Source organism: Drosophila montana, unplaced genomic scaffold, assembly GCF_035044405.1.
Source record: "Drosophila montana isolate Dmon_TW-CO22-7 unplaced genomic scaffold, ASM3504440v1 contig_2669_1, whole genome shotgun sequence".
Lineage (NCBI taxonomy): Eukaryota > Metazoa > Arthropoda > Insecta > Diptera > Drosophilidae > Drosophila > Drosophila montana.
Window position 1 is genome coordinate 63,567 of NW_026997536.1, and position 67,068 is coordinate 130,634.

At 38.9% G+C, this 67,068-nt stretch overlaps 8 protein-coding genes across 22 annotated transcripts in view; 5 read left to right on the forward strand and 3 right to left on the reverse strand.

The window, feature by feature from the left end:
* Nucleotides 1-12,816, reverse strand: part of dpr17 (defective proboscis extension response 17) — a 19,418-nt gene extending 6,602 nt beyond the window's left edge. Inside the window, exon 1 of the mRNA XM_064684146.1 lies at nt 12,110-12,816. Coding sequence (XP_064540216.1) covers nt 12,110-12,482 — 373 coding nt within the window. The 5' untranslated portion in view covers nt 12,483-12,816. The remainder of the gene's footprint in view (nt 1-12,109) is intronic.
* Nucleotides 9,991-11,288, forward strand: LOC135429710 (cyclin-dependent kinase 1-like). The gene has a single exon (XM_064684147.1). It carries the CDS (start codon nt 10,097-10,099, stop codon nt 10,982-10,984), a length of 888 nt encoding a protein of 295 aa, XP_064540217.1. The 5' UTR covers nt 9,991-10,096; the 3' UTR covers nt 10,985-11,288.
* Nucleotides 12,817-39,544: 26,728 nt separating the features above from the next.
* LOC135429711 (ubiquitin-conjugating enzyme E2 H) lies at nt 39,545-40,594 on the forward strand. The gene is made up of 2 exons (XM_064684148.1): nt 39,545-39,656; nt 39,772-40,594. Exon 2 carries the CDS (start codon nt 39,868-39,870, stop codon nt 40,435-40,437), a length of 570 nt encoding a protein of 189 aa, XP_064540218.1. The 5' UTR covers nt 39,545-39,656; nt 39,772-39,867; the 3' UTR covers nt 40,438-40,594.
* Nucleotides 40,595-48,374: 7,780 nt separating this feature from the next.
* Nucleotides 48,375-50,680, reverse strand: LOC135429702 (band 7 protein AGAP004871-like). Of its 11 annotated transcripts, none has more exons than XM_064684127.1 (9): nt 50,507-50,680; nt 50,285-50,435; nt 49,864-50,226; nt 49,644-49,809; nt 49,194-49,578; nt 49,059-49,124; nt 48,914-48,991; nt 48,772-48,843; nt 48,375-48,705 (listed from the first exon to the last, which is right to left on the reverse strand). In XM_064684127.1, the coding sequence occupies exons 1-9, from the start codon at nt 50,655-50,657 to the stop codon at nt 48,656-48,658; spliced, it is 1,482 nt and encodes a 493-aa protein (XP_064540197.1). In that variant the 5' UTR covers nt 50,658-50,680; the 3' UTR covers nt 48,375-48,655. The 11 variants fall into 11 exon arrangements, with proteins under 11 accessions (XP_064540197.1, XP_064540196.1, XP_064540193.1 ...); XM_064684126.1 differs by having other exon boundaries at nt 48,914-48,994; XM_064684123.1 differs by having other exon boundaries at nt 49,059-49,139.
* An 85-nt stretch (nt 50,681-50,765) lies between these two features.
* LOC135429703 (band 7 protein AGAP004871-like) lies at nt 50,766-52,298 on the reverse strand. Of its 2 annotated transcripts, XM_064684133.1 has the most exons (6): nt 52,109-52,298; nt 51,898-52,048; nt 51,477-51,839; nt 51,258-51,423; nt 50,899-51,175; nt 50,766-50,846 (listed from the first exon to the last, which is right to left on the reverse strand). In XM_064684133.1, exons 1-5 carry the CDS (start codon nt 52,191-52,193, stop codon nt 50,945-50,947), a joined length of 996 nt encoding a protein of 331 aa, XP_064540203.1. In that variant the 5' UTR covers nt 52,194-52,298; the 3' UTR covers nt 50,766-50,846; nt 50,899-50,944. The 2 variants fall into 2 exon arrangements, with proteins under 2 accessions (XP_064540203.1, XP_064540202.1); XM_064684132.1 differs by having other exon boundaries at nt 50,798-51,175.
* Nucleotides 52,299-54,026: 1,728 nt separating this feature from the next.
* Nucleotides 54,027-55,535, forward strand: LOC135429704 (dynein regulatory complex protein 9-like). 2 transcript variants are annotated; one of them, XM_064684136.1, is made up of 4 exons: nt 54,027-54,186; nt 54,251-54,848; nt 54,907-55,056; nt 55,127-55,535. In XM_064684136.1, exons 1-4 carry the CDS (start codon nt 54,120-54,122, stop codon nt 55,443-55,445), a joined length of 1,134 nt encoding a protein of 377 aa, XP_064540206.1. In that variant the 5' UTR covers nt 54,027-54,119; the 3' UTR covers nt 55,446-55,535. The 2 variants fall into 2 exon arrangements, with proteins under 2 accessions (XP_064540206.1, XP_064540205.1); XM_064684135.1 differs by having other exon boundaries at nt 54,048-54,186; nt 54,241-54,848.
* Nucleotides 55,536-55,725: 190 nt separating this feature from the next.
* On the forward strand, nt 55,726-57,391 carry LOC135429705 (trichohyalin-like). Of its 3 annotated transcripts, none has more exons than XM_064684137.1 (4): nt 55,738-55,937; nt 56,007-56,598; nt 56,662-56,811; nt 56,862-57,391. In XM_064684137.1, exons 1-4 carry the CDS (start codon nt 55,838-55,840, stop codon nt 57,214-57,216), a joined length of 1,197 nt encoding a protein of 398 aa, XP_064540207.1. In that variant the 5' UTR covers nt 55,738-55,837; the 3' UTR covers nt 57,217-57,391. The 3 variants fall into 3 exon arrangements, with proteins under 3 accessions (XP_064540209.1, XP_064540207.1, XP_064540208.1); XM_064684138.1 differs by having other exon boundaries at nt 56,875-57,015; XM_064684139.1 differs by lacking the exon at nt 56,862-57,391 and having other exon boundaries at nt 55,726-55,937; nt 56,667-56,811.
* A 6,544-nt stretch (nt 57,392-63,935) lies between these two features.
* LOC135429699 (uncharacterized) lies at nt 63,936-64,484 on the forward strand. The gene has a single exon (XM_064684116.1). It carries the CDS (start codon nt 63,936-63,938, stop codon nt 64,482-64,484), a length of 549 nt encoding a protein of 182 aa, XP_064540186.1.
* Nucleotides 64,485-67,068: the final 2,584 nt, after the last annotated feature.

A 67,068-nucleotide genomic window follows, 5' to 3' on the forward strand; every position in this document is an offset into this window, starting at 1 on the left:
ATGGCCAATAGTGGCTATTAAAAGCATTAATATATTTATATTTATATGTATAAATAAACAAAAACGTTTGAAAGCAAATTGATTTTGGGATTTTAGTTTCAATTTGGCATTTGGTTTGCAAATAAACGAATTAGTCCAATTTAATAAATTTTGGCACATGCATACTTATGCAGTTCGGATTAAACTTGAAATAAAATAAAATAGTCAAAAATTGTAGAGCAATAAGAGGCAAACAAAACTAACTAAAAGTATATTAAAAGATTACAGGCTAATCACTTCGGACAGTAAATTTTCCCACACATTTTCATTTTTCTTTGCCAAACTGAGTAGAGTGGGTGCGAGTGTGTGTAACAATTTTGCCAGTGATTAGCTTGCCATACATCTCAACTTTTCGCTGGCAAAAGTTGCTGTCACGACCCTCAAAAGGACTTGTCGCCTCGGGGTCAATAGGCAGCAGAAAAAAAATGGAGAAAATGATGAGGGCGTGAACTCAGAACTCGAAGTCATTCATGTGGAAAGTTTTGCCAGCTCCCACACAAATTGAGCTGGCGTTGAATCCAAAACTGTTTGGAACAAGTTACATGCGATTTTTGTTTTTTTTTCCCAACTTTTTCGATGGTTTTGGTTTTGTTTGAGTTTTGTATTACAAAACGATTAATTTGAAAGCCTTGAATGAGCTCAACTTTCGATTCAATTTGTCATTTCTTTTATAATGTACTTGATTCAGTTTTCTTTTGAGTTAACATTCTTTTTATTTATTATCAAATATAATTTTTCCTATTTTGTTATGCCCCATAAAATATTTATTAACTGTGTTATTTAAAACTCTTTGTTGCTTCAAAATAATTTGATTAAATTAAAAATACCCAAATCTTGGCCAACACGCAGCATATTGCCCGGAAAAGGTCAAAGCACATTTATCCACACCACATTTAGACCCGCAGAAAGGTTGGCAGAGCGCACAACTCGCAACTGGGCCAAAAATCAGTCGTCTAGTCTTGGGTTTTTGGTTAGATTTCAACACGCCGATAGCCAAAGAATTTGCATTTTTAAATTATTTCATTTCACGTTCTTGTCAGGCCTTGATAAAGGTACAATTTCTACCTGCCGCTCCCGTTCCTCTTCCTTTTCCCTCCTATCATTTTTCAAGTTTTCAGTTTTCCAAAAGCGGACAAAAAATAGCACAAAAACCGCATAAATTTGGCCACGAATTGGTCGAATGTGAATGCGAATGCGTGAGATTGGGGCGTGGCGATAAGGTTGCGGCTCGGCAGCCAGTTAAAAAAGTAAAAAGGTAAAAGGGCACCTGTAACCACAAAAACACAACCAAAAAAAATAAAAAAAAACATGCCTCAAATGTGAAATGCTGTAAAAATGCAAATTGAAAACGAAACGAAATAGTAAATTTAAAAGCTACTCCAACGCTCCCAGCCATTACTCAGGCAGCTCTTTGCCAATTGTATGCCAATTTTTGTTTGTGGAAAGTATCTTAAGGATGCGTTGTGTGAGTTTTCAATTAAAACAACTTAGAGCCAATAAGCCGCTTCTAGGCTTATTCACTGCGCACTGGTCAAAGCCAGTTTTTGGCCCAGTTAAATCGGAAAGTATTACAATCTGGCCAAAACCGAACTACTCGTCTGTGTGAAAGGCTTTGTTTATTTTGGCTTCTAAGCCGATTAATTTACAGGCCACAGCAGGGAATATCGGAGTGTGTGTTGTGTGTGTGTTTATCTTATTTCGCAAGGACCTCGCATGAAGTGTGATCTCAACACTTACTGCACTTGGCGACAAAATGGCGACAGTCAGCAAACGGCAGGCTCCACGCCCTTCAGCCGCAATTGCTTGGCCAACAAAAACAAATACGCAGCGGTGTGCGAGTGCCGAGCAGCCAGGATGCCGGGACACTGTGTGGGCGCTGCCAGGACATGTTAGCGAAACGTGCAATAACACTTAAATTGTTTTTGTTGAGTTTGTGGCCATCCACTCGAATTGCCCGTCGGCATGGTAAGTGGCTCAGCTGCTACTTCAAACCCAACCCCCTTCCCTTCTAAGGACCTCTTCCAACTGCGCGTTTAGTTTTTTGTTTAAGTCGTAGCAGTTGCCACAGCATTTGCAGAGGTTCATTATTTAAGCCTGTTACCAAAATGAACAAGCGCTTACCCCTCCCAGCCCACTGCCAGCCACTCTTTGCCAGATCTGCACGCAATCCGAATAGTAATGCTCCCAAATGAGTCACAGAATCGCTCACACGCACACACACTCACACAGCCCGCATTGATTGCGTGTATATGTAAATTTGAATTTCTCTTCTGTCCCTCAACTGGCTCATCAGGGGGCAAGAGTTGCCCTCAAACAGTAGGCTAACTTTGAAGGAATCCAATTATAATATAGACATGCGCATAAAAGCTCAGACGAAACGCGTTTTTAATACAGGATCACTTGGCAAATCAGCATTTAATCTCTGCTAGAATTGCTGACCAAAAAAATTGAGTCGATCACTTCGAACAATCGAGCTAATTGAACTTGCTCCAAACTCAATTATTTTTTTTGTGTTCGAACTAATCGTTTCTCAATATCACAACTCGTGGAGCCTCGAACATGTTGCCTACTCGAGCAGCTCGAGCTTTGTTTGTTGCTCAGCCCGATAATCGGAAACTCGATTCTGACAGGTGAATTGATTGAGTTTTCAAGTTTCATGCAAATGAGTTGGCCACTGCAGGACTCCAATGGGAATCATATATCTGTACATTAAAACACTGTAACACCTTTTTTTAGCACACATTTTAAACAGTTTGCCCACTGTTCAACGCGTTAACATATGCAATGTAAAATTTATATGTGTTGCTCTTTTACAGCAGACATTGAGACCCCTCTCCTTCTCAGGCACAGGTGCAGACAGGTCCGTATGCTGTTTTGACCCAGTCCTATGACCTTTTACTCTGATACCCAATGGCCTTTACTGGCCAAACAGCGGCTGGGTGAAGTTTTTGCAGACAAAATTAATGTTAAGCTTATTTGAAATGAGAACAAATGATAATGGAAAGAAAAAGCCGTTTTTGGGTCGTCCATTAAATCTCTTAAGAAGTTAAACAATTTTTTAATTTAATAAATTTCCTACAATTAATGATATGCAGATATGCTGTAGAGGCAAAGAAAGGCAATGTTAAGGGAAGTGAGCAAGAAGCTAAAAAGCTACCGAAGGTATTTAAAGAATGAAACCCAAACAAAGCCCTAGATTTATATAATTATACTAGATGATAACTTCAGGCAGATACAAGTCTGCTTTAATTTCACATATTTACATTGCTGTTTTCTCTGTGAATAATAACAAAATAAATAAACAAATAGAAAATGGAAAATTACTGAGACATATGAACCGGCGACTTCTCACTTATTATTTCGACGCCCAGACAGTTTACACACAATCTTTCGACCCATTTTTCTTCCACTTGAGGGTCGAGTTTTCCTATGCGTTGATCACCCGTCAGTCAGTCGATCAATCTGGAAAAACTTCATTAATTATTTAGATTCTAACACAACTTTATGCATTTAAAAGCCCAAAATAATGCCCCAATGGCCATAATTCACACACAGCTCATAATTACTCAACACTAGCACGAGCACATGTGCAGGCTTCTCATGCTTTCATTGCGCTGCGCCCCTGTGGTAAAGGTCAATGGATTAATTATGATTTCATGCTTAACGGCATTTTGTTGGCCATTTGATGCGTGTTCACGTACATCATTAGCGGAGCATCAAACTTTGGCCAAAAGCCAGTCGCAACTTTTTATGGGCTGCCGCGGAACGACGCACTTGTAATTATAAAAAAATATGCATCTGTAATTCGGAGAAGCCGAGGGCGAAAAGTAATTACATATCCAATAAAAAGTCATGGCAGCAGGATGCGCAGCCGGCAGCGGTCATAATTAAAAATCCACCAACTAAACACTCTAAACTCTGACTAACACGCCACCAGCCGCCGCAATCTGATATCTATGTGCGAACATGCAAAGCCGCACTCGTGGCGACTTAAGGAACAGAGCCAAGTGGAGGCGCCACCAGCCATGACCAGGTCCAGGCAGACCGCGGCATTAAGCACCAGCGAAAACACACACAAACATAAAAGCAAAACTTTTCATTTGGGACTACTTTGGGTTATGGGCGCCTCGAGTGCGCATCAAACACGAGCCCGCAGATAGCTCCAGGCATTTGGATTAGCTTCCAGAACCGAACCCCAGCCCGTAACTGCTGAGTTAAGATAGTTGGCTAAATTGCGTCTATTTGGCTGTTGACAATTCTTAACTTGTTCTTGTTGTTACTGCGGTTGCGACTATTGTGTGGAGTCATGGCTAATGTGCCTCCTTGGGGTCCTGTTAATAAGCGATTGCAATTGGCCAAAAGTTTAGAAAACAAGACCTAAGAATTGGATTTATGGCTAGGAAACAGAGTTGGCCAGCTGACGTCTTTAAAATCTTATAAATTGGCCAAAGGAAAAAGTATCCCACTTTTAATAAACTTGAGGCTTATAATTAAAGGGCTTGTTTATCTGTGAGAACTCGCTCTAAGCTATTAAACCTCAACTTAACCCAACTTTCGACTAAAACATCTTCACCTAACCCAACTTTTGAGCAAACATTTCATCCTAACCCAACTTTTGAGCAAATATCTTAACCTAACCCAACTTTTTAGCAAACTTCTTAACCTTACCCAACTTTTGACCAGCAACTCAACCTTACCGCAACCTTGCTTAAATTGATCATCTACTTGATGGTTTACTTATTCGAATTACATAACTCTTACAAATACTACTTAAGCATGTCAAATCAATTTGCACTTATCGTCAAGCTGTTGTCAAGTGTTTAACCTCTTGCTATTTTATGATTTACAACCCACTTATACTAGCTGAATTTTAATGGTATTTGGCATTTGGCATTTGACGAGATGTGCATGAATTTCTCATAAATATTCGAAAATTGTGCTTAAGAAACATTTACAAAATCGATCAATAAGCAATTACGAGCGTCTTTTTTCCGGCAACCTATAAATAAATAAAATAAACATTATTGCCTGCAAGGGGGTGGCAAAGGGCAAGGGCCGCCATAACATTAAATGGTAAATTGTACTTATACGAATGCCAAGCAAATACAAAATGCTGTCTACGCATTAAAGATACATTTGCATGCGTATGGGTAAGTGGGCGTTTCAGTGGGTGGCTCTGTGGGTGGACGGCTGAGGGGTTGCAGGCAAGCAGAGGCGTCGTCTGCTGCCGCTGCTGCTGTTGAATGTTGTGTTTAGTGAAAATTGCTTCAACAATTTTCTTGTAGTCATTCAGAGTGAAACATATGTTGGGTGTCACAGTTAAAATATGTATATACGATACGCCAACACAAACAAATAGCGGCAACAGCCGCGCTCCTTGGGCGGGTTCGAAATTCAATAGCAGCCTAACAGCTCGCAGGGCATGGGGCATGAAGGATGCTCTTCCTCTTTTTCTCTTTCTGTCTCAGTGTCCGTATGTCTGTCTGTCTGCCTGTCTCTTTCGCGCTTTTTGTTTTTATGCTATACTCTTGCTTTTTGGTGTGGAGCGGCTGCCTCAATTTATTTTTATGGCATCATGTTTGGTCGCTACGTGTGGCAAAGGAGAAGTTTCTTCTCGCCTTTGGCTTCAGTTTTAGCAGCGCAAATTGAAACTGGAGCATTGCCCAGCGTTCCATTACATATACGCACCGTACTCGTGCGCGTACTTCACCACGTTCTTATGAATGTGTCTGAAAGCAGCGCCAGTCGCATTGCCTGTCGCTCCTACATCAAAGGCCCACATAATATTAATATTACAAAGCAGTGAGAAATATTTACGTCATAGCATAGAAGTCACAAACATATTACGTATTTGATACTACGTGTGGTTGGCCAATTAAAATGTATTTGTACAATGACTAACACAGAACAATGTGAGATACAAAAGTATCTGTGTGTTACAAATGTGACAAAGCAATACAAAAATGACTGTGAGACGTAAAAATTCCTGTGGTGAGAAAGAATCAGTGAGATACAAAATAAGTCTTAAAATTAAAAATATCTGTGATATAGCAGATGCATGGGTAACTTTGAGATACGCAAGAAACTCTAAGATCCAAAAATATCTGTGGGATACAAATAAATCAAAGGGAAAAGATAAATATATCAAAGGGATACAAAAGTATCTCTGAAACACACACAATTCTGTGACACAAAAGTATATGTGAGACACAAAAGAATCTATCTAAATTTAAAAATATTCGAATATACAAAATTGTAAGGTGTTTGGCATACAAAGGTATTTTTCTGATATGTACAAGAATGTTTGTAAATAAAAAATATGTCTCTTTATCACTTAATTTGTAACGTTCAGATACTTTTGTACATACGTTTAGTTTTGCATCATTGAGATACTTTAACATCTCGGAGATACTTTTGCATCTTATCTCTTTAGATGCCTTTGAATCTTATAAATAGTTTTCTGTCATAAAATAGCTTCTGATTTTGCATTTTGGGATACTTCAACTTTTCACAGAGAGATGCTTTTGTATTTTATATCTTACCTCCTACAGGTATCTATCCCATTCAAAATCTTATCCAAATCAATGCGAATTGTGTAGAGAAATCAGCTCACAGATGCGCATCACGTGGCAACCGACTGATTGTAATTGAAAATCGAAAAGAACTCAGCGAAAATATTCTGTAAACTGACAAACCAAATTATTAAATACGAGATATTTGCATTTTGGCTTTGATTATGCGAAAGGTTGAGCAATAAACTGCGCACATTTGAATCGAGTTGATTTTGTTTTGTTTAGCTTTGTTGCATAAAGTTCAGCAAATTCAGTGGCCTCTGAGGACGACTCCCAAGTGGTTGCGTATAAATCAAGCAAAATAATTATGCGAATCTGCAGGACATTACATTATCTGTGCTTGGCCCCACTCCGCTTCCGCAATGCTTTTTATTGCGCCGCTCGCCTTTATTGCTGGTTACCGAAACATTGACCCACCCACAGGCTGCCACACCTACCGTCGCCCACCCGCCGCTGACCAACAAATGCCGCCGGCGGCACAGCTCATAAATAAGTTCCAACGTCGCCAAAACAAAACATTTTTCATCTGGCTTTGGGCCGAGCACGGCTGTCGGTCCTCATCCGTCGCCAGTCGCCCGTCCGTTGTCGTCTGTCGGCATGTGCTCTGGGAATATTTCATAAATTTCAACGTTGGCCCTCGAAACTGAACCTGTGCCTACATATAGACCGATATTGCTCTGGCATTTTTGCTAGTTATTTTTGGGGGGTATTTTCACACTTCAACCAAGAGGGGAGGGTTGGAGGCAGCCCTCATAAGACTCGTTGACTTTTGGTCGACTGCACTTTGTCATCTGGTGGCCACTTCGCCTATTTTTCAGCAATTACACGACCCTGCCACTAATACCACACACTTGCTGTTGTTGTTGTTGTTGTCGTCTTTGTTGTTGTCATTTTGCCATTGTTTTCCATTGTTTTTCACAGTTTTCCGCTCATGTGTTTCGCCTTGCGCCTTCTGGCTTACGCTTTGATTGCTCGCAGCGACTTCAGCGCCGTCAACGGCGTCAACGCAAACCCTCTGAATAATTTAAGCCCTACGCCTGTCCAGCCCATTTTTGAAACCAAAAGAACAGCCAGAGGCGTGGACCCTAAACCAAATTGTTAGTTTAGAGCGTACGACTAAATGCACAGTGGTAACAGCTAAGATAAGATAAGTGTCTATTGGGATATATTTAATAATATTTAATTTTATCTTGTAAGTAATTATGTTATTATTATTAACAGCTCCCATATATTTTCAATTTATATTTGTTTTTGAATTATAAATATTGCCTTGATCTTTGTGAATAAAAACAAATGATGTAAATGCAAATTTGCTGCTGAATTGAAACCGACGACAGGCTTGCTGGTTCGACGCTAAGACACCTTAGCTCTCACATGCTCATGGTGTTTGCAATCGTTTGGCTGGGTTGAGTTTGATGTTGTGTGTTCAAAATTTGAATGCCAGCAAGTCAGATAATCAAACTATATACTGAATTGATTAAAATGAGAACTGAATACATTATGAAAATACAAAAAATTTAAATCCAGACCATCTTAGTCGTATTAGCTTTGCAGTAAAATTGCGAAAGGAAACTACTTGTAAATACGTTTTGTATATAAGTATACTCTACTCCGGCCTTTCCTGTGGCACGTTTAAAATAAATTCTAAATGTTGCCAATCAGTCAGTCAGTCAGGACAAACAGTTTTATATATAGAGATGTAAGCTATACCAGCTTGTCATATTCCGAACCACTGTGCGCCATAAAGCAAAATATTAGATACTCGGATGCAGACAGGATGTGGCACAAGCTCTGCACAGCTCACAGCTGGCGTTCCGGTACGACAAGGCTCGGTTCGGTTGAGTTCAGCTGAATTTTGCTCTTCTCTTTTTTTTACGTAGCTGCTTGCTTGTTGGGCAACACTTCAGGCACAGACTGGCGACAGCAACATCAGCAGAAACAACAGCAACAACAGCAGCAGGAGCACCGGCATCAGCGACAGAGGTCAACCGACATGTGCCCATGTGCATGGCCCAGAACATGTGGGTTGTAGATTCATAATTTATGAAGGTAAACAAACACTTTTGGCCTCTGGCAAAATGGGGATGACCCAATTGGTGCTGCAGCACTTGGACCGGGGCATTAAAGGATTTACCATTTAGGGGGCGTGGCGTTGCTAAGCATTTTTCGATTGCCTGTCGGACCGCAGAGTGCAGACGTTCCAGCTGCAAATTGTGGCAGAGCGTGGCTTCAAACTTTGGCACATTCTCCAAATTAGCCAAGTGCACAGAGCACGAGCACGAGCGCATGCACGAGCACAAAATCCCTTAATATTACAAAATTTATACAAAAGCAGCAGACAAACTTCACTTATTTGGCATAACGAGCTGCACTCAAACTTTTATGAAAGCGCACTGGGATTGGGGCAGCAATCCCCTTTTTATCCTGCTGGTCCTTGAATTTGGATGAGCATGTGCTCATCCTCGCCATAGAACGCCTTGCGGCGCATTCACAAAATTTTGCCATTTGAAAATGTGTTTATTAAACATTTTTTGCTTCTTTTTGTTTTTGGCAAGCTTTCAATTTCGTTAATGTTTTCAGCGCATTTTTCAAAGCTTTGCCAAGCTGTTCTCTGCATGTGCAGCAATTTATTGTTTTATTTTTGTTGCCCTGCATATTGGTCAGCTACCATTCGCCATTCGCCATTCGCTATTGGCCATTTACCATTTACCCGTAGCCAGTTGCAGTTGTAAGTGGTTTTTCCCATTTAACCGTACAATGGTGCTCCAGAGGGCAGTCGGGTTAAGGAACTCACAACTGCGGCTCATGAATTATGGCCAAGTGGATTGGCAGCGCAATGGGCATAACCCATTGGGGGGCCGAACGCTTCAAACTTTTATATTGAAATGTGCGCACGTCTGTTAATAATTTAAATTTCATCTGAAAACGATCCGTAGAACCGTTTTTCTTCCATGCAACAATTTCGGATACAATATATAATAATAAAGATAATCCTTAAGACGAATAATTTTTCCAACGATTCAAGATACAACAAGAAAGGTCAACTTAAAGTAAAGATGCGAGAGGGCCAACACGATCACGAAACTAACTTTTTCAAGCACGCACGAAACAACTTTTCTAACTCTTCTAATACACTCTTAATTCTTTTACGATTTCCGATTGGTTTCCGTCGGAATACGCGGTGTGTCGTGTTTAGAATTCTTATGTGAAAGAAAAAAATAAGAACTATCGCATGGATTGAAGCTACAATTTATTTTTTCTTGCTGTAGCCTAACTAAAAAAGTGTTCTATACGATACATCGCCGAGATAGTGTCAGTCATCGCACTACAAACAAACTATCGATATTTTTAAATAAATCGCCGTTGCAGGCAGCCCGTTTTTTGGCATTTAAGCTTAAGCCAGCCGAACTCTAATCATGCGTAATAATAGGAGAATGCCTTCTAAATAATATAGTCATATCCCAGCACATGCCTAAAACATCGATATGGAGCAATATGTGAAACAGGAAAAAATTGGCGAGGGCAGCTACGGCGTTGTTTACAAGGCACTAAATCGTCTAACCGGCAAGATAGTCGCCCTGAAGAGAGTGCGACGCATTGCCGGCGAGGAGGGCATGCCCGCTACTGCCATACGTGAGATATCGCTGCTCAAGGAGCTGAAGCATCCCAACATTGTGGCGCTGCAGGATGTGCTGATGGTGGACAGCAGCATTTACCTGATCCTCGAATACCTTTCAATGGATCTGCGGCAATATATCAATGCGCTGCCAACGAACCAGCTGATGGACACGAAGCTAGTGTGCAGTTATCTGTACCAGATGACCAGCGCAATACTTTACTGTCATCGCCGGCGCGTGATGCATCGGGATCTTACGCCACAGAATTTGCTGATCGACAGCCACGGGCACATCAAGGTGGCCGACTTTGGTCTCAGCTGCTATTTCCAGGTGCCATTGCGTGCGCTCACCCACGAGGTGGTCACACTGTGGTACCGGGCGCCCGAGATCCTGATGGGCTGTCCACGTTACGCCTGCCCGGTGGATATCTGGTCGATTGGCTGCATATTCTTTGAGATGGCCACCGGGAAGCCCCTGTTCCAGGGCGACTCCGAAATAGATCAGCTGTTTCGCATATTCCACATGCTAGGCACACCCACTGAGGCTAACTGGCCGGGTGTGTCCGCACTGCCGGACTTCAAGAGCACCTTTCCCAACTGGACAAACAATAAAATAAACCAGCTAATGACCAGCCTGGGCTGTAACAACTCGGCCGTGGACTTGCTGGCCGGGATTATGGTCTATGAACCCGCGCGTCGCTTATCGGCCGAGCAAATTCTGGAACATGCCTATTTCAAGGATAATGCCAGTGCTTAAAAACGTAACGAAAATTAAGCCCAACTATTTGCAAGTTGCATGCGGTATTTATTTATCCAAGTGCAATTGCGGTCTCGAACTGTCAATAAAAATAGGAAAAAAAAAACAATATGTGCATATATATCATTTATATAACACGCACGTGTTAAGTGGCCCTATAAACGGATTAAAGCCCGCACAGGTAAAATAAATTTAATTATTTTACGCTACGCTTGACGAAACGGAAGAACTGAAACGCGTTGCTTCTCCATAAAGTTAATAGGCTCGACTCTTGCATGACTGCCCGAAGGGTCACAGGTCCTGAAATTTGATACGCGCACAGTGGGCCGGAGCATGTCGAAAAGTGCATTCGAGAGACTGTCGCCTGTGCGCCTTTCTATACGATTAACTAATATTACTAATATTTGCTATTTCTTTGGGCATCCTTTTTCGTTTGTTTACGTTTTTGCTCCACTGTGCGACTGGCAGTCGGGCGGTAAGAGAAACAAACAATGAGTAAATTCATGGAGTGGAAGTTATAATTGCCCTACAGCCACTGCACAGTGTAACGCGGAGTCAAAACGAGTCTCAAGTCATGCAAGCGCGACTAACAGATGCTCAGTACTTAGTTATTGCATTAAAATAGATTGATCAATTATTTAGCAGCTAGGTAGACGTATATATATTTATATATATTAATATTCTTATTAGACTTTAATTAAAAATTACCTGTTAATATGCCCTATTTCTGGGTAAATTAAATGCATTTTGGGGTTCACTGAGCTCACTCAAACTGACAAATGGCTTATAATGCAATTTCATAGATGATTTGAGCTTAAGTAATATTAGCTTAAGGCAATTCAATTAGCAGCTTGGAAAATATAAAAACCCAGTCAGATATATGGCATATGGCAATCCGGGAATTATTATTACGCATATGCGTAATACAATTTCAAGGGCGGGCAGAAGTCAAGGAGCAGGAGCGACGTTTTTCGCTTATGACACAGAAACTGTAGCAGCAAAATCGTAGGTCAGGTCTGTGTGTGGTGGTGGTGGGCGGCGTATTAAATTAAATCAAAAATGTCAGAACGAGTCACACACACCCACACAGACACACACATGCATAAGCCCCCGAGCTGTACTTACGCGTTCCCAAGTCGAACAGCACAAGGAGCTGAGCTGCTAGCCAGATGCGTTGCCAAGTCATCGTCCTGGCCGTGCGTACAAATTGGCGCCGCTGTCCAGTGTCTGATGCTGAGGCTGGGGCTGAGGCTGAGACTGTGGCTGTCATCTTTGCAGTTGTCAGCTTCCTGGCGCTTGTCCTGGCAGTCCCACTGGCACAGAGCCTTGCAGCAGTGACACTTACAGCATATTTTGTGCGCTCATTGCCCGGCGTCTGCCGCCGTTGGGGACTCGTTTGCGGAACCATCGCTGGAGCATTGTCTCCAAGTGCTCGGCACGTTGCTGACCTCTGGTTCTGATTGCAGTGCGCCCAGTTGGTTGGCGAAGTTTTTCGCATTCTGGGCGAAATGTGTATATTCCCCAGTTTAAGTCCCAGTCGTCTCTGCCGTCCCAGATAAATAGGTTTATTGAATTAATTCGCTGGGGTCGGGATTTTCTCTCGTCGCTTTCTTCCGCTGCTTTTCACCGAAATGCAACTTGCCTTTTATATATTTTTTGGCTGTGTTTTGTGTCGTTCTTTGAGGCACGCGTTTTCATTGCTTCTCTTATTGCTTCACCTTGTGCCAGTTACAGTTTTTCCCATCTCACACAATTTTCCTCTATTTGCTGCGTTTACTGCGCAATATCAAAGGATCTATTTTTGTTTTATTTCCATTGAAACACTTTGCCAATCAAGCCATAAATCAATATTAATATGATTACGAAACACGTGAAGGAATTTGATTATATTTGCAATTTTATTTGTTTTTATTTTTTTGCGTTTTTATTATTATAGTTACATGAACAACTTTAGTATCTTGTCTTTTAAGTTTGCTATAATTTTTTTTTTTCGAACTGTATTTGTTATTAAATTATTTGTTTATTTATTGTTTAATTCGTTTTTATTATTATAGTTTCATGCTGAGCTTTATTATAGTGTCCTTTAAGCTTTATAAGTATAAATTGCGACTATTCCTTAAACTGTAAAATCTTTTTCTTTTTTATTAATTCTGGGCTTTCTTTTGTTGTTAGATTTTGGATTATTCTGATTAATTTCTTGCCAAACTTTTAGCTCTCTACAGTTCCCTGCACCTAAATATATCTATGCTCAGCTTAACTTTAGTGAAACTTTTTGATAGATCTGATAGCTATAAATCATAAAATTTGCATATAATCAGCCAGTTTTAAATTCTATTTAAGAAAACTTGAACTATTCTTTGGATAAATCGCGAGGTGCGTAAATTACACGTGCCATATGCCAAACTAGCGCGAACCCTATTTTCCCATGAGTTATGGGCAAAGTTTTTCACAAAAGAGATTTCGAAAGTTGCGGCATTTACACTGTTTAACAGGTCTTACGCTTTTCAATGAGATTTACAGCTGGCACACATTTTCCATGCATGGGTTGATTTAAATAAATTATAATCTATTTTTTTTTTTATTATTATTTTTACTGATACATTTAACGGGATTTAATGGGATTTAACACGTGAGAGTTTATTTGCAGTTGAGTTCGTTTGAGCCGCGTTGAAAATATTTTTCAAGTTTTTATTATGTTCTTTTTTTTTTCTTTTTTTTAGAAGAGCAGGGCGAGTATTTTGCCAGGACGATACACAATAATCCCTTTTTACGACATTGTGGCCGCAGTTCTTTCTCAATTTTTGTCCTTCTATTTCTTATTGGGCGCTTCCTTTGCACATTTTGTGCGCCATTCTAATATCCATTTTAATACAACAGAAACAAACAAATTTCGAAAGTGATTTGGGCCAGAAGAGACACTTACCAAGCCAACACGCTGCTGACTCAGCCAGGACACTCAGGACACCAAGGGACACACACACACACACACACACACACACACAAGCACACACAGCGTAAGTATTTTTACTTTGTCTTCAGTTCGGTTCAGTTTCCGGTGCTTTAAAATAGCTTTGCCATGGCCGTTTCCTTTCGCTTTGCACCTAGTTCTGGCACACTTTGCAGTCTCTGTTCTCATATAAACAAAGGTCTTTGGCAGACGTCGGCGCCTCGCACGAGTTGAGTCTCGAGACCACAGTTATACGCGACAAGTTGACTTCCGCTTTTGATCCTGCTTCTGGCACTGCGTGTCACGTCCGCTCGCCGAGGATGCAAATTTTCAACTGAATCGCGTGCAACTAGCGGCAGGAAACTCGTGCTGCCCCGTTGGGTCTGCTATCTGTCGGCTTGATGCCGCCTGTTCCAGTTTCCAGCATTCGCATCACAGACTCTTGCCTGCTTCTCCGCCTTGTTTCATCCCAGTTTTTCTCTTGTGGCGGGGCTCGGCTCGGCTCGGAATGAAACATGTGGCATTTGTTTCTCCTTTTCCGATTTGCCGGCTGTTTGCTCTGCGCATGTCCTCAAGGACTTAGCCGTGGCCAAATGGAGCTTACAATAGATTTGAAATTTATTTGCTCAATGCTTAGTTGCACTTTGTGAGCTAGCAGTAAATTATACTAACGCCTTTTATTTATAAAAGAGTTAATATATATTTGAGTTGGAATAATGGATCTGGAATGGCATATGCTTGCTCAGCTAAATGCATGTTACATCTGTTAAATATTAACTGAACTGAGAAACGGATCTAGCTAAAAGACATTTGGCTAATATATCATAAAAAGACCACTCTAGCCAAGAAACCGAAACCTTTCTTTTGTGAATATATTACATTTATATTTCTAATAAAATAATAACAAGATTTCTCTTACTTTAATTTAGTCGAAAATATAAAATGAATTATAAATAAGAGAAAAACAAATTCCGCATATTTTTAACCGGCTCTCGATTTTTTGAACAGAGCTGAGAAAAGTGGAATAGTTGAAATTTTAAGAAACTCTTTTGCAAGCTTAACGCTGAGTTTTAGAATATTTATGTTGGAATAAAACTAACTTTTCATTCATTGTATATCTAAAAGCAATTTCTAGCATATGTCAGGACTTTTGGGTTCGGCAACATTTTAAAGCCAACTGCAGAGTTAGCCTTAAATCAAGTCCAAGCTCAACAGATTAGTTTTGGCCACAGGATACGGTTATTCGTGTTGCACCTTATCGATAGCCTTTTCATGTGCCTTTGTTATACTCGAAATGGCAGCGCTACAAATTGCGGGCCCTAAATCAAAGAGCAGACCACTTTACATGGGCGCCTTAAATTAACTTAGCATTTTGGGCTTTTGAATTCTTTGCGGCGTCTTTGTCTCGTCGTTTAATTTACTGCGTGTCCTGCCACAAGGAGGATGCTGCTCATTGTTGGTCTCTGTGTGTGTTTGTGTGAGTGTGTGCCTGTCTGTGCTCTGTGTGACAATAAAACTACGCAACGCCATTAAATCTGACCCAATATGCGAGGCGTGATATATAGGGCTTCGGTCCTAATCTTGTGTGCTTTTGTCAAAGAGCAAGTAACAAATAAATAAATATTATTGAACTTTTTAAGTCCCTAGAGGACGCGGGCGAGGCCTGCTTCTGCCGCCAGCAAAGGCAATGTGGTGTGTGTGAGGTTGGTATGTTGCGCTCGCACAAAGTGCCAACATAAATTCTTGCACAGTTCAATTTATCGTGTATTGACACAGCTTCCGCATAAAAAAACAAAAATAAAGAAACAACAACAACAGCTAGTAAAAATGTTTACAGAGTGCGGGCGGCGGGCGCAGGATCTGGTAACGGATCCTGCAGGAATGCCGCAAACACACACACAAATAGCGGGGTGGCAGCTATTGTTATTACCTCTTTGTTGTGTTAACACGCCATTTGTGGCATTTCCAGTCAATTCCATGCCCCACTCACCACTTGCCACTTGGCAGAAAGATCCTGCGTCAGCATCGCCGTTAAATCCGAATTTAAAATGCAAATGCTGGCATTGCCCGGGCCGACCAGGCCTGAAAATTGTCAACTTTTGGCTCAACAAATAATCAAAATATACTTTATGTCGCACAACCGACTTGCTCTGCAATGTCTGCTGCCAAGGCTCATGAAATCGCAGCCCCTTAGGCAGCACATGTGTCAGACATGCCCCACACCACACCACACCTCCCATAATTTACCTTCCCGCCCAACACACACGCACACACACACAATTCAAAGCTGTTAATTTGAGTGTTTCGCATTATGTGACTCACTCGCAAGTTGTAAATGTTTATGGCGCTGGTGGCCCTCTGGTTCCGAGCCCAACAACTACATTTTTATAAAAACATATTAAAAATGCATGCTTATAAATCTGGAATTGTGATTGCTTCCGCTCTATTTGCTGTTCAAACAGCTTAGAAATTCTCTGAAAGTATTTAACTCAAGCATTATAAAAGTTACAGCTTGTAAATTTAATAAACAGAATTTTTTGAGTGGAAATGTGAACTTTGGCAATTTCTTTGTCGATATTTGATTTAGTGATTATGCTTTTCTTATATTTCTAATTTTAGCTAGAATTTAGCTGGCGTTAGATCCAGGATTTTATGTGCCTGAATTAACTATTTATTTATTTTTTCTTCAATATAATTTCTTACTTCTGCAACGATTTTATGAGTAGGAAAGCAGTATTCGATTCATCAAATGTTGATATTTGAGTATCTTGGATATACAAATAATATTTTTTTCAATTCAGTACTTTCTTATCTCTGCCCAGCGAAGGACTATAAAAATAGAGTGTAGTAACAAGGCTATGTAGCTTACAGGGTATATAAATTGAAAGGGTATTAATAGAACTGTCTTAATTAACTTGAGGAACTTTGAAACCGCAAGCACTAGAGTACCTAAACTAAATATCTGAATACTTATTATTGTTAAGCTGATAAAATATGTATACATTTAAGTATAAACAATTTTGTTGTTCGGAAAATCTCAGAGCACTTAGCCACAAGTCAAATTTGGTATGGTATTATAGATGCCAACAATTAAGTTATTCTCCACAAAAACTTCACATATTGCCAAACACAAATCAATCTCAGCATCTAAATATGCAGCTCTCAGAGACAATAATAGCTTCTATTACTAAATTTGGGTGCTTTCAAGCTTTATACAATACTTCGGTTGCACACACAATTTAAAGAAAATGAAAAGAGTACACATATCATTATGATGTGCACGCACGAATAGCTGCAATTACGTAGGATACTTTGGGCGACTTTCTGCAGCAGGAGACAGGTAAATGCAAATGTAACCCAAATATGCGCACACTTTCACTACACTCTCGTATCTTTCTTTATGCGTGCGTTTAGTATCCATTGCACTTTTTCGCTTACTTCTCCTGTAAAATAGGAATTGCAGATGTGCTTGAATGCAGGCAATCTGTGTGAAGGCAAGCGATTCGATGGCTGAGTGCACACCATGCTGAGGAAATGCATTCTACGGCTGAATACTTGTTCTGGGTGACTCAAGCTACCCAGAGAGAGAGAGAGAGAGAGAGAGAGAGAGTGTGAGAGAGAGAGAGGGAAACGCTTTTCATTGGGAAAAGCGAGCTTCTAGCTAACAACTGGTAAGCCAAATGGATGAACGCTGCAATTAAAAGCAAACAAAACGCGTAATCGAATGCCATTCAAATGACAATTGACAATTGGCAGTTGACAATTGCGTCGGAAATGCTGCCACACTTGCAGCAGTTCAGAGGCGAGTCCTTTGTATCCTTTTGTTGCGTATTTTTTCTACTTTTGTTGTTTGCGCTCGCTATTTGTCGGTCTGCTTTGTGCAAGGCCTTCGCTGCCAATAGGGTTGAAGTTGCGCGAATTAACGGTAAATATAATTACAGCGCCCTTTCCCATGCCCCCATGACCCCGCAGTTAATGACGCCCTGTTGCCATGTCCCGTGCCGAACGGGAATCGGTTTAGGTCGAGCCCGTTGCAGGACCTCGCCGGAGACGTTGCTTAATGCTCGTCGTGTGTCTAATTAGTGCAAATTGCGGCTCATAATCATAACTGTAAAATTAATATAAATTTTGTGTTTTATAATAGCTGCAACACGCAGCCTTTGAACGCCCCCCGCCACAGCCCCACTCGTCCTCTCCATGCGGGCTGCCACAAATTGAAGTGCCGCGTGGCTAAATTAATTGGCTTTTGTGCTTTTTTCGGCCAAGTGCAGAATTCACGTAACAAATTGCAGTTCATTTATATAAGATTTGAGCAGCGCTCCAAAAGTACACTTCAAGGTTGGAAGCTCGTTGACAACTGGACTGGACAACATTTACGAGCCATTTGTTGACATTCATCAAATGCATACTTATGAGCTGCGTCTCATCAAGTCTCAGCAAGTTTGGGGCACAGACACGAATGACCTTAGCTGCTAATTAAATCTGCCACAAGCTCATCTCTGGTCAGAATCTCTGTCAAAAAGCAAATAATCTACTTAATGTCCCCCTCGAATATCCACTTTGTTACGCTGCAGGCGGAAGGAAAGCGAAAGAAAAAAAGGATGTAGCCAAAAAAATTTGATGTCATTTATTTTAATTTGCGCGCCAGAATGTTGAGATTTAAACTGAGCAATAAGTGCGGCCACAAAAAGGCCAACAACAATGACGAGGGAAACTGGCAAATAAATTTCGAGTCGAGAGTCAAGAAATGGCTTAACAAAGCTGCCAAAGTCAAGCATGTGCTGTGCAAATAACTTAAAGCCACTCATTTTTACTAATAGCACGAATACTGCAGAGCTCAGCAATTTTAAACACCAAAAAGGCAAGACAAACTAAATAAATATGTTAGCTTACTGGCAATTTTATTAAAGCTATATTAAATTCATTTAAATAACTTAAATTTTGCTGTAATTCAACAATATCATATGTGGTATTAAAATTGTTTTTGCTATGTGGAAGTAAATGCTAATTTTAAGCAGAAATATTTATAAAGAGAAATAAATTGTATTGTTAAATGACATTCATATATTCATTGGATTAAGAAGCGGCAGGTCCCCGTTCAAAACTAGCGGCAATTATTAATTATTATATTTGTATTTAATTTGTCATTATTCACAACATAAACGGAATATTAATGAATAAAAAAAGAAAATGGGTGCAAAACGACTTTATATCTGCCTAAAGCTGGCGCGAATCACACAACTTATTATTCATGTGCCGCAGGCGTCGCCGGGTAATGTCTTCTAGTAGTAACTTAAATATATGAACATAAATATTTGCAATTAAAAAGGGGTCTAAAGAGGTAACAAAGCTTGAAGGCGGAAATAGCAGAGCTTGGAAAGCTGTCTATTTGCATTTAAAAAAAGGTTATAAAAAGTCACAAAGCTTTAAGAAAAATAAAAAATTTGAAAGATTTGTATCGTAATATAATGCATTCTATCTCGCTTTAAGCTGAAAGCTCATTAAACGGTTATTTAGCAGCAGCTTTAAGAACTGTGAAACTGTTTAGCCAATTTTTTTAATATATCTCAAATTTGGGTTCGTTACTAATAAGTTGTAACGTAATTTTAAAGCTGTGACACAAGTAATCAATTTATGGTCAGTAAATGTATGCTAATTTGGTCAATCAAAATCAAATCAATTAGTTGATTGATTTGTGGCCAAGAGGAAAAACATTTTGTTAGTGTTCAAGAATTGCCAACAAATGCAAGATAATTTCATTGCATTCACAAGTGTTTTATATCCATGGAGAAAACAACACTCTGTATACACAAAATACATTCTTTATCCAAACATGAGCATATATGTGTGTATCTTTTTAGCTAGAATTGAGCTAAAAAGCAACGCAAAACATTTGCACAATTTGCAGTTGGATAAGAGAAAAGCAAATCACCTGCTAAAATCAACGACATTGAAAAATCTGAAAAGGCTGAGGCGGTGGCAGCTTCATCAGATACAAGGCAGGCGATGTGGCAGCAACTGGTTGAGCGTGGTGGGAGGAGCAGGTTATTTGGCTCTGGCTCTGGCTTTGGCTTGGCTACTCTTAAGCTGAGTAATGTGAGTGCTTCCGCTTCCGCCTGCTATGCCAGCCACTTCCGCTTTCAGTAGAGAATTCGAAAAATACTTAATACTCAATTTGCTCCGTTGCGAAATGTTATTTCGACACTGTCAGAGGCGGGTGTGTGTCTGTGTGTATGTGTGTGTGCGTGTGTGTGAATGTTGTGAATGTTGTGTTGTGTTAACTGTTCGCCACTAGGTCGCATTTCCTTGTCAGACGCAGTTGAGTTCTTCTGCAATTGTAAGATAAAAGCGCACTTGTTGGCTGCAAACAGAAAAAAGGCAGAAAACATTCACTTGGCGAGCAAACGAAGCTTGAATGCATTCACATTGATTTTATTTTTTTTTAAATACATTGGCACTGATTCAGAGCCTGCGCCATAAATTTACCCATTGAGAACACTCGAGTATTTAACTGTATTACGGCTGCTTAATTACACAATTTGATAGCCTGCTTAACGGCCACTTTATCATTTATTCAATGTATCTTACGTTAAATGCGTGTGCAGAGAATGTTTTTATAGAGCTGCATGCGTAATTGGTACTGACACTTGAATTACACGCCAGGCTGCACAGAGTACACTCAGCCGTACAGCCAGCCAGCAGTTAATGAACGCCTCGCAGCCAGCTGAAATTTAACAATCAATTCACAAAATAAAACAGGTAAAAATGCTTGTAAAATACATTAATGTAGTTGGCTTAAAGCTACACATTTTCGGTGCACCTGGCGACAGCACATATTTGTCCGGGACGACAAACTGTGACCTCGGCCAGTGTGACGTGTGCTGCTGCTTGGGCGTTGCCAGGTTATTTGCCAATATTGCAATGACACCAGTAACAAGTTCGACGTGATGTCAACAAAAGCCACCAATAGCCCTGCGCCAAAAAGTTCGAACAGACATCTATTTAACACAGAAAAGAGACAGCGGCAGAGAGCGAGAGAGAGAGAGAGAGAGAGAGAGAGAGGGAAAAAGAAAGAGAGAGAGAGAGAGAGATAGAGAGAGAGAGAGAGGAAGGGAGGGAGTTGGTAATATACCTCTTAGCTGTTCCTCACACAAACTTACGCATGTGTGCAGAGTTGTCGCCTCGCAGTACAAAAAAATTTCATTAGTCGAAATGTCGAAAGTTGTGATGTGACACTCATACACTTACACACACACACACACACGTACACCTGAAGCACACATGTACTACTCGTTTAAGGGGGCCGCTGCTGTTTGTTGCAGGCGACATTTTGGAGACAACTACTTAGGAATACGACGAATCGATTGGTTTTTCAAGCTGACAGCAAAGTAAACTTTTCCCTAGAAATCCTTAAAACTAAGTACAAGTCAGACAAGAGTATGCGAGTATTGCATTTGCATATGACATTTAATTTTTATTTTGAAGAAACTTTCAAAAGTCGTCACGCAAACAAAAATGAGTTGAAATAACCAGGCAGGTTGACAACTCTGGTGCTTCGCATAATTCAAATTGAATATGCAAATTGAGTTGCATACTTCTTGGTAAAGATTAAATAACAGGTACATATCATGGATTTATTTAAATTGAATAAAATTCTGCCTATAAAAAAGTTTTATTATTAAATAATTTAGGCTAGACGGATTGACTTAATTAAACAGATTGAGTTAATAGGAATAATAATAATTGAAAAAGTTAAGTTTCCAGGAAAAGTCGCGGTAAATACCCATTTCCCAACATTCACACAGCACAGCAATGCAGCAAGTGAGTGTGAATAAAGAGAGCAGATATCTCACACCAACAGCTGCTCCTGTGCGAAATTCGATTTAGTATTCAAGGACCTTGCGCTGTTTGGAAGAAGCATTATTTAAGCAGTAATGACCCGAAGAAAAAGTTGCGAGATACAGAAAAGAGCAAACAAGAGAAAACAACCTGTCGCCCAATTTATCTGACTGTGATATATGGGAGGGAGTTGGCAGTACAAGTACAGTACAACCTTCAGCGATGAATGAAATTTCAACAAAAACTATTCACATAGACGTGAATAAGATGCACTTGATTTATTTAATTATAAATGACTTAAATGGCACTTGAACGCGCCTGCAGGCGCATTCATTTTTCGACTAATTGAATGTTAATTAATGAAACGAAAAGCTCATAAAAAGCATACAAACTATGTAAATGGGGATTAAAATATACAAAAATATAAAATAAAATGCAAAAAAGGCAAACTTCAAAGAGCGAAACACAGTTGAATGAATGGCCATTTGCTGGGCTAATCCCCGGCGAGCTTTCATTTACATTTGATGGCTGTTAGTGAAGTGAAAAAAATCTTCTGAAATATGTTTTAATTAAAAGCAAACTTTTTTGATTGCGCCAAATATGAAGAGGATGCGTCCAAAACTGTGCCAAAATCCCAACTGCAAACAAGCAAACATACAACAACAAAAAATATAAAATATCCCCTCCGCACAGCAGTCCCAGTTATATGAACGGCAGTAAAGCTCAATGGCTGCGCACAAATAGATATTTAATTTTTGCAATTTCATGCAGAGTTGTCCCGCCGAGGCTCCCCCCTGGGCAGAGTGCAACATGCAACCCACAACTGCCCCTCAACTATTTTGCCAGCCGAAAACAAATATGATTTAAATTTGTTTGCTCTAAAACTTTTACAGCCCACACACACACACTAACGCACACTTAGCTCGTAAATGTGCCAGTGACACACTTCTTACTCTGAGATACTTTTCCAACTAAAAAAAACTAAAAACAAATTTTACAAATTTGTTAAAAATTTGTTTTGTTCAAAAACATTTCGAATAAATTTTAATTTTAAAAGAATTTTCTATTTTTCTTAAAAATTATTGAGCATTAATAAGTATTTAGTATTAAGAAGCCAAAATAAAAAATTGAGCCCAAATACTTTTATAAGATTTTTTTTGGCTTTATTTGAGCAGAGATCTTGAGAAGGAAGGCCCTATCCTATGTGGTCTATATATTTCTGTTACTTTAACAATAAGCATTACTTTAAAATAAACTTGGCATTCGCACGAAACATATTTGATTTCCTTACAAACAGTTCATATTCACCAAAAAAGCTCTTGGGATTTCTTAGTTAAGCACACGCACACACAAAGACACACATGTAATGGCATATTAAACAACCTGTAATTAGGATTTTTATTTATGTAATTAATCTAATGTTAACATTTTTTTTGCAGAGCTTCCTTTGATATACAAATTAAAGAGAATATTGCAGAACTGCTGGGACCGCCAGAGGCGAGACTTGTTTGACTTCTACGAATTATTAAAGCAATTCCAAGAATACTTTTGTATCCTAAAACAAAATATGTCAAAAGTCAAATTAATATGTGTTATGAATGACCTTTTGGAACTCGGCTTAACATTTAGATTGATTTGATTATCAAAAATGCTCGGCCTAGATATTTACGTTGTTAATTTGAAAAACAAATTTATTTCCTTTTTTAGGTAAATACCATAAAGATTGTCAGCGTACGCATGGCTTATTTACGATTATTTTTTAATAATGAAACCTTAAAATATCTGCAATCAAAATCAATTTAACTTAAATAATAAAATCTGAATATAGCAAAATGTTTACGCAAAAATGTGTATAAGGTAAACCAACTAAAATATTTTCGGGCGAATTTCAACGAAATTCCATTAGAATTTCATAGATATTAATGCCAGTAAACTGCCATAATATGGCGATAAACAAAATAAAACAACGCATTGTTATAAATAAAATGGGCGAAATTTGATAGCAATTATGCTTGATGAACAATGAATAGAAATCAATTTAATTATGCATCAATTTGCGGCACAGAGCTGACGATTTGTTACTGTTGACACATTATCAGCGGCAGCCCCAAACTCCCTATGTGGGATACGAATCAAAGATATTAATATTGTCACGCCCCTACTGATGGCCAGAGAAGAAACAATATATTGCGCAGTTCCATTATTGTCATATTTTTAAAAGCATTCCATCAACTGATTGATGCCTCTTCGAATTCCTTTGTGCGATTGGTTTGCATTTCCATTTTTATCCATATACTTAACAGCGCATTATATTCATTTCGTTTCACAAACAAAAACTGTATTTCTATTTATTTCAATTGTTTTGAATCTCTCACCGTTGGGGCTTATCCACCGCATGCACTTACATTTTAATTCACAGTCAGTTTTCGTTGACCCAGTTACCAGCTTAAAAGCATTCGAAACACTTCTCAAGTGATTTCTCAACTATATTAGAACGCAATGGCAATGTTAAATTAAATTAAATGGCAATATAAATATAACTATTCTGTTGCATATACTCTGGTTGGGCGTTATATTAAAAACTAGAAAACGAATTAGTATCAAATATTTTGATGCCGGCTTTGAGCAATGAAATATGAGTTAGGGAAATTATACTTAAGCCACTTTTCAGAACGTGCATGTGTCTAGATAAAATAACTCTTTATTGTTGTTTTTGTGTGGGTGCTGGTTCAAATTCCAAGTAAGGCTTTGCATGAAGCAGCGGAAGGCCTTAGCTGCTAGTTCAATTAGAAAAGTTTGATTGATAGTTTGAAACTATTTCTATACTGGAAACATCAACAACAACAATAACAAGTTTCTACATTTTTCTCTATGCAGTAAATATATATCCCCTTTTCTTTCCAACCACTTTTTTAACAGAAACCCCCTCGACAGCAAAGTTTTGTTTATGCAGTCCTGCTTGTGTGTAGTAGGGGCTAACACACTTTAAAAGTTTTCAATAGATTTTGTATGGTGGTTTATTGCATATATTTCTATAATTATTTCTTAAATATTCATACACTAACTAAATTTAGTTTACATTTTGTGTCATTATAAAGTAATTGCATTGAGAGCGAGCGGCGAGTGGTAAAAGTTGAGAGAAAAAATAATATTTTTTTACAAACTGTAATAAAAAATATGCTGGAAAACGTTTTAATAAAAGCTTCAACTATGGTACTTACTTATTTTCCGCACAGTTATTTTATTGCACACAAACTTTTTCATTGCAGCTGTGTGTGTGTGCGTGTGTATGTGTTTGTTGTTGTTTTTAAACATAATTTGAAATTGTTTTGGTTGAAAATGCAACGGCACGCTTTGGCTTTGGCCTTGTCTGACTAGCGGTTGGTTGTGGGGGAGCAGAGGAACGCTCAAATACACATAGAGAGTGCACACAAACACACTCACACACACACACACAGAGCTGGCACACACTCAAGCACGCACGCACAGTCGAACAGAGGAATATAAAGTTGAATATGTTTGCCAGGATGTGTGTTTGTGTGTGTGTGTGGGAATATAACATATCCGCCTCACTCTTGTTCGCTCATGTGGTTTGTGTCCCGTTTTTTACAAAAACAATAGACGATTTTTATATGTGCGTGAGCTTATGTGTCTGTGTGTGATTGTTAGCTCATATAAAATGTTCGCACATATGCCAAGTTGCTTTCACCCATTTGCTGCAATATTAAAACAAAAGTAACGCGAAAATCTTTTCATTTTTTCCCATATTTTTTATATTCATTTTCAGTTTCATTTCGCTAGACCGCTCGTAGATTAAAAACTGTGCAAAAATGTTTGGCATACGAGAATTTTTCGGCTGCATTTTCATTTAAATACGAGATGCGACACACATAAAACAACAACAACGACAACAGAAACAGCAGCTGCAACAGCAAAAGCAACAACAACTAGACAAAGTGGCTTTAAACAATCAACAAGCCGTTTGCCTTTAGCCATTTAATGCGCCTCACTTGAGCCAATTTGAAAAAGTGCGCATATTACACAATGTAACTACAGTCTAACACTGAGAGAAATGGGCTAGCAAAAAGAAAAATGTGAAACCCAACTTTAACACAAAATAAATTAACTAATTTAAGCGATTTATTATTTATCATTTATATTCACAGCTCTGGACTTAAGACCGTCGCAGTCTAGCCCTGAAAAGTGTGCTGGCTTTAAACCAGCGACCTTCTGCTTATATGTATATATATATATAAGAATAATGCATCATTTTGATTTAATAAGTTTGTAATTTTGATATAGTTGTTTGATCTTATAGCTCTAGACTTTTGCCGGTGTACTTTTACGTAGACATAGTGCTTAAATTTCAGAATATTTTTTCTCGTTGCACAATTCCGTGGCAGGATAACTGCAATAACTTTCGCGTAGTCAAACTTTATTGTAGCAGCTGCTGTTTTCATGATAATGGGTCTCCCCCAAGACTCTGTTATTTTTATATAATAGCCTCTGCCAGCAGTAGCTTCTGCTTCTGCTGCTGCCTCGTCGTCGTCTCCTCTCGCAGTCGCAGTTGTCATTGTTGTGGTTTCAGTAAAAAAAATGCGTATGTTCTCTATTTTTAAGATATGCAAAATAACTTGAGTTGCTTTAGCAAGAAGTCCTCCAACCCCCACACAACCAGATACAATGTGCAATATATTGTTCAGTATGAAAAATATATATATATAAAAAAAAAAAAAGAAGCTAAAGTTTTGCAGTATGCAGGAAAATTATATTTCTTCCTCTCTAAACAAAGGCCAAAGGACTTCAAGCTGTAGCCGAAGTAACCGGGTTCACAGTTGGCAGCACCCCATCTCATCCTTCAGGAAGTTGGTTTGCTGCCCGGATCTCAATACTCAGGCCACATATAAAGTAAGCAGCCATTCAAGTGCCACATTTTGTTATATTTTCCTTATGGAAATGATTTCAACTTGGCACACAGACACAGTTACACTCACAATTGCAACAAACAGATAGGAATGCCAGTTCCGTTTTAGCTATTTTTTTAATATTTATAAAAATATGTAAACTTATTGAAAGAAAAGCTATTGACTTACTAGCAGATCCCAGAGAATATATGTATCTAAAGTGGCTATTGAGTTCAAAGTACCGAGCACTTTAAATATATATAGAATATTTTGTATAGCCGGCAAATATTGTTAACGACGTGTTTCTGAACTTACAGTAAAAAGCTGAGCTTACAATTTGCTAAATGCTATAAGAAAGCTATTTACAAAATTACTATTGAAAGGCGAACTGCGTTTGGTCTTCGGCTTAAACATGCATACTGCAGCTTAGGTTACGAGCAAGGGGACCTGTTTTTCCAGTTGCATCAAGTGCTTTGTGGCTTGGTCAATTTAACAATCAAACCTTGCAATTAGTTAACAATAGTAATACCCTCTCAATGTCTATCGGCCTATTGTCCCTTGATAATCTTATAAACAATGCTCTACAATGGCACTAATTAAATACACATTTGTTGCTGAACAATGCCAGTTTGATATTTGTAATCGGAATATTAAAAGCTATTATACTGATTAACAATGTTAATAGCAATTAAAAATGCACCAATTGAAATGATGAGAACATTTATTAATTGTTTAATTAAATTAAAAAAAAAAACACGTTTAATGAAATCAAACTCAATATCAGTTTAATTAAAAAATAATTGAATGTTGACATAAGCAAATGCAGCGTACAAGGAGCAGATGTTGCAAATATATAATTATGGTTTATGTTTTTATTCAATTCATTTTCGGCTCAATTGATTCACATAAAACGAAATGTGACTTTAAACTCAACTATTTAAGTTTTCTGGCACTTGCTTTTCAGCTATTTCTAAATCATGCTTATTGCGTTTTAAAACTCTACAAATATTTGCACACACCTTTCCAACCCAGTTCAGAAATGCGCTAAAAGCGTCAGGAGGTAAAATAATAGCGATTACTCCAACCATTTTATGCACTGCAATGTGCGGGCCTGAGAATCGCGGAGTGGGAGTGGTGGTTCGGCTCGGTTGCATCAGGGGGGACAGCTCAGGGTGCTGAAAACAGGCAGCTATTCGAGAAGGCGATTGCTTCGTATGCGCTTTTTGTTTATACCCTGCTGAGAAAGCTATGACTGAGAGGGTTATGAGGGAAGAGCACACATTTAACCCAGCAAGCTATATTCTTCAACAACATCAACAGTATAGATAACTCAAGGGGATCGGATTAAGTGCGGCCACAAATGATAAATTAACAACCGATTCTATGACACATATTACCGTGATGGATTTTAAAACATATATATTATGATATTTTTAACGAGATAAGTCGGGATAGTCGAGCGCTCTTAACAAACATTTGGTTGCTCCTCGTCTATGTTTTTAGCCCGCTGGGTTTAAATACTCTAGCATTCATTTCTCCTCTTTAAACCAATTGGAAATTCAAGAAAAAATTGAAAAATGTACAGCCCTACGGGCAAAAACTTTTCAGCTTTTGGCTTTCCAGCAGGAAAACTATGAGAAGGGCGATGCCCAATCGATGGGGCCCATTGTGCGTGATGAGTGATGAGTCCGTTGTTTCAGTTCTTCTCTTTCTGCTTCTTGCTGTTGCTGTTGCATAAATTATCCATGTGTGCGTGTGTGCGTGAGATGGGATCTCAGTTTGGCCAATAGCTCAAATCGGATGATGGCAAGTGATAAACGTTCTGACAGCTCGATAGACGTGCCGAAAGCGCCCGCATGCCAATGCGGATGTTGGGTGTTGGGTGTTGGCTGCACATCACGGCCGCGCGTACCACGTGGCGTATGAGTACTAAGAATAGCACGAAACTATCAGCTTAAAGCTGCAAATTGAATATTTAAACTGCGAGGCGGCTAATCAAATTTCTGTTTAACAAACCAATGTCAAACTGTGGCATACACGGAATACCTCCCGTCTGTGTGGCATTGTCCTGGCGCGTTGGCCATTGTTGTCGGAATCAGTTTTTGATTAGACTGCAGTCGTTGTTATTCTCGGCATTCGCGCTTAATTATCTGCTTACAGGCCGCACCCTTGGCTTCACAACAATACATACCTCCTGCTTGGCCGTGCTTATCTTTAAACTCAAAGGCTTTTGTTTGCGGCTACTGGAATGCCGCGAAATATGATTTTCCGCATCCTTTAAATATGCTAATCAAATGCAGAGCCTGTGCCCAAAATTAACCAACTACAATATGTTTAACTTAAAGATTCAGCTCTGGCACTCGGCTCGATTTAATTAACTTAATACATTTCTATGCACGTCTTGTGTTACATGTCGGCAACCCCGGAAAATTAATTAATTTATCATTGTTTTTGGCCCGAAAGATTTTGTCGTACATACACAGAAACTTTCCGTTTGCTGCGCCTGGTTTTCCACACTTGGCTTATACTAATCATTAACAATGCAACGCATACGCAACAATGCCAACTTTTCTATTACGTGTAAGTGGCTAAAATTTGATAAATAGCCTCAACAGCTGCCACTTATGAACTTACTTAGTCCCATATCCAAGCACACAAACACACAAAACGCAAAACTCGACTCAACACAACTTGACTCTAGGCTGGCTGCAAAATCAATATCTTGGTTGTCCGGCCAACCGTAGATACTTCTGGTCAAAACGCAAAATGTGTTTGTGTGGGCAGTAAAAGTGATGTTTGCTACAGCTCCAATCCCAATCCCAACCCCTACTCCTCCTCCCTACCTCTCCACTATCTTATGCCATGCACCACAAATCGCAGACGGCAACAGCCCGAAGTGATCTATGTGCTGCCATTTGTTTCAATTTATTCATCGAGAGATGAGACAAAGCAAAGCCAAAATTAAAATTAAAAACACTTCAATATATTCTTTTCTTTTTTAATCAAGAAAAATGTTTAGCAACTGCTGGAAATACTTATTCTCTTTGAAAGCAAATTAAGTTCTTGCATGCCAATAATTCTTCTCTCAAGCTTAAATGCGAAGCTTCTGAAATTATTCCTTAAAGTTTTGTCATGATGCAATTGATGGTTGACGTATTTACTGAGAGAAATTTCATTATAATTTAAAAGGAAATGAAGAAATTTAAGAAATATTTGAGTTTAAAGCAATAATAACTCCTGGCAAATAAAATTTTAGCAGGCACATATATGTATTTGATATTTGATTTTTTGTTTCAAGCTAAAAAGGCGAGAAAATTTATATAAACTGTAATCTTATGAATACGCTGTAGCTCTTTAAAGCAATTTAATTAATATAAAAGACTTTATATATTTCAACTTTTATCTTTAAAATTGTGAGCTTACTTTTATAAAGCTAATTTAAATAAATTGAGAGCTCAGGCTCTCAGTTTAATAAAATACTTTTTTTTTTTAAGGGCAATTAAATTTTGTATGCTTTACTCGTTAAGCAACAGAGTGTTATAAATAAAATGCAAGATATATGATATATTGAAACAATCCTCAATTAAAAACCAGGGCTCTAATCAAGAAGGTAGAGAAAATAATACTTAAATTCAAAGAAACATTCAATTGGACCAATAGTGGCCTGCAATTAGAAATTGATCAATTTTCTGGCATTAATTAAATCTAGAACGTATCTGATATTAAATTTCCAATTAACGACCATTGTGTAGGCCGTAGTTTAAATAATACTTTAATTCAAAGAAACATTCAGTTGGACCAATAGTTGGCTGCAATTAGAAATTGTTCAATTTTCTGGCATTAATTAAATCTAGAACGTATCTGATATTTAATTTCCAATTAACGACCATTGTGTGTGCCGTAGTTTAATCAAGGCAGCGGTTTAGTTTACGCATGTGCAAATTTGTGGAACTATGCCGGAATCAACACTGCGCATACAGGTAAGCACACACACACACGCACACACATACGCACACACACGCAAACACGAGTACACGAAATTGGGAACCAGCCAAACAGGTTAAAAATGTTTGCGACTAGCAGCAAAGTTTACAAGCTCTACTGTAGCTGAAGCGCTGTCGGCGTTAATTTGCATAATTGCGGTTAATTGAAACGAACACTTTAATAAGTTGCAACGGCGTCGCTTTAATGATGCTTCACTGTATGCACTCTGGCATAATCATGTTAGCCATGTGTCTGCCCATTTGCATATGTATATTACGCACCCGAAATTACACAATTTTGTCTGTGTCGTTGTTGTATTTATTTTCTATTTTTTTTTTGTAGCTGCTGAATTCAACATGTTTCGGTATGCAAATGCCCGCCCATATGGTAACGAAAGGCAAAAGTTGCTGAAATGTTGCAAAAGCGGAAAAGCTGGAAAATTGCATGTCCAGAAGACGTGCCAAGTGCAAATGCAAACGATTTTTGCAGCCATAAACCGATTAGGTCATATGAATATTAATGCTTTAAGCGCGACCCAGCAGCTGGCTTGAATGCTCATTTGGGGGCATGCAACAAGCAGAAGGACACAACTGCTAGACGAGTTGGTCATAACGATAATTTCATTATGTAAGAGATGAAAATTTAGAATAAGGAAATTCTGGCATACTTTACTGGGCATAAAGGTAAAATTTTGTCATAACAACAAATGGAAAAGGGATTTGATTACAGTTTTAAGACAGCGCTATGAAACTATCACTGTTATTGCTTGTACAGATCCAAATATTGTTATTAAACATTTAATGCAACAGTTTTATTATTGTGTTAAAATTTCAACAGCAGCCAGAATAGTTAGAAGTATTTTTCTGAATTACTGTTCTGCTTGTACAGCACCCATTGCTGTTGCAGTGCTGAACAGTAATGATATCAGTATTAAAATTATGTTAAGAATTCTACTGAAACCAAAAATGTTATGCCGCCACTGTAAGTTTCTTTCTCAAATACTGGTAAAGTTCGTACAGAACTCATTACTGTTATTTAACATTAATAGTGAAAGTTTTTTATGTTATCAATTCTACAGAAGTTTTGTAGTCAGAATTTCTTACTGAAAGCATCTTTCTGAAGTATTTTTCTGGCTTATACAGTACCCATTACTGCTATAATTTTAACAGTAAGGTGAACAGAAATACAATTATGTCATAAATCCACAGAACCTTAAACTGTTATGGCTCCTATAGAATCAAATATTCTTATTGTGTTATCATTTACACGAAGTATCTTTTAAAAGTCCTATTATTTTTAATGAATTTATAAACTAAGACAAAACATAAATACAATAACAAGGCTGCAAGCTTTACATCTAGCAAATGATGACTTTTTTTTTCTTTGTACTGAATATGTAAAAAGGTGCTAATTAATTAAATGAGAGATAGAAAAAAAAAATTCCGAGATCAAACCATGCGTATACTCTATATAAATATTAAACATGAATTTATTGTTAATCTAAGCGCCCAAGGCAAAGATTAACTAAATAAACCAAACGGTGCGCAGTCCATCACACAGATATTTATTTGTTTTGGTATCACTGAGCTATAAACAATAGAGTTTGTGGTATAGAATGTATGCATATATGAAAACCGCATATCAAATATTTATTTGTGGAAAAGGTAAACATTTCACACTATTCGCATTGCAGATCTATTTATCTCACATAGTTCTATAAGTCCTTTATTATGTTTTATGCCTGAAACTGTATCCATTCGACAGCTCGTGCCGATTGCAACAATTTTGCAGTTTACGCTGTTTTTTGCGAGCTTGTGTGTGTTGTGAATCAATAAACAATTTTTGCATCAATATAAATACAATATTTACATTTAAAAGGCTTTTATCGTGTGCACATTGTTCAATTTATTCAGTTTGCCAACAATAAATACTTCCATGTCACGCGCGAAGCTGTAGGGGAATGCATCAAAATAAATGATGAATGAGTTTTGAATTTGAATAGCCTAACCTGAACAATAGACTCCAGAGATGATTCTAATGTAATGTCCAGTATTGTGGTATAAGTAAAATTCTGGCCATGGCCATCCATCACTCGCAATAATGGGCAACTGACCTTGGCAAGTATTAGATACAAAGTGTTCGATTGCTTTGGCTTGACTCGGATTTTGGCTTTGGCTCGTTTGCAACTGATTTATGCCTTGAATGGATTAAATCGATTTTAATCGTCCCATAAGTGTGCGCAATGAAGAGCTCAATAAAACACACGCGAATCCGATTGCAGGGTACGGGGTGCGGGCAGCAGGCAGCGGGTGAGTCTGTCGTCCTCTCAATCTTCTCGAGTACTCTTAGGCACACGAGCTTGGGCGGCGGCACATAAAGCCGGAAGGGTAAAATAGCAACACACACTCAGCGCAGCGGTGCGTCGAGTGTTTTGAGTGTGTGCGCGAGTGAGTGTGTGTGTGTGTGTGTGTATTGTTTCAGTTGATTTGTTCATCGATAAATCTCTTTATCGCCATAATCGTTAAAGTTCATTCGTCACGGACTTTGATTGCTCCACCAGCGAACGTTGAAGCAAAACCTGGAAGCTAATGTGCACCGTGGCACAAATATGGAACTCCGAACTCCACACATTTCAATCCTTTAAACATATTTCAATTTCAATGCAACACTAGAAGATGTTACTTGATACTGGGCTTGAGCCGGCGTTCTCTCTCATGTACAAACTCAAAATTATGTCACATTATATAATTTCTGTTATTTATTTAAAGGCAAATGCGTTTTATATATTTTTCGCATTATGCAATATATTTCCTAAATTTTTATAATATATATATAATACTTAAATCTGATATTTGCCCAAATTTATTCCACTGTATTAGCCCAAGCTCCCATCAACATTGGCTACTGGAGCATTGTTTTTATTATAGCTGAACGCACTGAATGTGTTCATTGGTTCAGTACTTATTGGCGAGTTCCCTCATCGAGTTAATACACGCAGTTCCTTTGGCCAGAAAAGCCCCCGACCACTCTAAACCGTAACCAACATGCCGTGCACAGTGTGCATTTGAGTGTAATGCGGACAGTGTGTACATGACAAATTGTATACAAGCAAGCAAACAATTTAATAATTGATTAAACGAACACTCTGGACATATAAATATCCGTCTTAGAAGCTTAAATCTGTAAATTTATGTATGTACATATGTGCACAGACAAGCAGACAATTCTTCGATTCTCGTGCTCGAGTGAGTGAGTGCAGAATGTGTACAATAAGCTGGCAATAAGCTGATCATACAGAGTACTACAATATTGATGTTTGAATGTAAGGCAAAAGTAGCCTATTGAGTAGGTAAGCATCTTTTTTCGGAACTGCCTAAACTATGCGATAAGCTATCACAGTTATTCCGGCTGCAAAAATATTTAGATAAATTGAGCACAAGAAAAAGGTTGATTATTAAGTACACGAATACTTTAGTGTAATAACCAACTAAACTTGAAATTTCATAGAGTAAACTACAATAAACAACCAATTTATTCAAGTAGAGGGCAAGAACAGTCTTAGTCGAGCTTTCCCGACTAACGCACCTTATTTTCATAGGATATTCGACAGGTGTATAACAAAACATAAGCAGTTTAATGCTGTTAGACGCATGGGAACAAAGGAGATTCCTCGAATGACTGACTTCATAGAAAAGACAACCGAAGAGCAGGCTGGAGGCTTCAATACCATGATTCGGTTTGGAAAAATAATCCGAACTGCAGTTAGAGTTAGTTTTAGGCAGCTGTCTGCAAGCAGCATTGTAAACAAATTTCTACTTGGCGTGGCAAAAAGTTTTCGCCTGCTTGTAATGCGTAACAAATTTTCTGATTTATTGTAAAAGTTTGGCACATTTGCGCTCAAATAGCCGAATGCGATATGTGGGAACTACGCTTATTACACGACTGTCAGCACTGTTCAAATTGAATTAGGAGACTTATTTGAAGCTTACGACATGCATTTGCAGCAATTTTCGTTTAGGACTTTTGAGATTTAAATTAAAGCTGAAATTTTAAGTAAATCTGCAAGCAGCCAGTGTTGGTTAACTCTGAAGAATGATTGTTATTAGAGATGTGCATATCGACGTATGCTTATCGATAGCACAGACTTCGATTACAACAACTCAACACTGGAATAATAATGTAACAGAAAGAGCTTGTATAGATTCTTTTTAATGGAAATTAGACTTTAAGAGTGTTGCCTTTTTCTTGTGATTTCAAGAAATTGAAATTTCCACAATACCCACGCTGATTTTCAGAAATTTGATCATTTTTAATGAAAAATATTATGTTATGCCATGCGAGCAAAAGCCAAATATTTACGACATTTTAAATAAACGACAACGACACAACGCAAGGCACAGCATCTGCATCTACACCTGCACCTGCACCACTCGCTCCAATCTCACTTCATCCATTTTTGACATCCTGGGGTTCCAAGGAAAACCAAAACCTGAAACCTGAGACCATAAAATTGTAAACGCTTTCGCTGGCGCTGCCAAAAAGCGTAAGCAATAAAGACTAAAACAACTGCTTTGGTGGGTACCCCTCGAAAAGAAGGGGGCTTGGGAGGCAATAGGGAGGCAGGCGCTAAAAGGGCAGGTGGAGCGCATTACTTTGAAAGCACATTGAGCTTGCAAATGACTTTGTAAATGGCGCTCGACAAATATTTTATTACCAGCAAACAGCAACAAATTGACTTTGTATGCTGTGCCCAGCGCCATGCGATTTTAAGCCCCGTTAAATTCCATACTTTAATTATGCCCACGAAATTATTCAAACAAAATCTTAAAAAGGTAGCAAACGCTGCTCTGCAGCTGGTAAATATTCAATAGTATTTAATTATTCAATGTTTTTAGCAAAAATTGTAGCGAATGCCCTTTGAAACGATTTTAAAAAGGTGAACTTGAGTTTTACAACGAGGTCAAACAAGCACGTTAATGCCAAACAACTCTTAAAGCTCTCAAAATCTGTAATTGAGCCTAATTAAATTGAGCGCAAGCAATTAAGCTCGCGTTTTGACTTAAAGCTCAAAGCGCCGAAAACTTTTGTTGTACAGAAAAGATTGCTATTGCAATCAAGGAAACATTTTAAAAATTTTAAATTGAAAGCTAAGTTCTGATTTCAAGAGTTTAATCTTTAAAGTCTTTATACAGCACTCATTTCAATGGTTATTCCATTGCTTTTACTGCCAAGTAAGTCGAGGGTTCTTTTATCTTTGAAATCAAGGATAATATATTTGATTTATTCTTTCTCGCTAATATTTCTCTGTATGTATGCGCTGCTCACGTGCTCAAGCTCAATCTTTCCTCGTTAACTTTTTAAATATTTATCTCTACAGTATTTAAATTTCTCGTCCCGTGTGTTGCAGTAATTTTAACTGCTGACGACAGGTGGCAATGGACAGTGGTCATTGCTTTCATTTACGTTCAAGTAGTCTCTGCATCTCGTAGGCCCCACTGTTAGTTTTCCTTTTGACGTTCGCCTTTTGTCATTTGCCATTGTTCGGGCCATTGTTTAGTGGCAGTGCTGGGCGTTGTTTGCTCTTTGCCATACGCCATTGTTTCAGGTAAGTGGGAAAATTGTTCCCCTTTTGTATCCGCTTGTATGGAGTATTATACTTTTGTCATGAAGTGCGACACGCTTAGAAGGAGACATCTGCGATCCCATTAATGTATCTATGTATTCTTGATCAGTAACAACATATATATTGTTTCAGGTAAGTGGGAAAATTGTTCCCCTTTTGTATCCGCTTGTATGGAGTATTATACTTTTGTCATGAAGTGCGACACGCTTAGAAGGAGACATCTGCGATCCCATTAATGTATCTATGTATTCTTGATCAGTAACAACAGCCGAGTCGATACAACTTTCCCAAGGTGCCTGTTGTATATTATATTATATATATTATATATTAGACTCCACTTTTTTGTTTTTTCTAGGAATCTAGATTAGCTTCGAAATCGGAAATCGATATCTATATAGGAACGATCGGTGGAGAACTAAATTATTTTATGATGAACTTTCTCGTCTATCGAGATAGCTAAATAAAGCATATAGGAGATTTACCATGCTTCTCACATATGAGAAAAATATATTCAGCATTTGTCTTATAAATCACATATTTTTAAAGAAAGAATCGAAAGAAGAAGTTAAAGCAAACTTAACTCTTACGATCTCCACAAATCCCTACAGATATCTGAGAACCCCTAAGACATATGTCTAGAAGGGTATTCAATGTTCGGCGAGCAGATTCCACTTATTTATTTTTTGTTTTAGTTTTGAAGTGTTGGTTGTCGGTTTTGTGGTCGCCTTTGGCATGGTCGGCGCTGGTTAAACACAGAAACAACTTCATTACCGAGAGTTAACAATGTGGCATAAAAAAGAATACCGAAAATTGACGCCCATGTTGGGCTTATTTCTTAATGCCATTACCAGCCGACGGCAACCCCAGCTTCCGCTTCAGTCTCAGTCTCAGTCCCAGTTTCTGTTTCATTTAATTCACAGTTTCAGAATCAGTTTTCGGGGGCTTCAGGGCTGGCGCGTAGTTTGCATTAATTTCACGTTCATTTCGCGCGATAATCACATTTCAGGTCCCGTCTCTTGCGCGGCGGACGGGGCCAGACAATTGCCGCAGTCTGGGCTTCCATATTGTTTTAATGGCGGATAACGCCCTTAATGGCATCTATTAAAACATTTAATTTATACACTTGAAAATCACATTTAGGCGTACGTCGCCCTCACTTACAGCTGGTAAGTGCGAAAATGTTGCCAGTTAACTGCTTAAAGAATCGTATTTTATTTGATTATCAACTTTAATTTGATTATAGCCAATTCTGAAAACTGTATTGCACAGTTAGTGTTCACTGAATCAACAATTTATAAGAAATTAAATTTTACAGTCCGCCAATAAAAGATATAGTATTCCAGAGCGCAGCAATTGGATTAAATGCCTAAAGCCAAATAAAGTTGGGAAGTCGAAAAATATAAAAGGGGAAATGTTAATTTGGCACTCATGCACTCAAATTAAATGTAGCACGAACCAAGTCAACAAATTGATTAACAAGTAAGAGTATTGCTTATGGAAGTACCAAGCAACAAAATACCCTTTAATTTACAGTAATTGGCCGCTGTTTAGTTGATGAAGGGGGAAGAGCTTTCGCAAATAGAAAATGGACTCTGATATACACGGATATACACGCTATACTTTTGTCATTGCTTGACGCTTGTAATTCTAAACTCGTCAACGTTTAAAAAAGGAATAGGCTTTCAATTATAGGGTAGATAACAAAGGCTGCTCATGTTAAAACCAGAAGGTTGTTGAAAGAACTAAACGGACTACCTGTTATTTTCTTATAAAAAAAGTTCAAATTTAAATTCAAGTTAAAATAAAACAATCAAAAATTCGTTTGAAACGGATCAGAAAAGACTTTTGTGGTCTTATGTTTAATTCCTGAAGAATAATTATTCTGTGTAGATTTTAATATACCCTTCCTTTTACCATGCCCGCTAGAGGCATGGCGAGGTATATTCGTAAAAACCTTCAACAAATTCTAATTATTCATTGTGAACGCGCAGCGCTGACAGCGAAAACAATGAACGCACTCAACTGTGAAAACTGCAACAATGCGCATTCCGGACCCAGACCCAGACGCACACAACCAGCCGGGCAGACATTACAGACGAGTGCGATAGGGTTGTGAATTTGGGGTATGGCATCAAGGGTACGAGGTGGGAGGGAGCTGGGTTGAATTGCGCGCGTCAGGGGCAAGGATTTGAGCAATGGGAAGAATCGTTGACATTTTTAACAATTTTCTAGTCGTTATTTACCATTGTTTTAGCTGCCATTGTGCAGACCGAAGGGGGATAGAGATAGAGAGAGGGAGAGAGAGAGCGAGAGGAGCATGAACACACACAGAGTTACAAATACAGATACAGATACAAATGCAGTTGTAGTTGCAGCTGCAGCGGCAGCTGCAGATACTTTCGAGCGAGTGTACACATGGCCGTCGTATGCTGTTTGCTATGGCAGCAATTTGCAGCATTTAGTGCAAAGTCCATTTAACTTTAATGCACTGCTGTTGAAGTTATCTCGCAATCTTTTAGATACACGAGTGCAGTCGGTAGAAATGTTTATCTATGGCCGACAATCAGAAATGTATTCAAGCTTGAGTGAGTGCTCCTAGAATTTAGAATAGATAACAGAGATGGCTGGAAAACAATACCCCAGCAGCCCAGCACTGCATACGTAACTATTTGCCTGGGAGCCCGCGACAAGCGTTTGGCAGGGCAGCCAAAAATATTTGCATCTGACCCACGCGCAATTAATGAAATTCATTTTTGGCGCGTTGACAAAATGTTTTCTTCACCCTGTAATTAAAATATGTGCAGAGGGGGTATGTATAACGAGTGAAAATGCATGTGACGCACGAGTGAAGACGATTACGAATCAGAATTTTATATTTGATTGAAATTTACAGCCAAGACATTATAGACGACTTTTCTATCATATAAGCTTGCCGCCTATATATACTATCTCGGAGATTGGAGGAGCTTTTAAAGCTAAATTTGGTATATAGGGTCTTGGATACAACCAGTAACCAACCGCTTCAAAAGCTTCAATACACCGTCTACAATAATATGAATCAGAGTAAAGGGTATTTGCCAGCGAGCTACAGCATCTAAAGCGTTTTCTGTGCGCAATGCGACAACGCTAAAAACACAAAAACATCAATAAACCACAAACTAAAAAGGGTGTTACGCGACTTTTGCAGAGAACTATAGTATGAAAAACCATATTGGGGATATTCCAGAAAATGTCTGGCAAATAGATTTGATTCTAATCCATATATTCTTTTGAGACATGTGAGTAGTCGCACGATTTCGAGCGCAAAGTAGGCACTGATATATAGTTTTATAAAATTATAATGTATTAGTAACAAAATTTTCGTTTCTTTTATATGTAAGTATTGGGATATTTTTTTTTTAATTAGTATTTTTTTAAATATATTTGTTGTCTTGTGGCGCATGCAAATGCGTTAAATGAGAGTCGACTTGAATAACCGATTCATTGCCAGATGAATGCTTTTGAAGGTACCGCTGGGAACAGACGAGTGCACTCAAAATCTCAGTAGTTCCGATACGGAGACACACGTAGAATAACAGGAGACCAAATGGCCAATGTAGTCGTGAACACAACCTCGCCCATGGCCGGACGCCGCCTGAACCGCGACGTAAACAGGCTGTTGGCTGCGGGGTATCACACAACCGTTGACGACGACATGACCAATTTGGACGTGCGCCTTGAGGGACCGATGGGCACTGCTTACGAGGGTGGCGTCTGGACGGTGAATGTGTCAATGCCCCAGGAATATCCATTGAAGGCGCCGCGCGTACGTTTCGTTACCAAGATTCTGCATCCGAATATAGAGTTCACTACCGGGCTTGTGTGCATGAATGTCTTTAAGCAGGCCTGGTCGGCCAATTATGATCTGGTGAATATATTCGAGACATTCTTGCCGCAATTGTTGCGGCATCCGAATCCTCACGATCCGCTTAATCATCATGCGGCGGCCATTATGAAGCGTTCCGAGCAGGACTTTCGTGATACTGTATCCATGTTTCTTCGCATGTACGCCCTACCGATTGTCTTGCCAGGTCAATCCAAGGATAACTACAATCTCGAGAAACGCTCCTCGGATTTGAGTTTGTCCGACCTGCTATCCGATGATGATGACGATTAACTGTTGGCTGGTCTTTTGTTTTTTTTTAGTAGTGTGCATTTTCCTTGAACTACCAAATGCTATATTTTTTTCTTTTGATCAGGATTTGTATTGAAAATGTATTTAACAAAGTATTCGAAAGTCTTATAGTCTAATAAACGAAAAGTAACAGACAAAATATGAGAGTTCAAGACTTTTCTCAGCTGAAAAGAAGTTCAAGCAGGAAAAAGAAATATTTGATCAGGTTAACAAAGAAAATATTTCTTTAATAACTTCTAAGCATTCAACGTTTTTTTTCAGATTTACAGGAAACTGTTACTGGAGTTTTGGAATGGCGCAAATTTAATTTATAAATTGTAAATGTACATATCTTAAGATCAACCTCATTAAACAAAATAGACTATTTGTGAATACTTTTGTAGATTACTATAAATAATTAATATTGCTTGCTCTACTCGCGCTTAATTTAGATCAATTTCTGGGTAATTTACAAAGCAACCGATTTAATACCCTTAAAAGCAGCATTCAATATTGACAACCTCTTAATATTCATTGAATATTAACGAAGGCTTAAGGTTCACGCGTATCGCAGCTAATTGCCACTTGAGTTCGCCGCATAAATTTGCGATTGTCAAACAAAGGGGTCAAAGTGCAGACAAACAAATTATTTAATGCGTCGCAATCATGTGGAAATTGCGATTTGAATGCCTTAAGTGCCAGGTCACAAATGCGTTTAATGCTAAAAAGTCCTGAGAGTGTCAAATTGCCCAAAGCCAAACGGCAAATAAATAATTTTAAGAGAAACTTGAATAGCACAGCTGGCAATAAGCGCCAATTGAAGTTATTTGCCTATTTCTAGGTAATTTATTATTAAAAATTTAACAAAGGATATGATTTGAAAAACTTTAACTAGAATTAGAATATAATTTAATTTTAATCAATGTGTACTTTACTGCATTTTAGACACTCTGAAATTGTTATAGTTTCTCAGTAGCTGCCCAACGACTTAATTAAATGCAAATTCCTCGTCTCGTCCATTTTTCAACGTCAACAGCTCCTGTTACCAGTTAGTTCGCATAACTTTATCGCAAATATTCCTATTAAAATTCTCCGACTGCCACATAATTAGCCAAAGAAATTGCGCGTCGACTGCTGAAGCATAATGAAAGCCAGAAGCTAATGAAAAGGGTGGAAATTCCATCAAGCAGCTACCACTTTAATCTTTAAGTCTGATTGTCAATTTTGGGAACGGTTTGTTTAGTTTCATTGTCATTAGGAGTATTCTATCGTTTCCTTTTTTGTTTTTTATATATACCAAAATTCAACAGCAGGCAAATCAATACTCAAGGGCAGACAACTATGGCCAGTGAAAAACACGATGAAATGAAATTCGTCAGTTGCCTGAAATTGGTTTAAATCGTTGAAGGAGTATTCGCATTTGCCAATCCGCCAGCTCCCTCACCCCTGCCAGTTGCCACTTGCCGCTTGCTAATGCCAATGACGTCGCTGTGCAACGTTCCACACTGATGCGCCGGCAACAACAATGGGGCAACCACCAGTGGGGCAGGCAGTCAGCCAGTTGATGGGTTGCACGTGTAGCAAATGGAAAAAAGTGCCAGAAAAAAAGTCAAGCGAATTTCATAGAATTTCGTTTTTGTGGCCCGAATTAATGCAATAGTCGTTTTCAGCTTTAAATGACTTTTTCGACATCGAAGTCGATGCCGACATCGAAATGATGCCGTTAGTGGAAGATTCCATAGAAAATGACATCGTCTGCATGCAAACGACAGGAATCTAATGAATTGTACACACGCATCAAATGAGATGCAACATGTTGGCATCTATGATCAGATAGGTTAACGCCTGAATGAATGGAGCATTCAACTCGCAAAAGGTCGAAGAAAATGCTAATACAATATTTGTCTGTGAACTTGAGAACGTGTTGTGTTTTTTGAATAGTTATTCGAGCTATTCATAACATTTATATAATGCATCAGTTGAGACTTGTGCTCATCGCTATTTAAGTTGAATGCATTTATCCTGCTTGCATTCTTGTGCCTTTCTTGTATTTACTTTTGACAACCCACAGACAAGAGTAGTTCTTTATAATCAGGACCTAACAAATTATTTTACCAAGGCATCAGGCCGTTACGAAGCAGCTCAAATTCGCACCACGCTTTTCTGTTTGTTAATAATGTTAAATTAAATAATGAAATATGTATATTTCTGCAGGATTTGAAATTACGACCTAAAATTTATTCGTCCGACGCCCATACGTTTGCAAAGTACACATATTTTGGTTGATGTTTTTCGTATTTGAGCTTGAATTTGCATATTAAACCTCGTCTAAGTGTTCATTTTCCTCAAGATAGAGATTTAGTCAAATTTTCAGTTTCATAATTCTCACGGTTTGGACTGTAGCCTGATCTCTCTCTCTTTTTTGTATACAGATTATATTACAAGAGATATAAATCAGTTTTTCGGTATATTTTAAAAGCCTGTACACACTTCATGTCTTTATTCTTCATTCCATTAATATAGATATATCTACGTGCACGACTTTCGCTTAGTCTATATAAAAAATATCCTGCTAGTTCACATTCTATTCGCATTGCTTCATATAAAGATTTTATGAATGTTATCCATGACGTTTATCTCTTGCTCTTATTTATTCCTTCTGACATGTCCTTGGCGTCCTTCATCTTGACAATACTTCGTGTCTACTTACGCCCACATGAGAGGCCAACAAATTCAGCTTATTTATTTTATTGCGCATCTAATATATCTATCTCTTAATATTCAAGGATGCATGTCCTTCAAGCCAAGGAACACTCATTATATAAATACGACGGCATTCACTTCTAATCCAGACCATGCACAATAGAAATTAACTTAGGTGTACAAGTGATAAATATTCTAATTGAGTACATTGTGCAAAAGTTTGCCCAACAGAGGCGCAAAAATACTTGAAGTCCATTTGGTTGTCTAGAGATTCTCTCAACCAGAATGCTGATTGCTTGTAGAACCATACGATTCAAGTGGGAGAACTACATGGAGAGCTGCTAAGGCGACAGACGACAGTCGACAGTCGACAGTCGAGTATTCGAGCACTGAGAACTTTAAATGTTTCAGAGGATTCGCCTGCATCGCTCGCTAATTTATTCAAGTAAATTAACTCAAGCGCCCAATGGAGGTCGGTCTTAGCAACAAAGATGCTGATGGTCCGAGGGGCGGGGGCTCTCTCTATGCCTCTACGCACGTTGATATTGCGAAAAGCAACTCATTAGCATATTCTAATTAATTTATATTATTCCAAAATGCACAAACTTAATTGCTACGGCCACTTAGTTAATGAAATTGTAGTTCAACTCCGGGCCGTGAGATTTCAAAACTTTATGCGGCTGTCAATGACAATTTCAAGCGGGCAGCAGAGCCCGTTGACAGTCTGCACTAGAGATGGGCGCGTAACAGACACAGCACGAACACGAATACGAACACGGAAACGAACACGAAATATATGTTTGAGACATTCACATTCACGACATTCATTAAAATAAATAATATTTATTTATAGAAACTATTTATTCTTTAAATATAATATGTTAAATAAAAAAGTGTTACCAAGTACATTTATGAAATACTATATTTGAGATTCATACTAGATATTGATATTTATGGGATAGAAATGATACCAAATTATATTTTTAAATGTGAATTGAAACTGTTAAAAAAGTGGGATATAATATAATTTTTAAATCTATACGATTTTCTTTAACTTTTAACTGATTTAAGTTATATTTACATAAGTTATATTTACATAATATTAAATCCATACGATTTTCTTTAACTTTTAACTGATTTAAGTTATATTTACATAATATTTCGTGTCACGCGCTCAACTCTAAAGTGCAGCTACAAAAAATGAGGCTTAATATAAACTTTTAACAAGAGTCACAGGAAGCCAACATCATTTTAAGATGACACAACATTCGTAAGTCTCATTGTTAGTGCGTGTTTGTGTGCGCGTGTGTGTGGTGCGTGTGTGGGTGTCTTGTGGGTGGCTCCCACATTCATTAAGAAACGACAAAAGTAACAGGCTTGAGAAGATTTTGTTGGCAAACTAATTTTTTAGTAACTCTTATGGCGTAGCAGCAGCAACAGAAGTCGAGTTACGTTGCGGCTACAAAACTTCCAGGAAAACACACACACACATACATACGCGCGCGCGCGCACACTAGCAGAAGGACAATTTGCATTTGCCTTACGCCTGGTAAACAGATTGCGTTGCGTATACGCCCAGTTGTCTGTTAGTCCCTTTTGAGCCAAGCCCCCTATCCCACCCAAGTCCATTCGTCCGACTGGCACTTTGTCACGAATAAAGTTTGAGTGTTTGTAAGTTATTTCAGTCGAGGTCTGTGTACGATTGTCTGTCTGGCTGTGTGTCTGACAAGCGACGACACATGTTTTCAGAGTCGTTGGGATCTGCTTCTGACACAATGCGGCAGCTAATTTATGCCGCATAGAACTAAGCCCGAGATTGGCTGAATGCCGACCACCTTTGTGTGCGCCTGCATAACTGTCTTGTTAATAACATGCGCTGCCACAATTCGACAGCACACAATTTGCATTCGTCTGCTTTGAGCTGCACCCCTTGCCCGACCTCCCATCAATGCTTGAGCCGAACAGCCTACATGGTCTCAGCTTTCAAACTGGTTGGGCTACTCCTCCTGCTTGCCAGCATATCCATTGTTGGCATAGACGAGCTGCAGCAATGCTTGCTTTGTGTCGGAGAGTGCTCAATGATATCCATTTGGCATGGAATGCACATCAGGTATTGTGTCAGCTGTGCAGCAGCTTCAATTACCAGACAGTGTATCCAGGAGCTGAGTGTCGCACATCAGTGAGACACACTGTAGACACTAGAGGGTTTGTTAAAGCTAATTGCTGATTGCTTTGTAAATAAACTATAAATCGAAATTTCAATGGTTCAATATTAAACAAAAAAAAAAAATGTAGATAACAATTTTCATATTCTAATTTTTTATATTCATGGTCATGCTTATTTATTTTAATTCAAATTTAAATTTGAAGATCAAGATATTGCCTAAGTTTGATATTTTTGCAACTTTTCTTGTTGCAATACTCTGCGACATAAAAAAGAGTATATTTGTTTTTCCATAGGTGTGAACGCAAATTAATTAATTGCTTTTAAAGCAAGGCAAGCCTAACAGACTATAAACAGTCGTTTATACCCGCTTAAGATTGCAAATTTTTATTATTAAAATAATAAATTGACAATGGCCAGTATATAAAACATTTCTGCAAAGCATTTATTTATAACTTATAAAGTTTAGCCTGAGGTGGAAGATAAATACATAAGATTTATTAACAATGTGTCCATTTAAAGTTCTCAAAATGCAATAAACAAATGTCAGAGAATTTTTAACCAGAGGCGCTTATCGTTCCAGATTTGCCAGGGCAAACGTTCAACAAAAATGACTTTCAATGTAATTGCCAAAAGGGGGGCTTGAAAACACAGCAGAAAAAAAGCAGACAAATTTGGTATAAATCCATTTTGTGAAACTAGTTTTCAGTGCCAAGAGACGAAAAGCGACCTTGAATAAATCAGGCAACAAACAAGGCGGCACAAAGGGGAGAAATATGCGCTGTTGCCATTCAAATTGTTGGGGGGCAATAAAACGGATGTCAATAAATGCGATTGACAATGACAAACATGAAATCGAATGCAGTAAGGTTAACACAAAGATGAAAAAATGCCAGTTCCGGAATCAATACAAAAAATAAAGCTCGAAAATAAAATCGTGCTGAGGTCAAATGCCAAACGAAGTGGGCGAAAAAAAAAATCAAAACCCCAACGATAACCAAAAGACCTTAAAGCAAAATGAACCCAACAGAGTGACAGCTGAGCTGAGCGTCTAGGTTAACAGATGGCAGAACATTTACGGCCACTGTGGCCGTGTGTCAGCCGGTGACCAATGATTCCAAAAAGCAAAAGAAAAAACAAGTAAGAGTGCTCCATTCGAGTGTGCACGACTACCAGATGCTCTAAAAACAGAGCTTAGCTGATGAACAAAGCAAACGAATAAAGGAAAAAATCGAAACAGAAAAAATAGGAAATAATGTACAGTGTTGTTATCGAAATTTGATCGATTACCGATAGTTAATGATATTTTGAAACAAGCAACTAAAACAGCCATATCTTATAGGGCTAGAGAAGTCTTCCTTTGAAAGTACGAGAGCAGCTGCTCCTAAAAAAAAAATACGTAACAGGATAGAATCGAAACAATCAAATCAAAATAAAATTCTTAAATCTGACGTCCTGCTTTTCTATACAAAGGGTTGCCATCGATATTTTATCGATTACCGAGAGCTATTAATATTTTGAAACAAGCACGATCTACAACTACTATGTCTTATGGGGTTAGAGAAGTCTTCATGGGTTTCCTCAAAACAAATATACCCTTCTGGCCCATTTCCTATGGATACAGGGTATCAAAATGGAGAAAACCAAATGACAACTGAAATGACCAAACGTCAAGTGCACATATATACCACCCACACTCTCACCAGCAGAGGAAACAGCTTGCTCGTTCTCTGGATTTAAATGTGAATTAAAGAATTCCCCAAAGGTCCACAGCTGCATAGCACATGAAAGATGGCTTATTTGCTACTAGTTGGCCACTTATGGGGAGTCAAGGGTTCGGTGCGGCATCAAATGTGCAAACATTGGTAGAGAGCACCACTCGGCACTCGGCACTCGCCACTTGCTGCATTTGCCATTTGCATAAATCAAATTTGAATATGCATCGCTGGCTGACACTGGCAGCGCCTGTTCCGCATGGAAGGGTGGGTGGGGGATGCGGGACAGCAAGCTCAAAACAGCTGCACAAACACGTGCATGCAGCAAAACACATGTGTGTGTGCGCGGCTGAGTGTGTGTGTGCGTGAGTGCGGGTGTTGTGCTGCACCTGTCCTCGAACACGCACGATGTGAAAAGCACGCACCAAACTTACGCACACCCGCGCGCACACACACAAGAAAACGCTAATGTGTGCGCGAATACAAAGCAGCAAACTGTGCCATTCAGCCACCCGACAAAACGTAACTAAACGTTATCTAGCTTATAGAATATTTTTTAAGATTGATATGATACTAAACAAATAAATTTAATTTGAATTGCTACTTTTTTTGATAAAATCAAAAAGTCAGATTTCACCTATTTTACGCCATTGGAAGCGGATTTATCAGACTTATGTATATCGATATGCAGAGCGAATTTAAAGGCGTTCAGAGAAACAATATAAAAGGTATGTCCTATTTTGGGTTATTAAAGAGAATGGAATCATGACAATAAGAATAAAAATATATTGAACATTTCAATTATTAAAAATATTATTACTAACCTATTAACACATTTCGTCATTATGCGTTTTTGTTTTTCATTCTGTCTTGCCATTTTCGTTGGGTGTATTCCTCGGCGTTTTCTTTGCACCGACTGGCACGTTAAGATTAAACTTTCTTTGCTAATTTACGACGCATACACACACACATTTGAAGTACATTAACACAGCCGAGTGCCCACTCGCGACTCGTATGCGGCAACATTTTGATGCAACCACCAATTGTGAATTATACAAATAAAACTTAAACATTTTTTTGCTTAGTTCAGTTAATATTGTTAAAAACACATTTGTCGTGGCTTTTAAGCGTCAGTTTAATTAATGTTACACATTTGGTTAATGTTGCTGACCTTTCTATGGCCTTGTTCGTGCCCGGCCTTTATCCCTTATTATCTAGAGAAAGAAAGAGGGCAGCTTTAGTGTATATTTGCGATGCATATAGAGTAGAACTTTGTAATGTTTAAAGGAAAGATTTAGTATGTGCAACTGGGGATAAATAATACATAAGAAAATAGATCCAACAAATAAAAACAAAACTCAGATATAATAATTTAATAAAACAAAAATAAAACAAATAAAGCACAATATACGTAACAAATTGAACATGTTACAGACATTAGAAGAAAATTATCTCATGTTATTATAAGGTTTGAGCTGCTACATAAAAATGTTACTTGCGTTTAAGACACATTGAAAATTTGCTTTCACTACGGGAAATGTGGAAATACAACTCGTGACATTAGACTTTACTTCTTGCTTGCAGCTGCTAGTAAGTAAATAAAAATTTTAATTTAAATAAACTCAGCAGCTCTTGATAATCACTTACAGGCGCGCCGGTGTGTTTGAGTTGCCTCTGTACCGGGAACATCTGTAAAAAATTTTAAATTAAATAATTAAACAAAGTTAAGATCTTATCTGTGAATTCAGAACTCACTATCTCGACTGGGACTGGTATGCTGTGGTTGCGGCTCAGGTTCAGGCGGTTGTGGGGTTGTATTTGAAGCATCTTTGAAAAACATAGAATAAGTTAGGGCTCATAAAGTCGAGGCAGTAAAAATTACGAATGCACATCATACTTTTATTACCTGGTACAGAAGCGGGCGACTCTGGTTGCGCTTCAGACTGATCTTGGCCCGTTGCTGTAATGGCAACATCTTCTAAAAACAGAGAGGAATTTAAGTAAGAATTCATAAGTCGGTCTGCAACAAAATCAAAACATACTATCTGTACTTGGTTCGGGTTTGGATTCGGAAGGTTCTGCTCCTGTTGCAGAAGAATCCTTACCATCTGTCGAATTCAGATCTTCTAAAAGGTAGGAATCAATAGGCAGGACAGTAACTAATATTCAGAACATACGGTAATTTGAATTGGAATCTGTTAAAATAGTTTGCGATTCAGATAGATTTTGTTGCTTTTGAGTCTGATTTGGTTTCTCTTCTGAGGCATCTGGGAGATCAGTGTGAATACTCATAAAGTCTTTGTAAATGGTTTCATTTACTTTATCCAGGCCCATATAAGATTCACCGTCGGAAGTCAATGGCTCGCCGGGATTTTTCATGAGTGGCTCAAACATGGCCGTGAAAATGGATTTTAATTCATTATCGTCATCTGGGTTTCCAGGAATCTTACGCTGACCCCCGCCAGTTTCTGTAAAAGTTGACAACATTTCTATTGGCATGGGGAAGTAAATTTTAAGGTGGCGCTCATGAGAAATCGATGTTAAGATCTGCAAGTGCCGCAACTGACAAAACATAATATATTTCATTTATACGTTTATTACTAATGCACTATTCTCATCGTATTTACCTGTAGGGTAATTTTATTTTGAGCCATCACGTCTGATGCTTCCTTCAATGCCTGCGAAGCCAGCAGCTCTCCCTCCGCAGATATGATCTTAGCACGAGCTTCCCTCATTGCCTCCGCCTCGCTAGCCATCGACCGCTGAAGACTTTCTGGAAGGTTTATGTCCTTACTGAAAAAAATATATAAAGAAATCCACTTTAAGCCAACAAATAGCGAATCTTACATTGCGACTCTTTCGATCCTCACACCCCACTTCTCGGTTGCGCGGTCTACAGCTAGACCAATCTCCTCAGACAGAGCTTCCCTGGAAGTCAGCAGGTCATGAAGCGTTTTGGAACCCACAGCGTTACGCAGCGTTGTCTGAGCTATAAAAATAGTTGATTCGTGGACATTCGAGATTTGAATTGTCGCATGCAATGAGCCTGTGATATAATAGAACAGGACTGCATCGACGCTGATCGTCACTGAGTCCTTAGTGATCATCTCCTGGGTTGGAATCACCTCCACTCTCGTGCGCAGATCCACCAGAGAGTAGGAGTCAATGCAAGGTAAAAACCAGATCAGACCCGGCCCACGTGCGGCTTGTCTAATAAAGGAAATGGGTCTTGCAAAAGAATAAATGCAATCTGTCCATCAGGTATTACCTAACACGGCCTAGACGAAAGAATATCGCTCGATGAAACTCTGCGATCGTAACGAAACAGAATAATATGGAGAGTGGAAAGGTGACCAATACAAGGATCCATGAAACAGCTATTGCTACAATTTCAGACGTCGTGTTTTTGTGGCTCTCACCTACAATTGAATCGGAGACAAAGTGACCCTTATTATAAGATCCAAAAGACTCAAAGCTATGTTACAATTACTTGTTTTAATATATTTCCTTCCTTCTCTGCGGCTGCTTAATTCCTTGGATTCATTATTATTGGATGGTCGCTCTTCGTTGCCATATTTAACTTTATCAGCGCTTTTCCTCTCTGCATTTGTCTGGTCACGTGGATTTGGTTGAACATCCATAACGACAAATTTTGTAGTTTATGTGGATTTGAAGGCACATATTTGCTAGACTATTAAATGCTTAGAAATTCTTAGAGTTCTTGATTCAAAAAAAGCAGAACTTGTACAAAATATTTTAAAGTTTTAGCACACAAAACCAATATTTTAAATTGTAAATCTTTTTCTCGAATTGTATCCAGATACATTTAACTAAAATATCAATAAATTGGTAATCATCTTCCCGTCCCCGTTTAAGACTTACTATAGCATATGCGTCCAATTCCTAACTTTGGTCTTCAAGATCCGGTTTACTCGGGTTGTTCATTAATATCATTTCCAATTGCATTAGAGGTCGTTCTGTATTCAGCTTCAGAACTCTTTGCCGTTTCGGACCCAAACAGTTCTAAAAAGGGCGCGAAACCAGCCGTACCACCCTTTTTACGGACCTCAAACGGTGACAATACCTCCATAGGGAAAGGATATATTATCGTAACTAAGCGCTCTTGAGCAATCGATGTAAGGATCTGCAAATGTCGCAACTATAGAAAGTTTGGAGCGACATGAAAGTGGTAGTAAATCTGAAAGTGGGTAATTTTTTATAGATTTTTTGGTAGTACGTGCCTGTAAGGTAACTTTATTCTGAGCCATCACATCAGATGCATCCTTCAAAGCTTTCGAGGCCAAGAGCTCTCCCTCCGCAGATATGATTTTGGCACGAGCTTCCCTCAGTGCCTCCGCCTCGCTAGCCATAGTTCGCTGAAGACTTTCTGGTAGGTTTATGTCCTTACTGAAAAAATATATAAAGAAATCCATTTTAAGCCAAGAAATAGGGAAACTTACATTGCGACTCTTTCGATCCTCACACCCCACTTCTCGGTTGCGCGGTCTACAGCTAGACCAATCTCCTCAGACAGAGCTTCCCTGGAGGTCAGCAGGTCATGAAGTGTTTTAGAACCCACAGCGTTACGCAGCATTGTCTGAGCTATAAAAAGAGTTGATTCGTGCAAATTCGAGATTTGTATTGTTGCATGCAATGAGCCTGTGATATAATAGAACAGGACTGCATCGACGCTGATCGTCACTGAGTCCTTAGTGATCATCTCCTGGGTTGGAATCACCTCCACTCTCGTGCGCAGATCCACTAGAGAGTAGGAGTCAATGCAAGGCAAAAACCAGATCAGACCCGGCCCACGTGCGCCTTGTCTAATAAAAGAAAAGGGTCTTGCAAAAGAATAAATGCAATCTGTCCATCAGGTATTACCTAACACGGCCTAAACGGAAGAATATCGCTCGATGAAACTCTGCGATCGTAACGAAACAGAAGAATATGGAGACTGGAAAGGTGACCAATACAAGGATCCATGAAACAGCTATTGCTATAATTTCAGACGTCGTGTTTTTGTGGTCCTCACCTACAAGGGAATCGAAGACAAATGATCCTTATTATGGGTTCGAGGTTATGGAACAATTACTTGTTTGAATATATCTCTTTCCTTCTTTGCGTTTAGGTACTTCCAAGCCATCGTCATCATTGGCTAACCTCTCTTTATCTGTCATTTCCTGGTAGCGTGGATTAGAGTGTGCTATAACGGAAAATTTTGCAGCTGCCTATAACAGATTGAACAAAATTCGTGTATGCTTAACAAATCTTGGAGTTATTGATTAGAAAAATGATACTACAAATACAACTTTTTGTGCTATGCTACAAGATTACCGGACAACGTATTGGATTTGAGCCGGCGACCTGCCGCTTGTTTGGGCCGTGCATTGAAGACCAGTCAGTTAGGGCAAACTCTTTTATTATTTTTAATCTCGTTGAGCTTATTTTGCAAGATTAAAGTAGTTTGCCGTTTCGTGCTTGAAACGCAGCCTACGCCTACAAGTTTGCATAACATTTGGAGAAAAGTAACTGAAAACTTTTAGATTTATATGCAATTGCATTTTGGACAATTTCACAGAATGCCAAACTTTAGGAAAACAAAGAAGAATGCCCGACTGCAGTGGACACGACTAAAGGTTGCCCTGTAGAATGCTTTGTATATGTAAGCCTGCAGATTGAAGAGGAATGCAGCTGTTCATCTAACCCATTTCTAGCCCACGCGCATTGGTCACAAGAACATTATAAAGATATATACGTAATGGTCAAAATTGTCCAGGAGAATGTGGAGGTCAGAAAAAAATAAGTTTGTCACTGAAAGTTGCCAAAAGTTGGCAGTCGAAAAACTGAAAACTTTTGTTTTCTCGCCTCTTTTTTTTTGCGTTTTATGTTTTGAAGCGACAAGCAAATGGCAACTGGCAAAAGACAAAAGACAAGGGCCTGCACGGCGGGAGGGGGCGGAGTTGGTTCTGCATGGGGGTGTAATAACTTCGGAATGACTTTTGTTGCTTCCTCATAATGCATTGCGCGGCAATGGCAGCTTCTAACTTTTTCACTCCGTGACCACATGTGCGATTCCAAAAGTTTCTTCTTTTTTCTTTTTTTACTCACCCGCTGCCAGATTCATGCGATCCCATCATAAAGTAATTTATGTGATTTGCCCTTCCTCAGCTGAGTGCAAATGCAGCAACATATGGTCAGCACCAGGCAGCAGGCAGACAGCCAATTGTCTCGTCGAGTCACATAGAAAATGACTCTATTATGTTTTGGACTCGCATGGGCAACATTCTGTGATGGGGGCACAAAGTTATTAGTCCACAGGGAACGCCCGACCACAGCATATGAACTAATTCCATGAACTGACTAAATGAATGTCATCAGACTAAACTAATCCGTCATTGTCAGCATTTGTAATGGAATATGGCTACATGGAAACGCACACCCACATATATTACAGCATCGACTTAGCTAGGGGCAAGCGGGTTGCACGGCTTAAGACCCCCTACGAATGCATGAAAAAGCGACAAAAGGACAAAGGGGACTGCAACAAGGGCAACAGAAAAGTTATTATAATTATTTAGTTACTCATTACGGCGAATAATTAGTGTAATTTGATAAAATCGAAAGAAAGATAAAACAAATTAACGACTAAAATAAGTGCTTTGATATCTATCGGGTGACTTACTTAAAGGCATTTCACACAAATTATTGAAGAGAATATCAATAGTTCGGCGTCGTTCGGCTTAGATGAATAATGCTGAAGATACAACTTTAGACATATTTCGTTGATCTTCATATACATATATAGGGCTGCGATCCCTCAAATTCGTGCTCAGTTTTATCCAAATTCAATTTGTGTTTTTCTCATTCAAACTCAATGATTGGTGTGGCTGTTGGGTGGAGGCGGCGGCAGGTAATGCGGTCTGCTGCGAATTCGAGACATACCGAGGGAATTTTTTTTTTGGCCGGTTTTTAACAACCGAGTAAGCAATGCAATGTTTAGGATTTGATACGTTTATTCGTTTAGTATTAACATACACATTACAAACTACAGACAGACACAAACAAAAGGATCCTTTTAAGTGTTATGAGTTTTGTTTTTCAAAATGTCGAAAACCAACAAGGACGCCGAACATGCGGCAAAGCGCGAGGCCATACGAATGGCTCAGATGGGTGGGTACAAAATAAAATTAAATAACATATGTAATAGATCAATAGCTAAAACAGATCAACCTAGATTTCTCCTCGCTGCGCACGACGATCATAGAAAATGTGCTGCGAGCCATGAATGAAGCCTACGAGCGCGTTAAGATCTCATTGATATTGCCAAAACTTATAGAGGATCGTCAAATGCTGGCAAAGGTTGTGACTGGCACACAATTTGAGGGGGCCATACCACTGATAAATGACTTTTTGCGCAGGCGTGATATTATATTGAAGGAACACCGACCGCCACTGATGGATCATGGCATGGTCAAGATCATTGACTACTTCCAACGTAACCAGTCGATTTACACCTTATTTCCCCAATTAATGAACTCGATGTCCGATAATGAGCGTAAGCTGGTGGTCGTCTTCCAGAAGCTGATCGACATGGCCAAGGCTCATTTGGAACGCGACGCGAAGGCGCAGATACAGCAGGAACGTTATCTGCAGGGTGTATACGCGGAAAACGAGAAACTCAAGGAGAACATAAAACAAATTGAGGATCAAATCGCCGCACACAGAATCGAGCTACGCTGGAAGGCGGCCGCCAAGAAGTCATATCTGGCCAAAATCGCGGAAGAGCTGAGAGTGAAAAAAGAACAGCACGAAGAGAAAATCGAACGTGAAACGTAAGTCACACTGGCAAAAATATAATACTTCTAGAATATTAATCTACATTTTCTCTAGAGAGCGGTATCGACGTTCTGCGCTAGCTAATGTCAGGAACAGCCAGGACAAACAAATTGAACTGGCTGAAGATCTGGAAAAGATCAGATTCGAAAGTGAAAAATTAGACAGAGACAACAAAAAACTGGAAAAGGAGGGCCGTGATGAAAAGTAAGTAACAATGTACAATTATATTTTAAATATATAATTATATATATTAACAAACAAAAATTCAACACAGAAATAAATTGCAAATACAGCTGCAGGGCATTATACGGAAATATGATACGGTGATCGGTGAGAAATTGGTCGAGAATCTGGATCTGACGGATCTACTAAATGAGGCCAAGAAAAAACTCGATGAATATATGGTAACCTATCGCAAAGAGCAGGCCATTTACAATGAGATTGTGGTTAAGCGCGAAAAGGCAGAAGAACGCAAAAGGCAACAGGCCATTCTACATTACATGATGCATCGAGCCGCTTGCAAAATTCAAAGATATTGGCGCGCATGGCGCAAGCATCTGCAAAAGAAAAACAGACGTGGCAAACGTAAATAATGGCTAGTATTTCTTCGATGGCAACTTTGGCAGCAAAATCTATCAAAAATTATATGATCAGCAAAATAAAAAATAAATTAATCAAAGCAAGACAGTACATTTTCTACCGATTTCCTAAAGCTCCCTCTATGGGTACTATAGGCTTAAAAAAAAGCTTAGATTAAGCACAAAATACTTATAGGAATTCGCATCAAATGAATTTTAACATTTCTTCGAATAAATCTGTCTGAGCTGAGAAGTTTGCAGTTAACGTCATAGTTCCTAAGTTTTTCTCTCCAAATAAAAAATGCTCCTAGCAAGCACAGTCTTTGCTTTAATACATATCTGTTTTATTACACAGACACACACACACACTTTTTACAGCACAAATAGTTATTATATTTTTGCACACAATGGATTTGTCAAGGATATCATCGTCGGGGAAACTGGACCATGTGCTGCCAAGCAATTTGCGTGAGAAACATCCAAGCGTAGCAAGAGATGGCAGTGCTGGTGGGTAACACTATCTCTCTAGACAAGCCTAGAAAATGAATTCCAACTCAAATCTAAACTGACCGATAGATTTCTCTACCATGCGCTCTATGCAAATACGTTGTGTCATACGTGTGCTGCAGGACTCGGTAGAGTGTGTGAAGAGTGCGCTCCTATTGCCAAAGCTGCTGAGGAGGCCGAGCAGTGTGGCCAACGTCTTGCATGGCACCGAATACCAGCCAGCCATACGCCTGGTGGAAGACTATATACGCCGGCGTGACATCATTGTGAAGGAGCAGCGACCTCCGTTGATGGATCATGGCATGATCAAGCTGATCGACTACTTTCAACGCAATCCGGATATATATTCACTGTTTCCAGACTTTCGCATGACACCCGAGGATCGCAAGTTGCTGATCGCCTTTGAGCAGCTACTAAGCATATCCAAGCATCATTTGCAACGCAGCGCAGAGAAGGAGATCAGCAACGAGCACGTTTTGCACAAGATATACCAAGAAAATGAGCACATCAAGGATACCATAAAGCACCTAAGGGCTTATTTCGAAAGCCAAAAAGTTAAGCTGCGCTGGAAAGTGGCTGCGAAAAGCGCCTACCTGCAAAGGTGCGAACTGAAGCTGGAAGAGAGGAAAATGAAAAATGTGCTGCGCATGCAAAACGAAAGGTACGTGTGTGTGTGCATGTGTGTGACATGTCCCACTTAGTATAAGCGCTAAAATCTCCACAGTGAAGCTTGCCAGCGCCAAATCCACGAGAATCAGAAGAACAGCTTGGAAAAACAAAAACTGCTGGAGATAGAGCTGGAACAACTGCGTGTGGAATATGAGAATCAAACCAAAAGAAATCTGCTGGAGGAGAAATTGGCACGTGAGGAAAAGTAAGTGGAAAATAACGATATCAGTAAAAGTCTACAACCCCTATCAACAGAAACAAGCTGCAGTTTCAGCTAGAAAGCGCTATAAAAAAATACGATCGCGTAATTGGCGAAAAAATGATTGAGCATTTGGATCTGGGGAATGAATTGGTAGAGGCACAAAAGTCGATGGATGCATTTATGCTGATCTATAAAGAAGAGGAGGACATTTACAATAATATTGTCGTGAAACGCGAACAAGATGAAGAACGCAAAAGGCAGCAAGCAATCTTGTTGTACAAGATGAATCGAGCAGCACGCAAAATACAAACCTATTGGCGCACATGGCGCAAAGGGCTGCTTAAAAGGGAGCGTCAAAAGGCGGCTCGATATAGTCAATTATTCAGGTCAAAAAATAAAAAGACCTAGACTTAGTTGTAAAGGAAAATGGAAGTTATATGCTAAAATTATCAATTAAATATATGCGTTGAGATTGGACGAACAATAAGCTTAGGAAAGTTATTTCAACTAGATTTAAATAATAGTCCTAAGCTCATTGTGAGTCAAAAGAAAGACACATATAAATAAATATATTAACTACTTATGACGCTTGCAATTTTCAACCAATTAAATTCCAAAACTTCAGAAAAAATGATTGAAATGGTTTCAAGGAAATGTTCTCATGTTAAGCAAATATGAGCCTTAAAATAATATTGTATGTTTCTTTAGATTTAGAATTTCTCAATTTTCAGATTTTTCTTGAATTTAAAAATGTTTTCTCATATTGAGAAATTATGACTCTTAAAAATACATTTTCAGAAAAATAATTCTAACTTAAGAAAAAATGTTCTGCTCTTTAGAAAGTATAATTCTATAATATATATATAAAATGTTCTATAATATATTAAATGTTATTAGTATTGAAAAATTACGAATTGCTTTTCAATAAAAGAGAGCGAAACGTCTTTGGTCTAATTTCAAAAGCTGTTCTTTAAATTTAAGGGGTGATTCTGGGCTGTTTTCTTTTTCTAAGTGTAGAGTCGAGTATAGTTTAGCTAATGACAGAACCAGGAGGTTCTTAAAATAGCTGCATAGTTAACGTGCTCATTATTTAGGTGTTTTTATATAAAAGTAAGCCACACACGAGCCGGCGAGCCTAATATTATTATCCAATTATGATTAATATAAAAATATAATAAAATTCTTGCGATAGCTGTGCTTGGAGAGGGGAAGGGGGCGGGGTTTATTATGCACACTATCCGACATTTTTGTTTAAGGGCGCATCTGCATAAACTATGCATTTATGTATATAAACAAAATTAAATACGAAAATTTAATTAATGCAGCGCCGTACAAATAGGATGGAGATGTGGCTCGAATAGCGCTAGCAAAAATTCATTGAAATTACTAAGCGTGAAATGAGCAGCTGTCACTGGAGCACAAAGGACATTGAGCAGACAGGCCAGGACACGCAAGCACACACACACACGAGACAGACACGCAGACAGAAGCTTGACAGCTTGAGATAGAAAGCGAATGGCAATTTGAAATTTCATTAAATTTCCCTTTTCTTTTTTGTGCAGTGTGGAAAAGTCGCGCCCTGCAAATTCTCACAGCTGTGTATTGACACCGGCCTCGGCAATATATCTATGAAAATTCAACAGACAAAGGAGAGAGAAGTCAAGTCAATAGGTTTGCGGTGCTTGCGGTCTGTGAAAGTTTCTATTAAATTAAATGACTCCATCAGTTGCCAAATTTTAAGTTCACGACGTTCTCAATTTAAATGCAGCTGTGCTCCTTTGAGTCTTCCATTCCGCATTCCGTATTCCGCATTCCGTGTATCTCGTTTTCTATGTGTCGCCATAAATTAAGGTTGAATAAGCGACGCTCTTAATCTGCTAAGTCGAGCAAAGGCCGAGCCTGGACACGGCCTGGACAGGGCTTGGACAGGGCCTGGACACGGCCATTGTAATCAGCACATTGTGCTCTCCACATAAATCCAGACAACTCCGATAAGTCCTGCCACGTAAACACGCTGCAGTCGGAAACGGTTTGGCAACGCTTCGGCTCGGTGCGCCGTGAAGCTAGAACCACATCAAGCGCAACCTGAAAGATGAAAATCCCTCGCTTCAAATGGATTTGAACGAGCTCGCAAAGTGCCGTGGCGCTAAAGAAAATGGCGCAACTGGGCGTGGATGCTAGAACATGTCTTAGCCACAGCCCCCGCTCAGCCGCTTTGCCATCAGAAGGATGCGTAAATTTGCCAAGCTGCAGAAATATGCGCAAATGTGTTGGCATTAACAGTACCTCGCTTAGGGGCGAATCGGATAAAGAACTCACTTCTACGGGGATTGCACCAGATACCAACAGTAGAGGGAACTTTTAAAGCTTTGATTATCCTTTCTGCTGAATTGACGCTATGCGAGCACATCATATTTTAAATGAAATATCCTATAGTAAGACTTGGCTGTTAAGTCAAGTACTTATCTAAAGAAAAGTATTTATGTGCTTCAATTATTCAAAACCTTTGCTACAAATTACGAAAAAAAATCAGGCGTATTCAGGATGACCAGTTCCCACGGTGTTAAGCACAGAATGAGCCAGCAAAGGTTGAGCACATGAATATCTAAGATAATCTAAGATTATAAATAAAGTTTTACGACTAGGATGCTTATCCCCTGTGTCAACTCATCTAATCTGAAGAAACTAATCAGATATATTTAATTTGTTCCAGAGCTTGAAATTCCTTTAGAGAAACTTGCATTATTGCATTAGTTGATAAAGCGGAAAGTTCTTTCACTAAGAAAGTTGTTGTCCTAGGAAAATGGACTCTGGCATGCATGGTGTACTAGTCTCATCGCTTGAAGCTTGTTATTCTCAACCAGTTCACACTTAGAAAATGTTATCTTTTGCTGATTTTACCTTTTGCTCGTTAACTACAAATTTTATTTAATCAATAACTAACTCACTTAAAGGATTACTAAAACAACTTGAAAACTAAAAACAGAATTTTAACGTAGTCAAATGCGCTGATTACGAAAGCTTTTGCTACGCACAACGCCAGCTGTAATTTAAGATTTTGCAAATGGGAAATGTTTTTACAGCGAAAAACAATGGCATTTAATGGTACAGAGGCGTACTTTTGGCCAACTGTTTGGGTTTGGGCCTGCTAGTTTTGTAATGCAGTCATGCATGAAATACTCACATGATTTTATGATTGCAAGCGTGGGGTTTTTGGTTGCGAAAGTAGAGTCTGTGGCACAATTTATGGCATTCATATGCACACACACCCACTCACCCACAGACATACAGACATAAAGGGCAGCTTGGACATGCAACAACCACTAACGAGCCCATTTTAGCTCATTTTTTTAGGGGCTAGAGACTAGAGGCTGATGCTTCCCATTCATGTCTCCAGTTCATTCATTCTTCGCGCTCCCTCGTTCTTACCCTAGCTCTGTCTCATTGCATTCAAAATACATGTGCTCCAAACCAGACACACAACCCGCTCTGGACTCTGGCAAAGGACTAACCACATGCATTGCCCAAGTTCATGTGGTGTGCGCGCGTGTTTTCCGTTTTCATTAGGGCCGTGGCCCTGAGGCTACGGGGCAGCGAGTGCTGCTACATTTGGGCAGAGTCGCATATTAGGTGTTAGCCATATCTGGTTTGGGCCAAAAGCTATCATCAACTGCAGGTGTACTGCAGCTAACTAGCAGCTAACCATAGCCACTGCATGGCATCTGCTGTCGGTCGATTGAGCAGTTAACAGGAAATTGTTCAATCTACGCACAAATACCAGGCACAAATGCCGTTTGCATGCAATTACAGGTAATATTCGAAATTGCAAAGCTTTATTGAATTTATTTGTACCTGTTTTGACTGTGGGCTTAACGTACTAAGTCGAAGTAATTAAATGTTGGGCATCTTTTGTATTCTAGGAATAGGGGTTTCTTTCGCGTTTTATTGGTTTGGTTCGTCAATTGAGTTGCTTATGATTTTTTTTGTCCATTCTCTCTGTAATTTATAAGCAGCTGAAAAAACATATTCTCTGTTTCCTGCTGTCTTGTTTCATTTCAACATGTTCCATTCCACATTTTTTCAGTCCACCTTGTTCTCATCTACTTTTCTCTACTCTTTTTGAACTAGAATATTATTTATATGTGTCAATCGCGTATCAATAGCTATATTGTTTTTTGTTACATTTCACTTTGTTTTACCACGTATCCTCTTTCGATTGGGTTATTGAATATTAATAGTATGGAACAAATTTAAATCGAATCCATTTCACATTCATCACTTTTCCATATTTTGCTTTATTTTATTTAATTCCACACTCATATTTAAATGATACCCTCTCAATTTAAGAGCTTAGGTTACTTTTAAGCAAACTATGCCTTGTTTCATTCCACACTGTTTCACTCTCCAGTAGCCTTAAACTAAAGAACCTCACGCTGTGCTTAAGATACTTTCGCATTTGAAATCTATTTGATACTCCTGGCTCAACCTTATCCACGAAAGTATCTTCTACGCAAAACAAACTTTTTGCCTAAAATTGGTCAATACTACTGCGCGCAGCAGTCGACGAAAATGAGCAATAAAAATGGTTTTTAATTGGAATTCTAAACAAATCGCATTGCATGTTAATTTCAAATTGCCAAATGCTGCCGACAGCCGCCCACCAACCGACCGACCGTCCGACCGAAATACAGTCAATGGGAATAAAATAAACCAATTTCCCGCCGGGTTTTGTGGATGGGCCGGCAGCCGCAGGCAGGCGCGGATGTGAAAGTTACGTCGCATAATTTTGGCATGAAAATGTAAAGTTCGGGCGCCCAAAAGTTGTTTAAACGTGCGATGTGCGAATTCGAGTCTGAAGCATAAATTTCAATATAGGCAAAATGAGATGCAGCCGCCGCGGTGTCCAAAAATGCAACGCCAAATTGAAAGAGAAGCAATTTAAAGCGACCACACATTTTAACCCAATTTTTGGCCATGTACGCTGCTCGTTCAGCCACGTGCTTTTTAATTGAGCCCAAAGCGCTCCACATATCTAATTATAATTGCCGATGTGTCCTTCTGGTAGCGGCCTGTACCAGCGAGGTGGCGCCTGACAATATTTCAATGCTATCTGGCAAGTCATCGCGTCACGTTTACAGGTTATTATCATCGGGGCTGAGCCGACGACTGCTATGCTGTCAGCCCTTTAACAAAGCTGACTGCGTGTGACTTGCGAGCTTGTTACCCAAAATTAGGATCTCGGCGAGTGCGCAAATTCCATTTTTCCATGTCAGTTTTTGACACGTCGAAGCGTCGAGACTTTGCTCATGAGGAAAAATACTAACTTCCTGAATGTTGCCATTAACTTTGCCGCGAATTTAGTTGCACATTTAGTTGAAGTAGTTTTCCACTTGCCACCACAAAGTCGGCAGCACAAGCAAGGAAGGCTTGCAAGTGAACGACTAGCATATACCCTGTAGCTATGTTGCCTGCACAACTTAATCTCAGTTTTGTAATCCATTTTCCGCTCTCGTTTAAGCACACACTATCGCTTATACAGTTTAAGTTGTATGCATAATGACAAACAATATTTATATTTTAATAAAAAAAATTTTTTTCATCTCAATAAACTATTCTGGAATTTTCTACAAGGTTGATATAGTAACCAGTGTTAGCTGAGGAATTACACCAACATTTTCCAACTCCAGTTCGTATTGTCTGAGATCTTGATACTTTTTAAGGTTGCTGCTGCTGTATTTTGCAAACCAATTCTTAAATGCCAAAGCACCCTCTTTAAACATTTAAATGGGCATCGGATGGCTTGCCTACGAACTAGCGCAGATAACGTTGGGATAGTTTTTGTTTTTTTTGGTAGATACGATGTGTACAGATACATGTGTTTGTGTGTGTGTGTGAGTGTGTGCAAAGTTTTTCAGCTACATGAAGCGGAAAAAGGAAATTTATGAGCAGTTGCGTGTTCCTACATTTGCCAACCTTGCGCCAAACATTATTCATTTAATATTTAATGCCGCAAATACACATTTAATATCTGCACAGCCACAGGCTGGAACTCAATTAAATTATGTCATTATTCCTAGCTATATTTCGAATTGAAATATTCATCACTTATGGAATATATATATTGAAAACACATAAGCTCTGAAAATGAGGGGTCTGAGCTCGATGTGCAAAATAAATCCAGAGAGCGCCGCCTGCAATCATTGGCAGCGCGAGGTGTGTGGCCGGTGTCCAGACTGGAAATTCGATCGCGATCAGGAACAGGGCAGCACCGCCCACAAGCTAATGACAAACGATGAATGCCAGCGACTGAAGCGGGAGCTACAGGCTTCGCTCTTTAGGGTCAACCGTGGCGTTAATCCCATGACCTTACTGCTGCTTCTGTTTTTCATGGTCTTCTGCATGTGTATAATTGTCTGGCTGCTGGCAAAGGCTTTTGTGTTTAAAAAGCCGCCAAAACAGCCGGCAGAGCGCATTGAAGTATGCCAGGATCGGCAGTCGGGCGGACAAGCCTCAGTGGACGACATCGTGCAACAGCTGCGCGACAAGTGCAGCGCTTCAGCCAAGATGCTCAGCTCTGTGGCCGGCAGGACGGATGGGGAACTATATGTGCCGACAAGGTTTTGGGATAATTTTCCGATGAATGGCTTCGGGAAGAAATCCAAGAGCTTGGATCAACACACACAGGCTGAAACAAAGCTGGACATAGATAAAGAATTGGAAACTGAGGCATCGGAAGAATCAAGCGATATTGAAACGAGCGAGAGTTTAATAACTGATGTATTAAAAACCTCAGACGAGGACTCGTCTGAGGAGACAACAAGCTCAACTGGCGAACAGCTGTCCGAGCGAAGCACAGCTGCTGAGGATCAGACCTCAATAACCATGGACATACATCAGGAGGCACGCAAATGCCATCCAGCCATTGGCAAAATGCCAACTTCTTATGGACCAACAGCAACTACGAATCAATCGAATGCTCAAAGTCGCGGAAAAATACGCTGGGCCAATTGGCTCAGACGGGGCAAACAGGACGATTATCAGGTCTAGTCAAGTAGGCGTCCATATATCTATTATAGTTACCATACCATACATACATATTTATATAAATATTCGTTAAATACACGACAATGAATCCAATTTGCAAGCAAAACATTAATAGCGCCGAGTGTCAACAGTGGATAAGCGAAGTCTTCGCACACTGCAATCGGCTTTTGGTGGACAAACAGCTGGAGTTCTGGGATGAATGGTGGCTGCACGAGCCATCGGTGCCTGCCTATCAGGTGCCGCATCTAATGTCCGCCTACGACTGCCAGAAATTAAGGAAGGAGATCGAACGCGAGTTGACTGCAGCCGCCAGCTTGTCGCCCGAAATTCGCTTGGAATTGAATGACCTGAACTCCATCTGGCGTGTGGTTCTGTTTGTATTTGTCGTATGCTTGGCGCTGTGCATCATCGGTTCCATGGTTTGGCTGCTGAACAGCACGCTGCAACGCGCTGCGCATCCCAGGTTTAAGGATTGCGAGCGCCAAGGTTGTGGCAGAAGAAAATGCAGAAATGCCTCGCCCAGATCATTCATCTCCTTTAGCAGGCCCTGCCATCCTCAGACATGCATCGGCCCCTATCGGACTCACGGAATTGTAGTGCCGAGTGGCGCCTGCTGCGCAGCCAAACGATAGCACCACACACACACACCCTTGACCATTGACAGCAGAACCATCACAGGACGCGCGAACCGAACGTGCGACCAAAATGGAACAAGAATGGAATCCGAATCAGAGCCAAATCCAAAGAGCGCAGCCAAAAGTAACGACAATTAAAACAAACAAAAAAGTAAAAAAATAGTGGTTGTGCTCAATCGCGGGCAAGATTTATGAAATGTGTTCCGCACCGATTTTTTTTAACCCCCATTTTTGAATCTCCTTCTTTTTTTTTTTGTGTTGTGTTTTGGGCCAGCAAACAAACAGGCGAACAGCAGCAGCAGTAAACTAGCGCATATAAATAACGCCCCCTGACATGCACCATGGCATCAATTGAGAGTTTTCTTGTCAGACCCATATTTATATATAGTACATGCATACATATTTAGTTTGTTTGATATTTTGTTTTATATATTTTACTCATTAAATCGCATATTTTTTTCAACTAGGTATACTCGGAATATTTCGAAGTAGATCATATAATTATTCTATTCCAATTGCATATATATTATATATATTGATAACGAAGTAGGTTCAACAAAAGAGGAAGTTTTATTTTGAAACGGAAACGAAACGGTATAATTACCTTACCGAAATAAATTTAAAAAAATATATAATGTATTGCAGAACTTGTTTAGGCATTAAACGAATACTATTTTATGATAAATGGACGAGTGTTGTAAAATGATTCAATCGTTAAAATTGACAGTGTGGCAAAGCTGTTTGCGACAATTAGTCTATTTATTTAAATATTGCTATTTATATAAATCAATAAACATATTAACATATATTAATTAACCTTCTTGGCAAAGCTTAATTGTGCGAATATTTTTAGGTGCATTAGAAAATCAGTACACATCACTTTAATACCAGGCCCATTGTAAATGTGACTGATGATAAATATGTTCGACCCAGAGATTAATAAAAAAAGTGCACAACAAGCCAAGCGTGGTAGCTATGTGGCATCGTATCAAAAATTTGGCAGGCATTGGGCTATTAAATCGCTTCTAAACTCGAATGCAAGCAATGCTCGCAAATGCAGTGAAAGAGCTGAAACTAAATTGTTGATCGTAAATGGAAATCAATTGAATGCGATTGAATTTGCATTCAAATAAAATGTTAGCAAACAATTTGTATAAATGCTTTTGATATTTATGCTTATGATTAAATGATTGCGCGACTGCAACACGGTTACAATTTATTTCTTTTACATACACTCTGCACAAGGCGAAGAGAGGGTATATGGGTTAGGAGAATAATAACAATATAACAAAAAAAAGTCAAGACAAAAATACTTTGCCACAAGCCGCGTAAATCTATATTCCCTATACTCATTGGGCTTATAAAAACACTTTTTTTGGACTGCTTTAACCTGTAAACAGAGTATCGCGCAGTCGTTGACATTTGGCAGCAACCTTCTCACTTGTATCGCATTTGTTTTATTTAACGAATTTATTTTTAGTATCCGCGGCGTCCCAGCGGCATCCCCGACACTTAAATCAGAGTCGGAACTGTAGGAAAATTGAAAACTTTTGTCATATTCCCATTCCCATATATGTACGTAGCTACGGATACATATACACATACCGAATGTATGTATGTAAAGTGGGATGTGTATTTGTTTATACTTTTAATTCATTGGACAGTGCAGCTGCCGCAACTGCAGACCCATATACCAGGCCCAGACAGAGACAGGGTCACAGCGTGACTTTGATTTATTTGTTGGTTTTCATGCCCAAATGGAATTAAAAGTTTAACATACTATTCCGCGTATGTGCTTTAACAGGAAATGAAAAATAAAAATAAAAAAAAAAACATTTCATGTAATTGACAAATTGATTTCACTTTAAATGTCAATATCCATATGGCATTTAAGTGAAGCTTTATTAACAATTGCCATTCGGATTATGATAAAATTGTCATCATAAATAACGCGAACGCCGCCGCAAACGAGATTGTTTATTATAACAAGTTTATTCTTTATGGATCACTTTCAATGAGATATTAAATATATCCTTTTTTCCTTCAAACGATTTAAGGTTTATTAAGCTTTGCTTGTAAACTTTCACAGTATTGAAATAATTTCGAATCGGTTGACAGACATAAGATATAACAAGACAATTTTTCCTGATATTATGAAAGACAAACAAATTTCTATTATTTTATTTTTATAGACAAGAAAATACAAGTTTATAAAATTATTTACCTATTAAACTTTTCAAAACAATTTTTTCAAAAATTAACGAAAAAATGAAAAACACTATTGGACATATATTATGATTTTAATGAAAAAACTTAATAACTCAAATATAATAGTATCCATTGCGAAAGCTGTCAACAAAGTTGTCAGAAAATAGGGTTTAATTAATTTTCATTTAATTATTATAAACGAATTTCTGATGAAATGCGCTGTCAGCTAATGAGTTGCTCGCTTTGTATATTTAAATAATTCCCATATAAATATTTCATAAGATGCCAAACATGGACTGCAATTGCAAATTTATCGATTATCATATTTGGAATGCAAAAAAAAGTACAAAGTATATCTGAATGTGGAAAATGA

What these genes read in the sequence shown, in the direction of transcription:
- LOC135429710 (XM_064684147.1), top strand. Translation starts at nt 10,097, where the DNA reads ATGGAGCAATATGTGAAACAGGAAAAAATTGGCGAGGGCAGCTACGGC.
- LOC135429711 (XM_064684148.1), top strand. Translation starts at nt 39,868, where the DNA reads ATGGCCAATGTAGTCGTGAACACAACCTCGCCCATGGCCGGACGCCGC.
- LOC135429702 (XM_064684120.1), bottom strand. Translation starts at nt 50,657, where the DNA reads ATGGATGTTCAACCAAATCCACGTGACCAGACAAATGCAGAGAGGAAA. An exon ending in AAGGAAATATATTAAAACAA is followed by an intron (nt 50,436 to 50,506) that starts GTAATTGTAACA and finishes ATTCAATTGTAG; the next exon opens with GTGAGAGCCACAAAAACACG. An exon ending in TTCTGTACCAGGTAATAAAA is followed by an intron (nt 48,844 to 48,913) that starts GTATGATGTGCA and finishes TGTTTTTCAAAG; the next exon opens with ATGCTTCAAATACAACCCCA.
- LOC135429703 (XM_064684133.1), bottom strand. Translation starts at nt 52,193, where the DNA reads ATGACAGATAAAGAGAGGTTAGCCAATGATGACGATGGCTTGGAAGTA. An exon ending in TTCCGTTTAGGCCGTGTTAG is followed by an intron (nt 51,840 to 51,897) that starts GTAATACCTGAT and finishes TTCTTTTATTAG; the next exon opens with ACAAGGCGCACGTGGGCCGG. An exon ending in AGGATCGAAAGAGTCGCAAT is followed by an intron (nt 51,424 to 51,476) that starts GTAAGTTTCCCT and finishes ATATTTTTTCAG; the next exon opens with TAAGGACATAAACCTACCAG.
- LOC135429704 (XM_064684136.1), top strand. Translation starts at nt 54,120, where the DNA reads ATGTCGAAAACCAACAAGGACGCCGAACATGCGGCAAAGCGCGAGGCC. An exon ending in CATACGAATGGCTCAGATGG is followed by an intron (nt 54,187 to 54,250) that starts GTGGGTACAAAA and finishes AGATCAACCTAG; the next exon opens with ATTTCTCCTCGCTGCGCACG. An exon ending in AAGGAGGGCCGTGATGAAAA is followed by an intron (nt 55,057 to 55,126) that starts GTAAGTAACAAT and finishes AATTCAACACAG; the next exon opens with AAATAAATTGCAAATACAGC.
- LOC135429705 (XM_064684137.1), top strand. Translation starts at nt 55,838, where the DNA reads ATGGATTTGTCAAGGATATCATCGTCGGGGAAACTGGACCATGTGCTG. An exon ending in CTGCGCATGCAAAACGAAAG is followed by an intron (nt 56,599 to 56,661) that starts GTACGTGTGTGT and finishes AAATCTCCACAG; the next exon opens with TGAAGCTTGCCAGCGCCAAA. An exon ending in AAATTGGCACGTGAGGAAAA is followed by an intron (nt 56,812 to 56,861) that starts GTAAGTGGAAAA and finishes CCCTATCAACAG; the next exon opens with AAACAAGCTGCAGTTTCAGC.
- LOC135429699 (XM_064684116.1), top strand. Translation starts at nt 63,936, where the DNA reads ATGAATCCAATTTGCAAGCAAAACATTAATAGCGCCGAGTGTCAACAG.